This window comes from Homarus americanus, unplaced genomic scaffold, assembly GCF_018991925.1.
Source record: "Homarus americanus isolate GMGI-L3 unplaced genomic scaffold, GMGI_Hamer_2.0 scaffold57980, whole genome shotgun sequence".
NCBI classification, from domain to species: Eukaryota; Metazoa; Arthropoda; class Malacostraca; order Decapoda; family Nephropidae; genus Homarus; species Homarus americanus.
The window spans coordinates 19,629,499-19,693,358 of NW_024716703.1; the positions used below are offsets into that span (position 1 = coordinate 19,629,499).

At 40.6% G+C, this 63,860-nt stretch overlaps 1 protein-coding gene across 1 annotated transcript; it reads left to right on the forward strand.

Annotated features, from left to right (window-relative positions):
* The first annotated feature begins 21,258 nt into the window (after positions 1 to 21,258).
* LOC121858407 lies at positions 21,259 to 60,148 on the forward strand. The gene is made up of 8 exons (XM_042354852.1): positions 21,259 to 21,283; positions 21,412 to 21,867; positions 40,354 to 41,057; positions 44,654 to 44,803; positions 49,167 to 49,371; positions 50,537 to 50,736; positions 57,114 to 57,275; positions 59,483 to 60,148. The coding sequence occupies exons 1-8, from the start codon at positions 21,259 to 21,261 to the stop codon at positions 59,678 to 59,680; spliced, it is 2,100 nt and encodes a 699-aa protein (XP_042210786.1). The 3' UTR covers positions 59,681 to 60,148.
* Positions 60,149 to 63,860: the final 3,712 nt, after the last annotated feature.

Sequence of the window (63,860 nt, forward strand, 5' to 3'; positions counted from 1 at the left end):
AAATCTATTTGATTGGCCAGTCAGGAGGAGAGGCTGATTGGCCACACTGGCGGAGTTGATTAATTATGATAGATTGGTTCTTCAAGGTGAAATTTGATCCCGATTGATGGACATGGAATTAACTTTTCCTCGATTGTCGAAGAAAATGTAAATTAATGTTGCTAAAATTACGATAGTTGTTGACTGGCGACGGAAAGCCTTGTGACTGGATCTGGGTGAGAGACATTGAACCGAATTGGCCGCGCCATTTTCCCCAATATAATTTATTGAGGTTAAGTGGCCCGAATTGACTTTGCTATTTATGCAATGTACCTGGTGGAATAAAATTGCTGAGAATTGACCTTGTGGCTAACTTGGGAGAGTCATCTGAGGAGAGGTGGTGGTCACCAAACCGGTATTTATATCGTTAAGAAATGAGTTACCAGGGAATGTATTTGACGATACAGTATCCTCATTTTATTAAATTTGCAGAAACATTTGTACAAGGTCGTGAATTATGTGAATTATTTCTAAAAAAAAAACATGAATTATAATGACACCAGAGATGAGGTCAATTAATTTTTGTCAATTCAATTCAATTCCAATTCAGAGTAAAATTTGAATTAATCAATTCCAATTCAATTCAATTCATTCGTAAAAAATTAAATTCCAATTCAATTCAATTCACGAGCTTTTCAATTCCAATTCCAATTAAATTCATTATGGTCGATATTTCATTCAATGCAATTCAAATGCTTTTCAATTCAAAATCAATTCTAATCTACCATTAATCTAATAGAAAGAAATACAATTCGAGGTTTCAAATTAACTCCTTTATTTTTTATAAAAAATGCTCTACCACACAAACCAATCACATTCTCGACCAACCAAAAGTTCAAATGGTTTAATTCTTTGTATTAATAAACAAAATATGAATGAGTCCAAGTTACTGAGGATCGCATCTGATCATCATAAGTTGCTCAAATCTTTTATCTCTTAAATTGCACCTCTCTGGCCTGAAGAACTTGCCAGCAATGGAGAACAGTCGTTTCACAGGAGCCGATGTAGCAGGAATGGCCAGGTACAGTACTTTGGTGCAAGTCTGGTGAGGACAGGAAACTCAGGTTGCTTGGCCTTCCAGTAGCCAAGGGGATCACCATCTTCCTGTAGACATGGCTGGTTGAGGTAGAGTGAGACCTCAGTCATGGAGTTGGTCTTGGTGTAGAAGACCGGTTGGCCAGGGCAAAGAACTTGTTCCTCTTCATCGGTGGTGGTTCAGCAGGGGAGGTGTCTCTTGTAGGATCAACACTGCGTGCCATATTGTATTTCACAGTCAGAAGGTCACGAATGTCTTGCACTTCATAGTCATGACACCAGTCCAGCTTGTAACGTGGGTCTAAGGTGGCAGCTAGCTGGAAAGCCTCCATAGACTTATTCAGACGAGTCTCTGTTGAGGACTGAAGTACAGAAACAAGCTTGCTTTTATACACTTCATGAAGACTAGCTAAAGCAGCCCGAAGACCACGAACACAGTTAACTACCAGACTAGATGTCACCATGTTTTATCCCTGAATCTGATTAATCACTTACTCAAATGGCTGGAGTATACCACAGAGCTCCTTCATGGTGTTCAGCTCATACCACTTCACCTTGTCAACTGGCTATTCCAGCGTGTACATGTTGCCATCTGGAGCTTGAATTCATTTGAGAGCACCTCTGCAGCCACTGTTGATTTCCTGCAGAGGCTGACGAGCTTTGATACTTTAGTAAGAATTTGTTTGATCTGGCCATCTTGCTCCATGCCATCTTTCATGAGATGCCATGCCATCGCTTGATATATTTTTAACATTTTTTGTGCTAGCTAACTGTATATTTTAGTTTTGAATATGTTAATTATTGCAAAATAATGAAGACGCATACTACAGTGTAATATATTATTTTATTAATTAACACCAATTCATTACATCAATTCATATCAATTCATTAATATCAATTCCAATTCAATTAATTTTAATTTTGTTGATTCCAATTCACGGATTCTTTTAATAAATTCCAATTCAATTCCAATTCAATTCATAATTGACCCCATGTTTGATTATGAAACGTTCCTTATAATTCACAGAGCTATGTATATGATATTGTTTGAGCTGTAATGTTTTGATTACTATTCATATATAGTGTGAGTTAGCTGTCTGCAAAAATTTTAAAAACAAATAACAAGAACTTTCAGAAGGACAGTGATTGATGGAGTTACTTACGGAAAATACTTTAAAAAAGAAATACAACGTATGCCCATAACCTACACAACAAGTTGTTTAAAAAATACTAATTTACATTTACTTTTCAAAATACATTGTATGATGTAGTTACTTGCAAGCACCGTTAGAAACATAGATGATATAAGGGACTTTCAATTGCATTCATAAATACAATATATTAATGATTCGGTTATCTGCTTTAACCCCTGAAGACCGTATATGACATGTACCTGCAAGCACACAGACATAATAATGTCATGAATTGATTGCTTGCATATTATATCCAAAGTACCTACAAGCAACTTCAGGAATGGAATATAATATTTAACCAGCAAGTACGGATATGTAATTAATGTTTGATACCTTTAACTGTACGTCCTTTAAAATAACTCGGTGTATGTTTGGTTACACACAGTGATTCACACAGGTTAATATTTCATGTAGTTGGCTGCCTGTAAACTGTCAGAAATAAGAAGATACCGTAACCATGGACTTTCTGTCATTGGAGGAAGATTGACAATAATACCGGTAATATATAACAATAACAGGTAGAATTAATATTAATAGTAATATCAGGTAAAACTAAACACAAAAGTTAAAAATCAACAATAACAAGTACAATATACCAATCAATCAAGAGTTCCGTCTCATAGCTGAAGGTTGGCGACTGCAGTCCTCCACTCTAAACGTTCTTGGGCTATTTTTACCATTCCTCCATAGTTTGTATGTGTCTGGACTTAATTTCATTCATCCATTCAGAGAAAAAAAAATACTATATATATATATATATATATATATATATATATATATATATATATATATATATATATATATATATATATATATATATATATATATATATAATAAACCTGGCATCGATCAGAACTGGGCATACAAGGTACACAATACACGTACAATAACATTCAACAAGTAGTAATTACAGTTTACTAGACAGATGCTAAACCTAGAGTCAAGTGCAAGTTCAGTGGAAAATCTGGAGGTAAACTACTCGTTATCACTGGCAAAATACATGATAGTTCACGATGACAATTGTGTTCTCGACCATGTGGCGAGAAGATGGTGCTACACACACTTATGTGACAATGGTGTAATAGTTGTGTTGTCAGCGTGGAGGAGGGAAGGAGAGAAGAAGAAACGGGGAACCGCACACACTCCCACGGCCACTCACCCGAAGAAAAGTAGCGTTACTAAACGACATCTACGGTGACAACCACCACTAACAAATGTATAGCTATTGGTTTGTGATGTAGTTGGCAGTTTTTTATTGCTGACTCGAGGGTCTGAGGTAATAAATAAGCGTCCATACGCACATGTGCTCAACTGGTCACAGCTAAAGACCTCCTGAGATGTAGCAGGACCTTAATTTAGGGTATAATTATATCGCCACCACTGGACATTGCTTCGGCCGTGTGCATGTGTCCCCATCCGTCGAACTAGAAGTGTGTTTTGCAGTACATACAAAGTTTTGAGGTTATTTAACACTTATGATGCACTGGTCCCATTTCGATGGGGTGTCACTCTGGCACCCTCGGGGAATTTCCATTTTAGCCACCGAATCAAAATGGCTATCTGTGAAATCCAAAGATATCACTTATGTGTAAGAAATTTCCACCTTTACCACCTGTACATTATTGGGAAGTACTGAAAAGTGTAATGAATGGAAAGAAGCTGTAGCTGTTAAATAGTAATGCTGAAAAAAAAATAAACTGACAAGTATAAATGTGTCTAGGTAGAGAAAAGTTGCAACATAAGATAATGTCTTGCCTTGATCCACTTCAACCAGATGACCATCCCAATATGTCGCAATAAACAGACACCAAATGACAGATTTTCAAACATCATGGCCTGGTGATTCAGAGTTGACGAAGGACTAGTGTATGATAATACTTTGATATAGTCAAGAGTTTTAGGGCTACAGGGAATCCGAAATTGTGACCACAGTGATGTGCTTAGATACGAGGTATGTCCTGTCCCACTATCTTTGTTTGAAGATAATGGTGAGGTAGTTAGTTTTTTAGTTTAACAAATTTATTGACAAAACTTTGAGTACAGTTTGCCTATTCTGAGTAATTCAGTCAGGTCTTGACACTGAGGGTGGTATACGCACTGCAAAAGCAAAAATTAAAACTTGAAGAGGAGCTACAAGTAAAAATCATTAGTCGTCTGGTTGAACATCCTGATGATATATTACTTGATGGTTGTGCTTTGATGTGGGTAATTCACTGGCACAATCAGAACTTTTATAGGCAATCTGTTGACATATATCATTGATCAACTGGATGTAGGTGACATTTACCTAGATTTTGACAGATACTATGACTACCGTACAGTATAAAGTGATAAACACGCCCGTCAACAGCTGGAAAGATCTTAGCAGATGCCACCAGTTACAAATGAGCTCACCACAGCCGTCACAGAAAGTGGGATTGACAATAACTAAAACAAAGTACACGAAGACGCATCTGTCGTTATAAGAAAGACCAACTTGGTCTGCTGGCAAACAAACATTATCATGGATGTTGTGTACGAGAGGCAGGATCTCACACACAAACAAATGTGATTGTTGTACATTTATGGAAATTTGGAAAAATTTATTGTCATATCAGGTGTCATCGCTGAAGCTACACAGCTCATTGCAGCATGCTACGGGTCCAGTGTTTCCCCGGATATGGCATCCGTTTGCCTTGATGATTTCAAACCACAAGCTTACATATGCTTGCTTTTTTGACTGTGCAAATGTTCATGTACAGTATAATTATATACAAAGTAATACAATTCTGTAAAATATTATAGAATATAGAATGTATGCGATTTGCTGATGATCTGATTATTTTGGTGGATATATTTTACTATAGCTTATGAAAAACTTCCGTAAGGGTGCCAGGTGGCAGCCATCAAACATGCCATTATTAGGGTCTCACTTGAGGGAATCCACCATAAACCAGTGTATGCACCACAAAACACACTTCATGGTAAAATTGCCTTTTAGTAATCAAATAAACTTGAATTTCCTAGTTATCTTGGTGTCATTCTGTTGAAATTTTATCAGTAATGACTAGGCTTAGGATAATTATGCATTTGCATATGTGCATATGCAAATGCATATTTAAGCCATTTTCGAGCTAAAGTGCATATTCATATTTTTTTGTTTTATAAGGCATATATTTGGAAAACTCCAAAATATTATAAAACATTCTTCAACCTTCTTGGTCAAAAAATTCGCGAGCATAACAGCAACGCTGGGGCAGAAATTACTGATATTTGAAATAGAATAAATGTCCATTTTGTTGCACTAATGCAATATCGAAAATACGCGATTTTGTTTTAGTGTCGTAATATCCAAAAGGAACATACTTAAGTGACGTTTATATAGCTCAACATTAGGCTGTGGTTAGCTAGGCCGTGATTGGCTGGTCAGTGGACATGAACTGTACGTGATGGGTTCGTGTTCAGCCAGGCAGGGTATAGATGCATGGGCTCCATTAGTTCCCTCCTGACACTCTTTTGTTCTTCTGTTTTCTTAAAAGGAAAATACTTTTTTCAGTATTGTTTAATAAATTACTTTATTTCAGTATATTGTTTCTTGTATTTGATCCTTCTTTAAAAAATCCTACTTCGGCGACATCCTGTCTGGGAAAGTAAATTTACTGAGAAAATGTACAGAAAAGGAGTTATTAACTTAGTAGTTATTATTTATTAACATATTTTAAAGTGCATATTTAAGTGCATATTTTCTCAGTTTTACTGCATGTTTGCATGCATATTTAGCCATTTTTAAATGCATAATTATCCTAAGCCTAGTAATGACATAATTAATTGGTGCGTGCCGTTTTCCGCAAAGCTGAGTTGGCACCAAGTGTGTGTACAGGTGTGTGTGTGTGTGTGTAGACCCTGACTGGAACTTTAAACAAAATCCTATACGCTATTTCTGCATTTTGGAAGGAACCATTGAGAGATTTTTGAAAGTGAAGGACTTGAAGTGCATTTTTTGTTTCTTTGGGAATGAGTTCTCGGAGTACTCGAAACTCTTAAAAACAACTCGGCTTCGTCAACATCGTGAGAATTTCCAATACTCAAATACTTGTCCAAAGAAGAGTTGTGCTCAGCTAGGCACTGCACAGCTGCTATAATCAGTATTAGAATCCATTAAATGTAATCACTATATACAACCTTCTTTTCACTTCCATCCATTTGCTTATATTGAACCAAGTGCTCATTTGATGAATCATGAGAATTTTGTCTTTCATTAAAATGCTTCCAGTTAGCAGAACCTTCGTTTATTAACTTGTGCGTTGCATTTGTGTTTGTTGTTTCGTTATCAGAAACATAATTATTTCATTGAAATTGATACATTAAATTATTAAAGTTTAACATTATACTGAAGTTTGGTCATTACCGTATCTATTTATTGAAGGTGAGGTACTATTTTTATTGAAGTAAGCAGATGTCGAAGTTAGTTAGGATATGTCAATCTTAGGATATTTTTAAGTTATGATATGCCGAATTTATGATATACTAAAGTTAGGATATGTCGAGGCACTAATATATTGAATTTAGGATATATCGGAGTTAGAATATATCAAACGTTAAGATATGACAAAGTTAAGATATACCAAAGTTAAGATATACCAAAGTTAAGATATACCAAAGTTAAGATATGCCCAAGTTAGAATATACCCAAGTTACAATATGCCCAAGTTAGGATATGCCAAAGATTCATTTTGTAGCTGAATTGTAAATGCAGAGAAATATTATGAACATCGCATACTATTATTATTATTATTATTATTATTATTATTATTATTATTATTATTATTATTATTATTATTATTATTATTATTATTATTATTATTATTATTATTATTATTGTTATTGTTATTGTTATTGTTATTATTTATAAAACCGTAATGATAGTAATGGTAACAATAAGAAAAAATTAGGAAGATTGTCGTAATACCGGAATATGTTTATATGTAATTATACATCTAAAGGTTCTTGATAGTTTATTATTGCTATACATGTATACAGTATATATACGAGTCAATTACGGTGTAGACACTAATGACACCTGACAAGTGTTTCAGGAGCATTTGTTGTATCGTGAACTTATAACACAACCAAACTCTACCTTGCTGTGTCGTGAACTTATAAACACAGCCAAACTCTATCTTGCTGTGTCGTGTCTGTCTCTGTGCAACACGATTCTGTCTCTCTTCTGCTCTATGTGAATGACTAAACCCAGAAATTATGACTAGAAAAATTATGAGATTAATTCATAAAAGTCTATTCATGAATAGGTATGCCAATTATTGTAAAAACTTCCCGTTCAATGGGACTTTTGTGCTGTTTGGATAACATGTAAAGACTTCATTTAACGTGTAGTGTAAGGGGGACGACAGGTGTGGGGTAGTAGAGGAGTGCAGGTGTGTGGGTGGTTGATGAGTGCAGGTGTGTGGGTGGTTGATGAGTGCAGGGGTGTGGGTGGTTGATGAGTGCAGGTGTGGGATGGTTGGGAGTAGAGGAGTGAGGAAGGCAGGGGGGGTGGTGGGGGGAGGAAGGGGTGCAGGTGGGGGTAGGGGAGAGGAAGGAGGTGTGTGGTGGAGAGGGAGGAGTGCAGGTGTGGGGCGGTAAGGAAGAAGGGTGTTGGAGGAAGGGGTGGTGTGGTGGAGAGGGGAGGTAGATGAGGGGTGGCAAGTGAGGGGAGGAGATGAGGGGTAGTGGGGGAGGTAGATGAGGGGTGGGGTGAGGGAGGTAGATGAGGGGTGGCAAGTGAGGGGAGATAGATGAGGGGTGGGCAAGTGAGGGGAGGTAGATGAGGGGTGGCAAGTGAGGGGAGGTGATGAGGGGTGGCAAGTGAGGGGAGGTGATGAGGGGTGGCAAGTGAGGGAGGTAGATGAGGGGTGGGAGTGAGGGAGGTGATGAGGGGTGGGGAGGGGAGATAGATGAGGGGTGGCAAGTGAGGGGAGGTAGATGAGGGGTGGCAAGTGAGGGGAGGTAGATGAGGGGGTGAGGGTGAGAGGTAGATGAGGGGTAAGTGAGGGGAGGTAGATGAGGGGTGGCAAGTGAGGGAGATAGATGAGGGGTGGCAAGGAGGGGAGGTAGATGAGGGGGGTAGTGAGGGGAGGGATGAGGGGTGGCAAGGAGGGAGGTAGATGAAGGTGGCAAGTGAGGGGAGATGAGGGTGGCAAGTGAGGGAGGTAGATGAGGGGTGGCAAGTGAGGGGAGGTAGATGAGGGGTGGAGGGTGAGGGGAGGTAGATGAAGGGTGGGGTGAGGGGAGATAGATGAGGGGGTGGAAGTGAGGGGAGATGAGGCAGAGTGAGGGGGTGGGGCAAGAGGGGAGGTAGATGAGGGGTGGCAAGTGAGGGGAGGTAGATGAAGGGTGGTAAGTGAGGGGAGGTAGATGAAGGGTGGCAAGTGAGGGGAGGTAGATGAAGGGTGGGTAGGGGAGGAGATGAGGGGTGTGAGGCAAGGGTGGCAAGTGAGGGGAGGTAGATGAAGGGTAAGTGAGGGGAGATAGATGAGGGGTGGCAAGTGAGGGGAGATAATGAGGGGTGGCAAGTGGAGGGGAGATAGATGAGAGGGGAGATAGATGAGGGGTGGCAAGGAGGGGAGATAGATGAGGGTGGCAAGTGAGGGAGGTAGATGAGGGGTGGCAAGTGAGGGGAGATAGATGAGGGGTGGCAAGTGAGGGGAGGTAGATGAGGGGTGGCAAGTGAGGGAGATAGATGAGGGGTGGCAAGTGAGGGGAGGTAGATGAGGGGTGGCAAGTGAGAGATAGATGAGGTGAGGGAGGTAGAGGGTGGCAAGTGGAGATAGATGAGGGTGGCAAGTGAGGGGAGGTAGATGAGGTGAGGGAGATAGAGAGGGGTGGGTGTGAGGGGAGGTGATGAGGGGTGGCGTGAGGGAGATAGATGAGGGGTGGCAAGTGGGGAGGTAGATGAGGGGTGGGTGAGAGATAGATGAGGGGTGGGTAAGTGAGGAAGATAGATGAGGGGTGGCAAGTGAGGGGAGATAGATAGAGTGAGGGAGATAGATGAGGGGAGATGTGGCAAGTGAGGGAGATAGATGAGGGTGGGGTGAGGGGAGATAGATGAGGGTGGTAAGTGAGGGGAGATAGATGAGGGGGGGTGAGCATGAGGTGGCAAGTGAGGAGAGATAGATGAGGGGTAATGTGAGGGGAGGTAGATGAGATGAGGGGAGATAGATGAGGGAGTGAGATAGCAAGTGAGGGAGATAGATGAGGGGTAAAGGGGAGTAGATGAGGGGTGGTGTGAGGGGAGTAGATGAGGGGTGGCAAGGAGGGGAGGTAGATGATGAGGGGGTAGATGAGGGTAAGGGTGAGGGAGGTAGATGAGGGTGTGGGGGAGGTAGATGAGGGGTGGCAAGTGTAAGGGTGGAGGGGATAGAGGGGTGGGTGGGGTGGTGGCAAGTGAGGGGAGATAGATGAGGGGTGGAGTGAGGGGAGATAGATGAGTGGCAAGTGATGGGGGTGCGCAAGTGTAGGGGAGGTAGATGAGGGTGGCAAGTGTAGGGAGGTAGATGAGGGGTGGCAAGTGTAGGGAGGTAGATGAGGGGGGTGGCAAGTGAGGGGAGAGGGGATGAGGGGTGGCAAGTGAGGGGAGAGATGAGGGGTGGCCATGAAGGGGAGGTAGATGAGGGGTGGCCAGTGAGGGAGATAGATGGGAGTCAAGAAAAACCTATGGTTGGTCAATAATTATTGATCCTCCTCGTGGTGGTCTCCGTGACCTGTTAGTGGTCTCACGTGTTGGTGGTCCTGTGACCTGTTAGTGGTCTCCGTGATGTGTTGGTGGTCCCCTGTGATGTGTTAGTGGTCTCTGTGATGTTTGGTGGTTCTGGTCATGTTTGGTGGTCTCCGTGTTGGTGGTCCTATCGTGTTGGTGGGTCCTCGTGATGTGTGGTGGTCCCCTGGACGTGTTGGTGGTCCTGACGTGTTGGTGGTCCCCGTGACCTGTTAGTGGTCTCCGTGATGTGTTGGTGGTCCCGTGATGTGTTAATGGTCTCCGTGATGTGTTGGTGGTCGCTAGCACGTTGGTGGTCCCCGTTATGTGTTGGTGGTCCCCGTGACATGTTGTTGGTCCCGGACGTGTTGGTGGTCCCCGGACGTGTTGTTGGTCCCCGTGACGTGTTGGTGGTCCCCGGACGTGTTGGTGGTCCCCGTGACGTGTGTTGGTGGTCCCCGTGACGTGTTGGTGGTCCCCTGGACGTGTTGTTGGTCCCCGGACGTGTTGGTGGTCCCCTGGACGTGTGTTGGTCCCCGTGACGTGCTGGTGGTGGATTGTTGGTCCGTGACGTGCTGGTGGTCCCCGGACGTGTTGGTGGTCCCCGGACGTGTTGTTGGTCCCCGTGACGTGTTGGTGGTCCCCGGACGTGTTGTTGGTCCCCGTGACGTGTTGGTGGTCCCGGACGTGTTGGTGGTCCCCGTGACGTGTTGTTGGTCCCCGTGACGTGTTGGTGGTCCCCGGACGTGTTGTTGGTCCCCGTGACGTTGGTGGTCCCCGGACGTGTTGGTGGTCCCCGTGACGTGTTGTTGGTCCCCGGACGTGTTGGTGGTCCCCGGACGTGTTGGTGGTCCCCGTGACGTGTTGTTGGTCCCCGGACGTGTTGGTGGTCCCTGACGTGTTGTTGGTCCCCGTGACGTGTTGGTGGTCCCCGGGACGTGTTGGTGGTCCCCGTGACGTTGTTGGTCCCCGTGACGTGTTGGTGGTCCCGGGACGTGTTGTTGGTCCCCGTGACGTGTTGGTGGTCCCCGACGTGTTGGTGGTCCCCGTGACGTGTTGTTGGTCCCCGTGACGTTGGTGGTCCCCGGGACGTGTTGGTGGTCCCCGTGACGTGTTGGTGGTCCCCGGGACGTGTTGGTGGTCCCCGTGACGTGTTGGTGGTCCCCGGGACGTGTTGGTGGTCCCCGTGACGTGTTGTTGGTCCCCGTGACGTGTTGGTGGTCCCCGTGACGTGTTGGTGGTCCCAGGCACCTGTTGTGATGTAACCTGTGTGCTCGGACCTGTGTGGGAGTCAATAATGAGTGTAGAGGTTCCGTCAACACGCGGAAGTTTGTGATTCCCAGTCAAGAGTAATAATATACAGTATTTCCCAGTGTGTATGTTATGTCTGTGTGGGTGTCATTTCTCAGCTTTATACTGAACGCTTGATAATCCTGGTTAGTGTTACTTGATGTGGGTAAAGACCGGGGGCGAGAGCGTGTCCTCCCCCCCGTTTGTTGTTGTCGCTTCTTGGTAATGACGAGTTGGCAACCTATTCCAGAAAGGGGTGGGGGTCGCGGAAGCAGCAGTTACCGGTTAGCATTTTAGCGAAAGAGGGCAACTCATCTGGCCCCCCTGTGATAATGTTAAATCATAAGTGTAAAGGAAAATACTTTCATAAACTGTGGCTAGGATTTTCCAGTGGTTCCTCTTTCCCTTACCATCTCTCCACGTCCAGTAGCAAAATTTTAACCTATTTTTAGTTCACCTGAAGATTCGACCTCCAGTTTATTTCACCTGAAGAATAACCATCATAAAGTTAACCTATTTTAGTAACCTACTTTACCCTACACTAACCTAATTAAAGTAACGTAACGTAACCTAACTTACCCTATCCTAACCTAACCAAACTTCGTAACCTACCATGCCTTACACTAGTTAACGTAACCTACCCTATCTTACCCTAACCTAACCCTCCTAGGTAACACTAGGGTGGTTAATCTTCAGTTGAAATAAGCTGGATGTCGAATCTTCACGTGATCCCATATTTACAGTATCGGTGTTTTGTTCCCCTGAAGACTAGGAGGCTTCTGGTCAGGTCCAGGAATCGGGGAGCTACAACGGGAACATAAAATACCTTTATTAGGGCTTCCAGGGTGATGATAGCTATACGATAACCACGATTAAAACGTGTCTCATCAACAGGTGTTAATGTTGACAGATAACCTGAAGATTTGCCACCTTATAGCTCATTTCACCTAAATATTAACTGCCCTAAACCTAACCTAATGCTATCCTACCCTACAGACATATGGCCACACACTCGAACACTTCGCCCTCGACTGCGTGAAGATAGAACTTTTTAGGGACAGGTCCAAGCACACTGTGTGTGAAATGGCGCAACTTTTTATCTCTAAAGGCAAGATAGCCGACATATTAAAAATGTATCCACTTTTTTTCCACATAGTAGCTATATCAGCTCCCATGTATAGAACCAAACACACAATGTGCTTGAATACCTCTTACGCAAATGTGAATAACAAAGTGTGCAGCCAGACATACTGCCTCACACTCCTGTACTCACGCAGTTGCGATTAAGTTACCCTTTATGTCTAGAACTAAACAAAGAATTTATTTGAAATACTCTGTAACATTCAATATCATAATATCCTGACCACTGGGGTTAGTTATACTGACCCTTTGTGAACTCTATGCGCTACCGCTCACAGGATTAGTATGGGGTGCACATTAATCTAGCCGCTGTATGTGGCAAAATCAAAATCAATCTACCCTACCTTAACCAAACCACGGGGAGGCGAAATTCAGGTAATCAATGTTTACGTAGGAGTGACCCGTCACCGTGTCTCGCCAACACCCTGCTGCACCTTACTCCCATACGCCACTAGGCCTCCACACTGTACAGATGATTGACCATAATGTGGACGTGGTGCTACTATAGTATGCGGTCTACCGAGCTGGAGTTGTGTCTACCAGGATATTTACACTGCAGCATCCAATAACCTGACCTGACCCGACCTAACCTAGGGTAGGTTAAGATATATTAGAATAATTTAGGTTAGGTTGGGTTAATAGACGCTACCGTGCAAATAACCCGGTAGACCTCCTCCAGCCCGGTAGACCGCCTACTATAGGAGCACCGACGACGTTTTATTGTCACTTCTGTACACCGCCAAGTGTATGTTAAGTAACCAACTCGGGTTTCCTTGGCACGGATGAAAGTTTAATTTCGTATAATTTCGTAATAAATGCAAAAGATCATAAGACTCACCTGGCGTGGTCACATTAGACTAAATCACCAGGTAAAGTGTCAACTGGCACACATTCCTGACTAGTGGTATAACACGTAAACGGGTCGCTTGTCATTAGTAGTACCGAGATTCGTGATCAATGTGAGGTGCAGGTAATTTATCTCTATATTAAAACCGCCAACTCCCCTCGAGTCAGTCGGTGTGAAGATGTCAACATTTAAAAGCAACCGCCAAGTAGAGAGGCTATAGATGTATGGTGGCAGGAGTTAAGACGGGTTACCGCCGCTGACACCATATTACGGGGGATGGGAGAAATTAGACATAGCAAAAAATCGTAGACAAGTTTGCCATCAAGTTACCCAGATGGATGCTGATGATGACAATGTTTAATTAAGCCATTGTTCTAGCTATCGAGAGAGAAATGCTTACTTTCTGAATGAATGCAAAAACATATACTTAATTCTTAGTTTTTGTTTAAAGAATGTTTGTCTGTGCGGCTAAAATCCGATCACCCTGTCATAAAATCCTCAAAGGCCTGACTGATAAAATGAAATCGTGAAAAAGTTGCTCTGCGAATGGTAAACTTTTCGACAGAGAAGAATTTAACGGGTATTCGGATATCCGCCTGTATCAACACCGGATAATGAAGGTTGTAAACTGGTGTAATGACAAATTTGATAATATAATAACTAACTTCCTTCGGTGAGAGACAAGCCGATAATGTTTTGACTACAGGCGGCCAGTGGGTTGATATTTCGAATCTTAGAGGAAGTGTAATGTGCGGATCCATTGCATAATCTCTGAACATTTATTTTCACGAGTAGCCAATTATCAACACGTAACTGACATAAAGCATCATGGTAGGTGGGACATATTAATGTTACATACGAGATAATTAGTAATGTTGTAATACATTGCTGAGGACCTGCGTCGTCCTTGGACAGTATATATTTAACACTTGGCTTAATCATAAAAAAAAGAATTCCATATTTCTGTTATTTCGTGTTTAAAGTTGTAAGGTGTGTATGGGGGCTGAGGATGGGACCCGTATGTCGAATTCGGTGAACGAAAAAAGTCGCACAAGATAAATAAATACCATTAAAAATAAAGTAACAAAACCAAAAGTATTTGAAGGCGGATATGTTAGTTTTGGTTAATTAGGATAGCTTAGGTTATGTTGATTCGGTTGTTAGAATAGATTAGGTTAGGTTATGTTGGCTAGGTTAAGTTAAGATAGTTTAGGTTTTTAATGTTTTCTTAGGTCATTAAAAAGTAAACTATCCAAAAGTAACGACTTTTGGACGTTAATAAATAAAAACAACTAAACTATAATTTTTTTCTGTGACTTTTCCCTACATTCGTTGACTTCACGAGTCTGACGCGTGACGGGAGCAGAATCTCTTTGCCATTGATCGGCCTGTTAGCCTCTTGGGCGGGCGGTCGGTCACGCCTGTTACTCATTGTTGGCAAGTACTGGGCATATGCTGGCTCCAGAATGTATCTGAACCTATTTCAGTGCTTGTCAAGTCTGGTCTTGGATGTAATCACCTTCGGTGCCGTCACGACACTCAGATTGTTGTAAAAGTTCACAACTCTCCCTCCAAAAGATGTTTGTCCTGACAATTTTCTGAACTTGTGGCTTCTTTAACCTGAGACTGTGACTTCTAGTGGGGCGAACATCGGCTGCTTCCAGGTATGAACACTCGACTGAGTAATGTCCCTTGAGGTGTTTATTAAGTCACCCCTTGCCCACCGAAAGGCAACTGCTAGCGTTCTAATCTCGGTACCTTTTGAAATTTTCAGTCAACTGACAGTCTCTATGTCTAGCATGTCTCTTGGGGACGCACCTCACCTCTGAAGAGCGTTATGCTTCATTTATCACAATGGTCCGAAAACTTTAGTATGTTGTTAACATACACACCGAGGTCTTTTTCACACTTGGTCTCAGTTAATGAATTTTCTTCGTCCCTCTGAGACATGTGATACACGCCCCCTTACCCTTGGTACGACCAAGGTGCATCGTTTTGCATTTCATGACTTTAAATCTTAATAGCCATTCCTCCGACCACCCCTAAAGCCGACAGAGATATTCCTATACCGTTTCGCAGTCCGTTTGGTTCTTAATTTCTTTGAGTAACTTAGCTTCGTCCGCAAACATTTGTATGGGGGAGTGCATAGCATCTAGCATATCAGTTATAAAAATACAAACAACAAAGGTTTCAGTACATTGCCCTGTGGTACCCCGCTTTTCACGGTTACAAATGGCGATTTCGTGCCATTAATTACCACGTAGTGCTTGAGGTCTTGAAGAAACCTCTGATTCACCCTAGGACGCTCCTCGAATTCTGTACCTTTCCAGTTGAATTTTCTGACTCATGAGGTACACTGTCGAAACCCTTGGCAAGGTATCGATATATATATATATATATATATATATATATATATATATATATATATATATATATATATATATATATATATATATATATATTATCAGTATAACCACCACGCTCCAGGACTGTGACCACACCTTCCAGCACCATAAGTAATTGTGTCCAGCACTCCTTTACAAGGTTATTTTGTATTAGAATAATAATTAGATGTTCTCTTTAGTACGTTACACATTATGCTGGTCAAACTCACAGCCTGTAATTGTTCGTATTATGACGAACTTCCTGTTTGAGTACAGGACTCGCATATGCCATTTTCCAGTCGCTGGGACCGTTTGTTCATCCTTGCAGAACAGGATATTAAGGAGCTTAGCAGTTACGCAACTTTCTTTGTGAACAAACTTAAAAAAGTGAAAACGTTCATAGTTGGATGAAACTAGCGTTCACAATTATTACAAGCATAACATTTTAGGTACTTGCCCTGGGTCACTGTAAGATCTTGATGATGACTTCACATTCAGTCTACATTTAGCCTAAGGTTTAAGTATATGGCGTTAATTTTAATGAAAAAAGTAACATGCAAGCCATGATCATTCATTGTAAAGAAAGGAATATCATCTGAATTGTTAATGGATGTGCGGATCCATTGCACAATTTCGTAATATTTCCACCTCGACAGCTACGCTACATCAAAGGTTATTATTCACTCATTGGCGTCTGGTTCATTTTTAGCTGTTGTGTTGTGTTTGTGGAGTCATTGTTTTGGTCGAGCATGATGCAGATCTAGGGAGCATTGGGTGACCTTTTCCTGAGCAGTCTACAGCAGTCCAGAAACCTTTCTGAGGGCTAAATGTCATTGTAAAATTAATGTACCTCAGCCGAGCCGACCATGTTAAGCCTACTGAGGATTATTTAACTGAAGGCGATGATGAAGCTTTAAAAGGCAATAATGTCGGTATCTTTTCTTCCCCTTTTGATTTTCTAATATAAGGATAAAATACTATATTGTTAAAGACGAGGAGAAAACTTCAGTGGTGATTTCTGTGACGATAACATATTGGTGACTAAGACTCCCTGGCCTGACAGCAGGGATGCCAGGTTTGCCTTTATAGAATAGGTCAAACAATTTTCTACAAAGGTCAAATAAAAGGCCAAACCCCTTTTTTACCAAATGCTATCTAATAAATCACGATCATATTAATTATTATGCTTACATACGGTATATAATAAATAATTTTATTCGATAATACCAGACAGTAACAATGAAAAAGAGCAGGGATACTAATCGCTACGAGAGCTCTATCAAAACTTTACTCTGTTTTGTCATACTGTACCAAACAGGAAGGATGCAAACAATATTTTACCGATTGTATATTCTGAAAGTCACTTAGCTTGTACATTATAATTATCAATACTCACCAAATGTTGTCCAGTCTGAAGGCGTCTCTGTTAAGTAACAGCAGTTCTAACTTTAGAAGTCCACCTGCATTATTTCCTTAAAATTTTCACATTCTTGCTCTCTTAGATATTGGGAAAATCCTGTACTTGCTGCTGATGTTGATGGTTCTGTTGATGGTCCTTCAGTGCGGTCAGCTTTGCTCTTGTACATCGAGTTGTTGAACAAACTAAGCATCTTATCAGTTACTTGAATCTTATTGCAGCATTTATTTCTCACCAGCAAGATGACTCCTAATTCGTAACACAGCTTCCATGGTTTCTAAGGATAGCCTGTTTCTTACCTTTGTCTTGATATTTGTTACGTGGGAAAAATTCTTTCAACAAAAGCATTTCTTAATGGCAATGCATGAACATTAAAAACAATTTGTGCAAGTTCAGAAAAAAACATTTGACCCCTGCAGCAGTCTCATATTTCTGCACAGTAATACAAAACTTAACAATCACTTCATCACCAGAAACTCTTGTTTCCAGTCTACCAAAAAAGGTTTATCATACTAAATTTGCAGCAAAAGTGTGTTCCTACTTGCTTTCGTAGAATCATTAGTGATGTGAACAAATGCTGCTGCAATACTTGTAAAAGACTTGCGCATCTGACTCAGACACTCCTTTGACTAAAAATATTTTAGATTTTCAACAATGTCAGTGTCTTTACTTAGCCTCATCTCTAACTGATTTTTTGGCCTCAAGAAGGAAATCATAGCATCTCTGTTTAATATTTGATTTTTCTTGTTCAGATATATTTGATCACAATGCTTATCTGACAAAGGACATTTCGATGAAAGTATGTAGTATGACGTTTTAGTGTTATTCAATTATATCACGAAATACAGCAGGCATTGTCCAAAAAGGCCAAACCGTGGTTGGCCTCAAGGAAAAAAAAATCGAAGGCCAAACTAACCTCGTAAAGGTCAAATTGGCCTTTTAATGCCACTGTCAGGCTGATAGTGCCACGCGCGCCATTTATGCTATAGGATATACAGTAGACGCATCACTCGCTGCTGCTAACGTTCACGGCTTGTTCCGAACAAACATTTCGTCACTGAACTGAAACATACAAGCTCTTCGGTGGTCGTGCCAGATTTTCTGCTACCGTGCAATTTTCTCTGTGGAACGAAATTCGTTGTACTGTACAGTACCATCTTAATAATATTTGATTTTTTAACAGTGAGCGTAGATACTTTAAGGCTTTCCTTCCAGTCTGTAGGAACAACAGTCTGCGTGGCTCGAAGGGCACTTATAAGGTTACTGCTAGACACCGCTACAGATGTTGACTTACTACACTCATGCACGCACATAAATATACTACACATAATATAAATGTTTATACAGTATACCGGTACGTATATTCATATTCATAAATACAACTAATTTTGTTTAGTGACGCGTAATTCCACGTGAGTCATAAAGAGCGAGTTTCTTTGTTGTTTGTGATGGTCTGTTATTGTTTTTGCTGTTGGTGTAAAGCGGATGTGATGGGTTATAGTGGATGGACAGGCAGCCAGACACAGATAGCAGTTTTAACAATAAAAGTAAATACAGACTACGTATTTAATATCAATGAGAAACTATAGAGGGAGAAAATATTAGCAAAGAAAAAATATCAAATTAACGAAGCAAAACCAAAGAGTGAGTGTGTCGTTCAGATAACCTTATCTAATTGTTTTAATTTTAGTGGAGCATTTTCATTTAAATTTTCTTGACATCCTTGTGTATTTGTTTATTTATTTAATTGAATCTGTTTGCGTTCTCTTTAATTTTGTTTATTATATTATTTAACAGATTAAGTTCTTTTGTTTAAATGTATAACAAAGGTAGACATTATTAATTGTCTATTATATTGTTTATGGATTTTTTCTGAATAATTTGTTTTGTGATGTGACTAGACCACCATTAGCTCCCCCCCCCTACCCCGACTGACCTTGCTGATGGATGCTGTTCACATTTTTACCCAGTATTGATTAACTAGTTAATTATTACCCATGTTTTTGCTTTGGTGTTTGTTTTTATCACAATTAATATAAGGGGAAATATATACCATGTGATGCTTATAAAATGAGATGATAAAAAAAAAATAGCTAGGAATTACAAGAAACTAAAAAATACAATACAGAAATACAGCAAAGAAATACAAATACAATTAAGATCTACACAATACCGAGACATACAATTGACCGGGAAATACAATAGAGAATCTACTAAGAAATACAATAAATCAGGAACTTCATTTCAAAGTTGATCGCTATCTGATTATTGTTAACGAGCTTCCGAGTTGTTCGTTGTCGTGCGCCGTTTTGTTGTTGTTTATTTTCGTCATTGAATAGCGAACCAACTGAATCAAGCGGCCACGTACCGACAATAGGATACCTGCTATCAAAATTCCCTGGACAGACATTTTGCAGTACCTGGCATCTACCTGCGTTTTACATATGTAACTGGTATACAGATGATGAACACTGATTTTCAAAATAAATTGAGAGAGAGAGAGAGAGAGAGAGAGAGAGAGTTAAATTAGGTTAGGTTAGGTTAATCTAGGTTAGGTCTGGTCAGATTGTTCTCTTTGTAATTGGTGCAATGGTACTCTCAGTGCATAAACTGAGTTAGCTTTCATGCTCTACAGGCGGATACATTGGTCTGTAGGTCAGGTCAGGTCAGATGATGTTTTGTTGTTGACTGCACACAAGTACAGATTAACCCAATTGAGATAGTTCAAAGTCTTTACCTATCTCTAAAAGTGTCCTCAGCGTGTGTACTGTAGATGACAGACTCTTAACACTCATTTCTAACCTCTTGCATGTCTTGCCTCTATAAATTACCTAACGTCCTTTTAACTGTGTCCGGAGTCTCGATGATGCGTTGGCAGGGAAAAGCTCGTTCGTTTGTCAATAGGTGAAGGAGGATACAGTGTTATCTTGTAGTGATAGCAGCGTCGCGCTCTCACAGTGAAGCTTGTGTAGCTTAGTGGGTTGGGGTGGTGAGGTGTGTTAGTTTGTGATACGTCGAGTTTGTTTGAGGTTGAGAAGTACTCGTGGATTATCCGTAATATATAACGTGTACAAATGTTCAGCACTGTACAGTTCTTGCACAATAATCGGCACAATAGACCTTTCGCTCAGCAAATTTTGGGTTTACCTGAAGATTCGCCCGTCCCTCAGCTTATTTCACCCTTTACGTGAACCTAATCTAATCTTATCCCCAGGTAGCGTTAGGGTGGTTAATTTTCAGGTGAAATAATCTGAGATGAATCTTTAGTGGATCCTAATTTTGTACACAATATACTTTGCGCTCACTTTTTCCTGTTACCCGTAGTTTTATTCACTTTAATGTCTCTGAACAACGTAGTTTTCATACAAAATATTTTTTTTTTTCAGATTGGGGACGAAAAAGAAAGTTAAACCGAGTGTAGAATTTCCCTTATGTAAGAGATTATTGTGATGAGAAGACGCCAGTGTGTGGGTAGGTGTGTGTGTAGTTGAAACACCACATGGGGAGCTCCTTCTTAGGGCCAAAATCCCTCGTGTCGACCTTCAGAACGATGCTAAAATCCCAGATCGACTTTCCTTTAGTGATTACTTGATCTAAATACAAAGGATTTTATTTAGATCAAGGTCTATCAGAGATATAAAGAGGATCTGTGTGGCTATCAGGTTGACTACAGGGTTATCAGGCAGGGCTATAGAGCTACCACATTGACCACAGGGCTACTTGATCGACCACAGGGCTACCATATCAATCTCAGGGCTACCAAGTCAACCACAGACACGACTACAACTAGATCGACCTCAAACGTTTCGATTCGACTACTGATCATCAAAGACTACCCATAATCTGGTCGATTTTAAAGGTTGACTAAGATACCATCGACTTCAGAAGTGAACGTCACTAGGAGTACCTAACCTGCTGCGGAGGTACCAGATCGACTTGGAAGCCATCAAGTCGACCTGGAAGCCATCAAGTCGACCTGGAAGCCATCAAGTCGACCTGGAAGCCATCAAGTCGACCTGGAAGCCATCAAGTCGACCTGGAAGCCATCAAGTCGACCTGGAAGCCATCAAGTCGACCTGGAAGCCATCAAGTCGACCTCGAAGCCATCAAGTCGACCTCGAAGCCATCAAGTCGACCTCGAAGCCATCAAGTCGACCTCGAACATCAAGTTGACCTTAGCCATGACCTTGAAGCCATTGACCCATCGTTGACCTTGAAGCCAGTTGACCTTGAAGCCATTGAAGCCATCAAGTTGACCTTAGCCATCAAGTTGACCTTGAAGCCATCAAGTTGACCTGAAGCCATTCGACCTTAGCCATCAAGTCGACCTCAAGCCAAGCCAGAAGCCACCAAGTCGACCTCGAAGCCAGTCGACCTCGAGTCGAAGCCACCAAGTCGACCTCCAGTCAAGCCACCAAGTCGCCCTCGAAGCCACCAAGTCGACCTCGAAGCCACCAAGTCGACCTCGAAGCCACCAAGTCGACCTCGAAGCCACCAAGTCGACCTCGAAGCCATCAAGTCGACCTCGAAGCCACCAAGTCGACCTCGAAGCCACCAAGTCGACCTCGGAGCCACCAAGTCGACCCCAAAGCCACCAAGTCGACCCCAAAGCCACCAAGTCGACCCCAAAGCCACCAAATCGACCTCAAAGGCACCAAATCGACTTCGAAGCCGGCAAGTCGACCTCGAAGCCACGAAGTCGACCTCGAAGACATCAATTCGACCTTTGGAAACCACCATGAGTCCCGTTCTGCGACAAGTTCGTGTATGGCTGTGCAAGTCAAAACACGGTGAGTATCTGCATATTTTGTGGCACAGTTTAACGCTTGAGCTCTGTGCACCGCTGTGATAATGAGCACACATGTATGGTACTTTAGTAATGTTATTCATCGCTGTAGAATACTATGCACCATTGTACAGTATAGTCTCCTTGCATTGTTTAGTGTGTACTAGTGTACGACTCTCCATCTTTATGTAGTACTGCACGAAACACTATACTTCCACCGTATAAAACTGTGCACATTTTAATAATACTTTGGATCTCTTTATTGCACACTACTGTCATGTGCATTATTAGTTATGTAATACTACTCACCACTGTATAATACTGTGCGCTCTTGTACAGTAATAAGCAGCACTGGGCAACATTTTGTAGTACTTTGCAATATTGTGTAGTATTGAAATATGCGATGGTACTATACCACATTTTGTAGTACTCTGCAACATTTTGTAGTATTGTATTTGACTGTATTGATGATGTGCATCTCTATAGTGCAGTAAATTGCTGTGTAGTGCAACGCACTGCAGTAATATACAAAGATTTATAAAACTGAGCATTAATGTACAGTAAAATACAGTGTCTATAGTATTGTGTACTGTACGGTACATCACATCTCTGAAATAGTGTGCACTACCTATATAGTACTGTGCATCACTGCATAGTAATGTGCACTGTTGTAGAGAACTATACATCACTGTACAGAATTATGCACCATAACAATGCTATGCGCCATTGTTTAGTACGTTATACCATTCTACAGTGTTTTATTAAATGTTGGCACTATCGTGAATGGATACTGGCACTTTAATGGCAGTTGTTGTCGAGGGATCGATCTCTCGCTCTTTCTCTACCAATAGTGGTGTTCCACAGGGTTCTGTTCTTTCACTTACTCTCTTCCTTCTTTTTATCAATGATTTATTTCGTAATATTACTAATTTTATCCATTCCTACGCTGATGATTCTATTCTTCGCTCTTCTCATTTTTCCCTTCCCCCTGACTCTCAAACTAGATCTGTTTCTAGAGCTGATATCGTTTCTTCTACCAAAGCGGGGGTGTGCAGCATCTCCGAGTGAGGAAGTAGAAATTTGGGCAAATTCAATAGTAATAAAACACACTATTTACCAATTACACTTTCTGAAATAGAAGATATGCCACCAATCACATTTCAGTACGCAACCATTCTGCCAAATTCTAAAATAGATATGTTAGGCCTCACCATTTCCTCTAATGTCATGGAAGCCACACATCCACATCATAGCTAAAGCTGCCTCCCCCCTCCCGAAAGCTGGGAATGCTGTACAGATGCCATAGCTACTTCACTCTTGAGCAGTTGCTTCAAGTATATAAGGGATTCATTCGTCCTAACTTGGAGTATTTGCTCTCATACCTGGGGTGGCTCTTCTGTCCAACTGTTAGATAGGGTGGAGTCAAAGGCATTTTGTCTTAACTCTCCTTTCGTCAATAATCTCTCTTCCCTTTCTTTTCGCTGCAATGTTGCCTCTCTCTCTCTCTCTCTCTCTCTCTCTTTTACAAGTACTTTAACGGGCAATGTTCGGTGGATTTGGCATCCTGTGTACCGTTGGCAAGGCAGTGGACACGTAACACTTGTTTTGCCCGCGGTGCCTTGCACCGTTTCTGTGTGAGTGTCGAGGACTGCAGGATAACCAGTTATAGTAGTTTTTTCTTTCCCCAGACAGCCAAACTGTGGAATGATTTGCCTTCTTCTGTGTTTCCATCCTTTTACAATGCCTAAATTTCCGTTTTTGTTCCCCCCAGGCCCCGTTGTGGGTCGATGACCTATGCCCGAGTGGGCTATTCCCATAAAATATATTGGCACACTATCATGATGTATACACAGGCTCTATCATGAGGGATATTGATATTGGCGCTTTACCTGGCTATGTATTGACATTGTTTCTTTGTGTACTTGCACTGTGTCGTGTTGGGTATTAGCACTATATATGTGTGTATTTAGGCACGTATTTATTGTGTATTGGCATTACATCGTTTATTTATTAATTTAAATATGATGACTTTTCCACCTCAAGATCCGTACCCTTCCTGAGCTTATTTCACCTGATGATGAAACTCCTTAACTTAACCTTACTTAACCTTACTTTACCTAACCTTACTTAACCTAACCTTACTTAACCTAACCTTACTTAACCTAATCTTACTTAACTTAACCTTAATTAACTTAACCTAACGATAAGGAGGGAGGTTGATAACGACACCAAGAAGAGAGATGAAACGGGAAGTGACAGCTACATCACTCATAAGTATGGGAACGAAGATAAGGTTGAGGTAATATACGAGTATACGTGCCTTGCCTTAGCTGTAAATGAGATACTTTAATGAACAATTGGGGAAGTGAAGGTGGTCAAGTGAATTCCGTGACTCGACTTCTTTGTGTACCGAAGGCTTCATTGTACAGTATCCACTTTCTCCTTCATGGACTGTCAGCTGAGCCTATGGAACTCTCTTTCACTTCGCCTCGTGTTCGAACATTGCTTTAGTGAGGAGAGGCAGGGACTCTTACTTATTACCAGGAGAAGAAGAGAAAAGAGAATGAATATCGAAGAGAAACGATAGAGATCTTTAGGGGTCATCTTAACCAGTTAGAAGATGCATTGATTCTCTGAGAGATTTTCATTTACGTTAAGTCTTGGATTACTGAGGTGGGGAGACGTCTAGTAGTTGTAGGGGCTTGAAAACTGTTACACTGGCGAATGGTGAGGTGTTTGGCATTCATACAGTTAGCCTTCTCTGGTATAAGATGGCCCATGAGGTCTTTGCTGACATGTTACTTGACCTAGATTCTCAAGGTCATCCTACTGCCCGATTTCGTGGTACTCTTTGTAAATCCAATTATTATGCATTTATGATTGTGTGCCAAATTTGATGCTTTCGACCAGTGTGTAACGATTTTACCCACTATCTGCCCCACTATGTACTGTACACCAGTGGTCCCCAACCTTTTGTAGGCTCTGGGCCACAATCATTGCAAATATAGTGGAGGGCGCCAAAACTTTGGATCTACAATAAAAAAAATCTCAAATATACTGTACAGTTATTTGCAGTTTTACACGTCTACCTGTTACTAATTACACATATTTTACATTTACTCTTGGACAGGACGTATGTATCTACCCCAGTGAGAAGGCTGGCTCTCTCTCTGGGCCCGGTTGTATCAATTATTACATATTTTTATTAATTTCACTCTTACAAAGAATCCCAAATAATTCACAATATTCTAATAAACCTTCCGGCGCCCGCGAACTACAGTACAGGTTGGGATCACTGACGTACAGTATATGGATGGCGCCCAGTCTTATTTAACGTCTGTGTAGTCTTTATACTTTTTTATAGAACCTCATGAAGATTTACCCCAATTTATCTCGCCTGATGATTAAACACCATAACGTTAATTCAGGCTGACACTCGTTATAGAGTATTGACACACATCACCTTCTCGAATAAACTACTGTAATTCTGTAAGGGGTATATTAACTGGCTGCCACTACAGATCAAACTAGTGTTTAGCAACAACACCCGGACACATCCCACCTTCGCAGAACATTGAGGAGTCAACACACACCGTCAGGTATACGTGGGTGGTGTAAGGTAGGCCAGGTAGTGGTAGATAAATGTTATTGTACTTTAGTTTTACATGTTACTCCGAATCACCTGACGATTACATACCCTTGATTATTACACCTGAAGATTAATCACCCTAACGCTATCCTTGTAATGGCCCTTGTTTCATAAACAGAAGTATTATATAAATGGGTTAATTACATTTGATTTATACACTGAGTCATCCCTGTAACTTTCCAAAGGCTATGAGGTGACATGTTCAATGCACGTGATAAGGTGTGCCCACGGGAAGCTGCGCCATACTATGCTGAGTAAAGGCATAAAGTAGTCGGCTCTCTGGCCACCTGAAGCGGGCAGTAGCTTGATATCCTGGACTAGAGGAAGACGTTATTTGAGAGCCGCAGTGGATGGCTCCGTCTTTCCTCGAGGGAGGACGACGCTTCTATTCCGTTCTCCCTCGATGGGTCACTACTCAGAGTCTCACTCCCAAACTTACATCGAACGGACGTTGATTCACGTCTATTTACATAGACGCTGTCCTTTCTTACCACACTCATAAATAGTGGAACCTACGGTTGATCTACACTCAGGAATTATATAAATAATACTTTTAAATAAAAGAAGAAACTTCAATTGGGTTTCGTTACTAAAGCCCAATATAATATATGTGTACCAACCTGGAGAACATTGGAATTAACCAGCCGGTTCATCCTGACTACCTTGTTTTAACCTAACGCCCCAGGTAGCGCAAGGTAGTTATTTTTAGGTGAAATAAGCAGGGGTGTCTAATCTATAGGTGAACCCTCAATTCTATGTTTTTTTTGTTTTGGTTATAACACGTGCAAGATAGCTTCTTGATTTGTATATAAATGTTCAAGTAGTTCAAGACTGTGGTATAAATCGTTCAAGGTTAGACTGGTAGATAAGTCAGCTGTGTCTTTACTTCTGAGGCGATACTTTTCCTAATATGCAAATCACGTTGAGATGTAACTGAGGTGACTTCAAACTGTGTAAAGCTACGAATGTTTTGAGAGTGTTTAGTATTGTGAATGATGTGCGGCGGTGTAGTGGATAAATCGCTCACCCCCTGAAGCATGCATAAATGAAAATACAGCCCGTGACCTTGGTTTATCCAATATTAATGTCATTGGTCACCCCCAGTCTACCTAACTGTGAATGGGTACCTAAATTTACAGTAAGGGACGTGAAGACCATAGACTGCAGTGCTGCCAAACGCCACTTCCGTGTGACTTAATATCCATATACTTAGTGTATCCAGGCGTCTCCGACAGATCTTTAGGCCGATGAGACACTTTCTCTATATAAATTAATACTGAAGGTTTTAAACTTTTTATGTGGAGGGATTAATTCATATTTTTATGTCGTTTAAGCGATTATGTCTTGTGTTTTCGCCCGTCCGTCCTGCAGAGTGTTTATCGTCTACGACTAAACATGTGTTGCGTCGGTACAGTGTTTTAAGAAAAATCCTTATGCTTTGGGAGTCAAACAATAAGGCCACTATGGTGTCGAACTGAGTTTCAGTTTCTGTATGATATGCCATTTCCTGTCACCATTTTTCGACGGCAGAGAAACACTTAACCTATTGCAAGGTGTTTGTCAAGATAACTTAAGAACTGTAAACATGCAGAGTTGCAGGTACCACACCACCGTCTTATTGAGGTCCACTTGGCAGGTGTGGGAATTTTTTTGGGGAGTAGTGCGACATGGTATTGACGGAGTTGCATAAAATTTACCAATACAGTATATTGCATAATTAAGCATAATTCGTAGCTTTAACTGCTGCATAGTCTTTTAATAGAGTAATAATGCTGTTCATACTGAACCGTGTTGCTAAGGGTGTTGTGTGTACCATACAGTATATTACCATCATTGGCTTGATGTTCGGTAAATGTTAACGCTCATAGGAGCGTTATTGGTCTGTTGCAGGAGAAATAAACCCTCAACGTTGACGCGTACCATATAATTCGGTCAAAACCTGTTAAAGAACAATTCACATATAACAAATGCTGTTATCTCAGGACACATAGAATGAATAATACAATCAATATACAGTACATAGCCTGTTAACATCTTAAGTATAACTCACATGTTACATCTGTTGATACATCAGGAGACAAGGTGTATAATATGATAAATTACAGTACATAAATATACTTATTAAAGTTATTTAGAGTTTATATTTACGTTTTAGGGTCTTGGGTTCGACCAGCGTGTTGTTTCTTCTGCAAGAATTGGTAGACTACTGAGCAATCGCCATCCAATCGCAGCCCTAGGCGAGGGCATCTGTTTTATATTAGACACGACCAACAAACACGTTGTCAGCACTGCCCCCCCTTCTCACCCCCCCCCCCTCTCTCATGTTTATCTTACTGTGGCGGTAACAGTAAATATTTTAATATATTTTCACAAAAAGCCTGGTAATATATCAGTTACGTTTTTTTTATTCAGTACTTGGTGCATATATAGATCAAGGTTTTAAAGTGATTTGTGTGACAATGTCTGTTGTAGACAAATTTACGGCCTCGGAACCAAATATTTTCCGTAAAACAAAAATCGCTCAAAAAAGAGGACAGCATTTAACTTTTTGGCCAATAAATTTATATATTGTAAATTTACACAGGTAAGTGCAGTTTTCTTTGCAGTAGGCATACAACATCGATTTTACAATATGAACTGACTGCTAATGTCAAAAATAGCTTACTTTGAGCCCAGTTTAAATTATACTGTACTGTATTTTCAACATGTGTTTACCAAAAATCAAGCTCGGTGACCTATATATTTTTTCCATCATATATTCTTAATTTGTGGTTATATAACGTGTATTTTTAATTGAATGAAGGAAAAAGATAATATTATATCATGATACTCATGAATTTCTGAACATTGTTTGTATTTACAATAATTATATACATTTCCCCATATTTTGTGATAAGCTATATCAATGCAGTAGACTATTAAACTATTAAATAACCTGTAAAACGGTTAAATTAGCTGCAAAATATCGAATGATGATAGTAGCAACCATGGTCATGGTAGCAATTATAGGCTCAAATAAGTAATCCCATACCTTGTCATTAGATTGTTCACGAGCCAAATGTATATAGTCGTATGTACCCACCCTTTTACCCACGCTTTAAGCACACACACCAGGATATATTTAATGGGTGCTTAGGCTATTTATTTTCGTACAAGACTCTTGACAGCTTGGGCTGGGACTATGCGCCCCTCTCAGTCCCAGACCTCCATAAAATATCATGGTGTGAAGGTGTGGAACAACTTACCCCCACCCATCCGAGCAAAGACTACGCTCCCTTCCTTTAAATCATCTCTTAAAAAATATCTGTTTAAGTATGAACATTTCTTGTAATACCTACTATATATACAGAACCTGCTTTTATTGTACCATCAAAACCGTTTTATCGGAAATTATCATGTAAATAGATAAGTTATTACCATTGCAATAAACATATTTGCCAACTACAGGGTAGTCATAATCCTGACAGCTCTGTCCTCTTGTTCAACCCATGGATTGAACATAATTTCCAAATACATTTTTTTTTGTAAATAATTTAATAATAATATTTTTATTTTCTAAAATTACAGTCTTTCAATTTTTTTAATAGTTAAACATATTTAACAACAACAATAACTACAATTATTTATTGTGGCCTCCAGCCTCCCCCAATAGCTACACCTTCGACGTCATTTTATTACCTTAAAATTAAATATCCTACACTAACTGTGTTGAGTTAAGCCTCATACCTATGCGGCATTCAGTGACTGTTGCCTCTTAGTCAATATCTGCGACCGTTGTCGGCTTTGGGGCCGAAGATCTCGTTCCCCTAAGGCAAAGCAGTGCAGACCTAAGCAGAGAGAAGGACAGTCCACATCTCAACCAGGCTGCAATGTAACTTCTGCGCTGCTGCTTCCGTTCAGATAACACCTTGGCCAGTTTTGCATAGAAACCGCTTGCACTTGGTCTCATCCCACCAGAGATTGTGAAAACCAGAGGAGTGAAGCTGCCTTGATCCACATTCTGAATTCTCTTCGCTATGCCCTAATCTTGTCGTTCTCGTTCCTCTTGTGTGCAGCCTTAAGACACAAGTTACGGTGACATGCAGCCATAGTGTCGAATATCCAGACATCAAAGAAGGCTCGCTGCGTTCTTTCACTCACGTGTGCGGGCTTATAGCTCCACTGAACTCCTAGTACCGCTCCAAGTAACTCCTAGTTATAGCTAGTGTGTGTACAATCGATGGGGCTAGACAATACTGTGTGCCAGAGGGTGTCCCGAGCCCCTGTCCATGGTCATAACAATTAAAAGCTTGTTCTATGACTGTGACATTTACAAACATCTGGCGAGGTCACAGGTCACGCGGCCACATGGGAGTCAGAGGTTGCGGCGTACGAGGGCGGCGTTAACACTCCCCCCGTTGGGCACATGCCCAAAACTTAGAACATTAAACGGCGCCCTCGAGGAGACAGACCTTGGTAATAGGCCTTCTGTATGAATCCTCAGAGATGTTCTAACCCTGGTTCCTTTTCTCCTTGAGCTTCGAACTCCTCCATTTTGCTTCGGTATTTCTCGCGCAAGTGACTGGGTAACTTCTCAACCAGCAACTCTTTCCCCCAACAGATTGTCAACTTGCCACAGTGCACTGCTGGGCTCTTAAGTTACAGATACATACATTCAGCCTGTCTGCTAGGCATTGAAGTCCCGCTCTGTCATTAGTACGCACTGACGGGGTCAACATCAGGTCCTGAATCTGTTTACGAATAAAGGCATCGTCTCCACGTCAGACATCTAGGTGTTGTCCACAGCGTCATTGAAGCAACGCATAAATCTCCAATACCCATGACGGCTTTTCCCTTTCAAGGTAGGAAGGCGTATGTCTCGGGTGTGTAAGGCTGACATAACCCAGTCCAGCACCTCCCATGGTTCATTTCTCTTAATATCGGCAGACTGTGTTATGGTGTAACCTCATTCTTGCCAAGAGTAGCCTCATTCTCTTGTATGGCCGTATCACCTTGGTGTCTTCCATGGCTCCTTTTTTCCCTCACCGGTTGATCCTACCCTCAATGAGGCCGTGCACCTGCTTTAAGTTTGCCCTGTTGGGTCTTCTCGACAGGGCCATTGGCTTTCTTTGTAGCTGCAGGCTTGACTATATCTTCTTTGGAAATGAAATCTTCAATGTAGCTTTCCAGACCTTCCATCAGTGCACTCCTCCAATGGTCTCTGGTGTCTGGGTTTCGGCTAGTTCCTGGTTGGGGTGAGTCGTGTCTATCGCTGACAGATGGTACACTTTCCAGTTCATCTTACTCTTCCATCGTGGGGCCAGCTAGTAGTGGTTGTCCATCACTTTCCACATCTAGATAGATTTCTTGTGGCCACTCATTGTTTTCTATGTCCGCCATTTCGTCCGGTTGGGTGAGGTTGTTTGTGATTTGTGGTGGTGTATGGGCACAGTTCAGCTGGTCCTGGCAATAGCAAGCAAGCACACACTGATGTGCCTGGGGGATTGGTATAAGCGCACACTTCTGCTGTGCCTTGGGAGTTAATACAAGCGCACACTTCTGCTGTGCCTTGGGAGTTGGAACAAGTGCACACTTCTGCTGTGCCTTGGTGTTGGTACAAGTGCACACCTCTGCCTTAGGAGTTGGTACAAGTGTATGCTTCTGTCCAGGGAGTTGGTACAAGTGCACGCCTCTGCTGTGCCTTGAGAGTTGGTACAAATGTACACCTTTGTTTTGGTGGCCCTGACACTTTAGGTACACATGCTATAGTTGAGTATATTAGTTGGTTTTTGGGTAGCTCTGGTGATCATAAACCTTCTACCTGTGCACGCCAAGTAACCAAACACGTCTCCGACGCCAATGTATACCACCCACACACACACACACACACACACACACACACACTCGGCGTTCCAGTCTGACTGTCGCAATGATCACTATTTCTCTGTGCGCTCGTACAAATGATTCTGACACCAACACCACACCTTTCTGAAATAGATCCGCGCAGCAGACGGCGTGCCTGACCGCATCGAACACTCCCGCGCGCTCATCCAAACTACAGTATTACAGCGCTCGCTCTTCTTGCTCCACTCGTCCAGGCGTCGATGTTGATGTGTCGATGTAGAAACAGCAGACATCACAGGGTCCCCCAGGTCGACTTCTTCCGACGATGGGGTATGATCCTTTTCAGCAGCTCCAACGATGACTCTCACCTGTCGGTTTCGCAAAGCTCTGACTACGTTTTGACTGCCGAATGGTTCGACACTTAGATAACGTCATGTCTTAAGGGTGAGAGAAACCCGCAACGTGGACTCACTCAACGCCTATTGAATGATATGGTCAAACCTGTAAAAGTGAGACACTCGTTAACTACTGATTACATTTCATTACATGTAAACATTATACGTCAGTTAGTAAATACATTATTCTGTAAGGTTATATTATCCAAATTGCCTTACACTATGCACGTTTGTAGTTCACAACATTTCACCATAATACAAATAATCACTGTGTTCTTTCACTCACGTGTGCGGGCTTATAGCTCCACTGAACTCCTAGTATCACTCCAAGTAACTCCTAGTTATAGCTACTGTGTGTACACTCGATGGGGCTGGACAATCCTGTGTGCCGGAGGTGTTCCGAGCTCCTGTCCATGGTCATAACAACGAATCGCTTGTTCTATGGCTGTGACGTTTAAAAACATCTGGCGAGGTCACAGGTCATGCGGCCACATGGGAGTCAGAGGTCGCCGCGTATGAGGGCGGCGATAACAGATGTCATGTGCCTCTGCATCTGTGGCATTACTTTTTACACCTCTCACAGGTTCTTTATTTCATGTAAATTTAACTGATGAGCTGACCTTCCAGTTAAGCGCCAATTCTTTCTTTTGCATGTAATAATCCGACTACATACACTCTCTTCGGCTATTTTTATATTCAGCTATATTTGTTACTAAATAAATCCAAAATTTCTACTTAAGTGAAATATTCCCCAAAATTGGAAGCCTTGCATATTCTGGGCCTTTCAATCCAGCCCACACACAGTGACCCACGTTGAAAGTTTGCATGTAACGTGTATATGTATAGGCTAATGTCGAAAAACCCAAATAAATTGCATTGAAATTAATTACCAGTATAAATTAAAAAGAAAAGAAATGCAATAACCCTTTTATGTTCAGATTAAAAGGCAGTAAAATACCACTGGACTAACAACTAAAAAAAATTACGAACCCAAATAAAAGATGACTAGCAAGGGAGAAAATTTACGAACTTAGGCAAAAAAGTTACTTGCCTGGGCAAAAAAGTTTTAGCCTAAGCAAAAAAGTTTTAGCCTAGGCAAAAAAGTTACTAGCTTAGACAAAAAGTTCCTAACCTGGGCGAAAAGTTAGTAGCCTAGATAAAATATTTCTAGCCTGGACGGAAAGTACTACCTGAGACAAGAAGTTAATCTTTTTACTGTTATCCTCTTTGCCAGTGATCGGCTCGTTAGTCGCTTGGGCGGTCGGTCACGTCTCTGTTACGCACTGTTGGCAAGTACTGGGTATGCACGGGCTCCTGAATGTATCTGAACCTGCTCCAATGCTGGTCAAATCTGGTCTTGAAACATCTCACAGCACACACTGATAGGTTGTTCCAATAGTTCACAGCTCTCACAACGAAAAAAGTTTGCCCTCACAGTTTTCTGGACTAGCGGCTTCTTCAACCTTGAGCTGTGACCCCTTGTGGGGCGTGCGTCCGCCAGCTCCAGGTATGGGCACTCGATGTTTATACACCTCAATTAGGTCCCCCCCTTGCCTGTCTGTAGTAGAAGCTAGGCAGTTGCAGGCGCTCTAATCTCTGGGTAACTGAAGTGCAGGCACCAGTCTGGTGTCCTTTGGACATTTTCAATCAACTAACAGTCCCTAGCATACCTCGGGGCCAGACGGGGTGACAGTACTCTAGGCAGGAAGCATCTCACTCTTGAAGATTGTTACAAGGGACGAACCGTCTAGATATCTGAACGACCTCCTTATAAGACCAAAAAATTTTGTTGCTTGATTTACCTTCTTCTCACAATGGCCCAAGAACTTCAGTTCGTTGTCAACATACACACCCAGGTCCTTTTCGCATTCAGTCTCTATTAATGGGGTTTCTTCGTCCTGTTGGGACATATGGTATGCCTCCTTACTGTTGGTAAGTCCCAGGTGCATCCTCTTACACTTCATGACATTGAGTCTTAGCAGCCATTTCTTCGACCATGTTTGAAGCTCACAGAGATCTTTTTGTAACTCTTAACAGTGTTTGTTCTTAATTTCCCAAAATGAATTGGCATCGTCCACAAACATTTGTATGGAGGAGTGTATAGCTCCTGCCATGTCATTTATGAAACAAACAAACAAACAAACAACAGGCCCAATACACTGCCCTGTGGTATCCTGCTTGTTACGGGTACACTTGACGATTTCGTACCGTTAATCACCACACACTGCCTGCGATCATACAAAAAATTTCTGATCCACGCTAGGACACTTCCCCGAATCCCATTACCCTTCCAGTTTAATTTTCAGCCTTTCATGGGGCTTGCTGTCGTTCCACAACTCTCTTAGCACTGGGATGCACCATATCAGAGCCGGGACTATTATGAACCTTCAGCCTTGACAATTTATTACTTATAACCTCTTCTGAGAACACAATGTGGGTCAGCACTGTGTCGAACCATTTGTCCTCAAATGCAGGAAGATTGTTCGCATCCTCTCTTGTGAGCACCGAGGTAAAGAAACTGTTCAACGCCTCTGCCTTGTCCTGGTCAGAATCTGCATAACTATCATCTTCAAGCCTCAGGCCCGATACACCTACTCGTTTTTTTTAATTTCGACTTTGCGTAGCGGTAAAACGCCTTTGGGTTTGAATTGACCTATAGCTTGTAATCAGTCCCTGGAACTCATTTTCAGCCATTCTATACTCTTGACTTTGCATAGTTCCTAGATCTGGAATACATCCTCCAGTCCTCCTTATCATTTGTCCAAACCCACTTCTCGAGTTTCTGATTTTTCTTCTAAACTTTGTCGACCGCCGCATGGTTCATGTGTAGCGGCCTCCTTGTATTCCTAGAGGCACTGGGTTTGGTCTTTGGTATATATTTATCAATCAAATGGTTCACTTTACCTTGATATTCAGTGTAGTGTCTGTGTTCTTATACATAGTGAATCAGGTCAGTGGATACCACCTCATCTCCTCCCTCATCTCATCGTAATTACCCTTGTAATATTGGAACCTTGGCCTGGTTTTGTCTTGAACCAAGTAACAGTTAAATCTGAAGGACAACGTTACGTGATGACTGATGTCAACAGGGGCTAGGTGTTCCAGTTCGGCCACCATACCCTCCCCGTTAGTTAGGATGAGGTCCAGTGGCTTGGGTGTTTGTTCCCCTCTGTAATGAGTCGGGTCTTTAACATGTTGGAACAGAAAATTATCTCTCAGAGTTTCTTCAAAAAGAGTAGAGGGGTTATTTAAGTTATTTTGGCGTGGTTTCAATTTTCCAGTCGATGTCGGCATAGTTAAAATCCCACATGACAGGAGGTGACTAGAGTTGAGCACCGTTGCATTGTCTATTAAGACTCCTAAGTTCCTTTAGTTAAATAAGCTACAGTTTGGGTATCTGTAGTTACACCTGACAATAAGTGAGTCTCTCACCTTTAATTTAATTTTACACCACTTTTATTCTTCAAAAACATGCTCTCCCTGTACCCTTACTTGGCTGGTTCTAAGGTCTTGCCTAGCATAGATAACCACACCCTCTTGCAAGTTGCATGAAAAAGGTTCGCAAATGAATCATATCCGTCTATATTGAACTCCTATTCCTCCGGGTCGATTTCCCTGTTCTTGTACTGTACAGCAATTCTACAACACATACTACCTTCAGTAGTGTTTCAAACTCTTCTCTTATCAAGGAATGTGTCAGTATTAGTATACATGACTTTCAAGCCAGACTTTGTTCTTAGTAACATCTCTGATCTTGATTGTGACTCCGGCCTCTCTCCATTCTCAGTAGCTGTACAGTACAGAACCCCCGAGCGAAAAGTTACTAGCCAGGATTGAAAGTTACTTGCCCAGACAAGAACTTAATAGTCACAGGCGATCGGGATCAGGGTTGCCAACTCGGATTTTCAAATGTCGCTAGGCTGGTACCTAAAAGTAGCTAAATTTCGCTAAATCTTCCATGGAAAGTCGCTAGCTATTATTCCCCCCCTTCAGTAATTTGATGCAAATAATATTTTCATAATGCCGACTATAATGGACGGAGTATAAATAAAATGCATTTTGTAAAAATATCATTTTTCAGATTTTCTGTGAAATGTGGCGCAAGAATATTGCATATTATCCCAGAACACTTTGATCTTTTTAACCTGAGTTCACTGCCTGCCTTGCTGTCACTAAAACATACTTTACACACTTCACTTAAGTGTTCTACCACACGAATAGAACAATGTTCAGCTACAAACATGGCCAGAGTTCCCTCCACTTTTTTTGCTTCACCAAGTTTCTTGAATGGTAAAATTGTCTGTCTTTCTGCACTAAACGGTTCTTCTGCTTTCTTGTGTTTTTTAGTGTTTTTGTGTTTTTCAATGTCGCACAACTTAGCAGACAAAGTACACTTGCAAAATTTACAAAATCCTTTTTTATTATCTCCTGGCACCTCCAGAAGCCAATTTTTGTATCTGTCATCTCTGAGCCATTCCTTCCTAAATCGCTGCGAATACTGTGGCTTACCCATTTTCTATTGGGACTATGAAGGGTTCAAATTAATAAACAGCATGCAAACAAGCGGAAACTTTCCTTGATGGTTTTTGGCAAAGCGGGTGAACAGTGTCGACCTGCAGGGCAACTGTATGGAGTCTATGGGTCACCCATGGTGGACGCGGATGAGAAGTTTGGAGCCACGCAGGCTTGATAGAATTAATTCTATAAGATGTTTTGCTAATATTCTTTAAAATTTAGCGTATTAATGAAATTCATATTGCATATCTGACAAAAAGGTAAGTTACCCAGGTGCTACAAAGGCGAAGGTAATAGACAAATAAATGACGACACGGCAACATTAGCCATGGACGGGCTGACATAAAGTGATCAGGAAATAGACGTGTCCCTCCTTCTGTACCACGACCCGTTCAAATGTATTATACTTTTCTTATTATTTATTGTCCCTGTAACCCCGTTGCTATATATTATGGCTCGAAATTAGGAAAACTGAGTTTTCATGGACAGTCCAAAAGTATCCAGAAAGTCGCTAGATTTCTGTGGATGTCTCTAGATTTGCGACAAGTCGCAAATCGCTCTAAAATGTCGCTAGAAAATAACAAAAAGCTCTAGATCCAGCTACAAAGTCGCTAAGTTGGCAACTCTGATCGGGATAGCCTCACTTTTGCTTCCTATTGGAGGCTGTACTATTATCAGCTCAAACTAGTACCAGTTTATACTAGTTTTAGCTCATGCTATCTTCAGCTCATACTACTATATGGTTTATGTTCCTGATAGTATCAATTAAGGGGCGGATCCAGGAACATCAAAAGAAGTTGTGGTTAGTGGAACAAGAGAAGCACAGCAAGCCCGCCCAGCAGGGGGTTGGAGGTGGGGTGCTGTAAGCCCCCCCCAAGAAATTTTTTGGAAATCTGACCAATAACATCGGCATTTTGAGGCCATTTTGAAGCCATGTGCACTTGATATTAGGGAATATTCCGAGGTCAATTATAATTACTTTTTACTTTACAAAAACGCCTGAGTACAATATTGCATTAAAGAAAGTCTTGGAATTTCCCTATGAAAAGGGGGGGGGGGCCGGCGGACCCCCCAGCCCCCCCTGGATGTTCCCCTGCAATTTATCATCAGCTCACACTCGTATATTTAGTAGTTGTCAACACCTACTTATATACAGTATTCAGTCTTATATAGGGAGAATGTGGAAAAAAAAATTCTATAGCTTTTCCATGGGAAATTTATATATTTTTTTAGCATTTTAACCGATAAAATTACCAACATTTTATTTGTTGAAAGTGGGCTGGGCTTTGAAGTAGAGGGAAAATGTAGGGACAAATACTAAAAAGAACAAACAAACCTTTAAAAACCTGACCTCACTTTCCTTGTTTGTAATAAGGTTAATAATCACTTTCGAGTTTATGGGTCTCTCTTCGTCTGAACACCGAAAAAAACTACCATCACATACCAAACACTGAAAACACCATCACATACTAAACACCAAAAACATGATTAAAGTAAATTTCTTTTAGTTTTAGGATTTTATAGGTTGGGAGAAGTTAGGTAACGTTTTTAAACGAATGATTTTTTTTTTTTTTTACGCCTGTTTTGAACAACTAATATTGTTGGTAATTGAGGGGGGTCATATTGGTTAAAATACTTGAAAAAATATAAATTTCCGACGGAAGTGGTACAGAAATTTTTTTTTTTTTAGTATTTTTCTCTTTCTTCGTGCATAAGACAAAATATACAAGTAGATGTTGGCAACTACTGAATATTAACCCCAACTCATACTGTACTAATACCATCACCTATTAGTGCCAACTCCTATTACTTGTGTGCCAACACATTCTAGTACCAACACACATAAGTGATGACTCATAATAGTACCATCACCTTTAGTGCCAACTAATACTAGTGCCAATAAGCTTTGGTCCCAACAAACACCAATGCCGAATCATGCTAGTGCCAACACACACCAGCTCGTACTAGTAACACCTCATTTCAGTGCCACCTCATACTAGTACTATCTCGCACTACTATTATCCTCTTCACCACTGATTGGCTCGCCAGCCCAATCAGTCATGCCTCCGCCACTCTTCTTTTTCTTTTATCCTTTTCACCAAATGATCGGCTCGTTAGCCGCTTGGGCGACCGGTCATTTCTCTGTTATGCACTGTTGGCAAGTACAGTACTGGGCATGCACTGGCTCCTGAATGTACCTGAACCTGCTCTAGTGTTGGTCAATTCTGGTCTTGAAAGAGCTCACACTCGGTGCCGTCACAACACTTTCTGGTAGATTGTTCCAAGAGTTCACAACTCTCACTCCGAAAAAGTTTGCCCTCACAGTTTTCTGGACTTGCAGCTTCTTCAATCTTGAGCTGTGACCCCTTGTGGGGCGAACGTCCGCCAGCTTCAAGTAAGAACACTCGACTGAGTAGTGCCCCTTGAGATGCTTATACACCTCAATTAGGTCACCCCTTGCCCGTCTGTAGTATAAGCTAGGCAAATTCAGGCGTTCCAATCTCTCAGGGTAGCTAAGGTGCCAAAGTGCAGGCACTAGTCTGGTGGCCCTCCTTTGAATATTTTCAACCAACTGACAGTCCCTAGCATATCTCAGGGACCAGGCGGGGTGACAGTACTCCAGATGGGGAAGCACTTCACTCTTGAAGATCGTTACGAGGGACGGACCGTCTAGATATCTGAACGACCTTCTTATAAAACCCTATAATTTATTTGCCTGATTTACCTTCTCCTAATGGCCAGAGAACTTCAGCTCATTGTCAACATACACACCTTGGTCCTTCTCACATTCAGTCTCAAATAGTGCAGTTGCTTCATCTCGTTGGGACATATGATACGCCTCCTTACCGTTGGTACGCCCCAGGTGCATCCTCTTACACTTCGTGACATTGAATCTCAACAGCCATTTCTTCGACCAATCTTGGAGCCCACAGAGGTCCTTCTGCAGCTCTTCACAGTCCGCTTGGTTCTTGATTTCCCGAAATAACTTGGCGTCATCAGCAAACATTTGTATGGAGGAGTGTACAATGTCAGGCATGTCATTTATGAAACTAACAGACAACAGCGGGCCCAATACACTGCCCTGTGGCAACCCTGTGGTACTAATCCTACTAGTACTAGCTCATACTAGTTATATCACCTGCTATAATAGTACCAACTCATACTAATACCTGTACCAACTCATATTAATACCTGTACCAACTCATATTAGTACTAGGTCATATTAATACGAATTCATATTATTAAGAGGTCGTATTAATACTAATTCATATTAGTACTAGCTCATACTAATACCAACTTATAAAAATAGTACCAACTCATACTAGTATCAACTCACATTGCACCAGCTCTCACTACAGTACAACCAGTTCAATTCTCACTAGTTATAGATTACTGTATATCAATACTGTACTATATCATACTAATTGACACCTTGAAGGTACAATAGTTTGAACTTGGGACCTATTTATAGGTTCAGTATCATGACTAATATACCTCAGTCTGAGGACTGCACGAAAGGCCCGAGTTTCAGCTGCTCGTTGTCCTTAGAGAAGTTGAAGCTTCTGTACAGCAACAAAATCTGGTTTGGTTGAAACGTCTATGATGATGTGTTTGGGGGTTGCTTGAGTTTACACAAGAAAAAGGTGTTTGCATCCGGTACCTCATGCTAATGGCAGGTGTGAAAGTGATTAATTTAAAAGTTTTACATTATTCCATGATTTGACTCCTAGTTACAAGTTTGTCAAGGTTTTTTTTTCCAAATGCAAGGTAACCTGACCTACCTAATTTACCCTAACCGAACTTACTTAAGCTAAGTGACCTAGCTAACCTAACTTGCCTAACCTAACTTAATAAAAAAACCTAATGTTTTACTTATGTTAGTTTAGGTATGTTAGCTGTGATTTAGCTTCCTCATTTTGATAGCAGACACGTAGGATTAGTGTCTAACAAGAGCACTGCTTCATGAAATAATAGCCACTTTGCATAAATTAATGATCCAATTAGCTATAGAAAGTAAAGCATGTAGGCCAGGAACTTGTCTTTTTAATGACTAATTAGTGTCTAAAAAATATCAAGTTTGTAGACTAAAAATACTTTCTCCCTGCAGGGTTGTTTTGGACAATGGCATCAGCACGGGTGTTGGTGGTGCGTGGGTCACTGTTGCTGAATGCTGTACTGGTGCTGTACCTGTGCCTTGCCTGGCTGGCCACCACACCCACCCACCCCAACCTGCCGGCCGAAGGTGTCTCCCTCCAGTTGTCCAGCCTTCAGGATGCAGATCAGGGTTCTTCCCCTCTGGACTTACCACCACTTGCTGTCTTGGTCAATAACTTTGATGAGGCTGAAGTTAGGGACATATCCCTTGGTGGGCGGCGAACCCTAGGGCAGTTACCAGAGCAGGTTGGAGGTGTGGAACAAGTTCCGAAAGCAAGTATAGAACAAGTGCCTCAGGTAGGTTTAGAGCAGATGCCACACAGTGGAGGTGTGGAAGCTGGTGGAGGAGAACCAGAGGAGCCACCCAGGGAGGTACAAGAGAGTGTGGGGGTGACAGAGCAGCTTGTTGTGGAGCCTCTGGCCATGGAGCCCCTTGATCCGCCATTGGATTCACAAGAGCACAAGATATATCCTGACCTGCGGGACTGTACCACCAGACCCCAACGCCCGTTTTACTATCAGCGGGGTGACTACTGGGTCCTGGAGAATTACATCCCTGCAGCTCTTTCCTTCCGCTGTGATGAGTCCATCACCTACACCACCCATGCTGACTACACCTTCCTTGACAACTTGGAGCCCCTCACTTCCCGCTGGCAGGTCAGTCCTCACATTCCACAGTAAACATAAGTAAAAAGCCATCTTCATGTCTGAAGGTTGGCAACTATGGCCTAATATCCAAATTTTTGGACTGTCAATCCTCCCAGATTTTTTATCACTGGGGATCACAGATCTTAATTTCATTCATTGTCCTAGTCACTGCCCTCCTGTGGTTGTATCTTCATTATAATTTATCTTGTTTAAGAATGAGTGGTATTTTGCTGAGTCACCGTGGTAATAGTGTTACCAAGAAAAATGAACATCAAGGTAACAAAAAGCATCTTAGGGCTTCTAGGATGAGTTTAGGGGACATATTCACAGTCCTTACACCACGTCACTGCTGGGGAGAACCGCCATGTGTGGTTATTCAGAGATGCCAGCAGACCCGAAGGCAGTCTTGGTGGACCGGGTTTCCTATTGGGATCTTTAAGCAATTCATCAGGAGAGAGTACTTGCCCTATGGCAATCCTGATGAATATAAAAAGTTTTTCACCCTCGAAGTTTTGATATACAGTATTGAGATAGAATATATTAAAAACTGATAGGAAATAAGTTAATTGGTGACAGAAAGTTTTGTTTCCATGTACGTACTGTACATGCAAAGATTGTCAGTTATTTAGAAACAATTTCTCTTGTCACAGCTCCGGGGGTCAGATGCCTTGTTTTTTATAATTTTACCCTTCTCTTGGATGAGGCTAACTAGAGCACTGCACTGTTTAAAAGACAGTGGTACACTACGGTCACAGCTATCCATATTTCCCACATCTTTTCACACCATGTTGCGAGTGATGTGACAGATGATTCGTGGCACACCAACCGCCGGCCATCCCAGTGTGGGCAACACCTTCAAGACAGACCTCACAAACACCAGAGAATAATAATTTCTATATCCCATAGATATCCTCTTGAAGCTTTTATGTTCATTTGGTTATATGATCTTTTTTTTTTAGTTTTGGTTACTTTTTTTTTTGGGTGGGGAGTTTGAAATATATTGTGGTACTTATGCCTACGCTGTAGCAACAGTGGGCTATCCAACTAATTTGCACATGTTGGTAACCCTACCTGGTGGATCGGGATCCTGACCCATCGTAGTCCCAAAGCATGATCTTGAATACTGTACAATCTCTCGACACGAGCTTCAGGTTCCCGATGATTGGGCTCATCGTCAGGTATGTCGACTGTGAATATTTGGGCCTAACACAGGACACTGAATAAAAATCATTAATCCCTTTCAGTTGAAATAAATCTTGAGCAATCTAATTTATCAATATTTTTTCACTTTACAAAACTGTCCTGAAATTCACCACGTCAGATATATAATTAAAAATCCCAGCTTAAAGCTGAAGTACATACAGGTAGTTGAAGAGATGCTGATAAAGAATTGCTGTTTATGGGAACAAAATTGGATAAAATATGTTTTTAGATACAGTACATCAGTGCTACTCAAAGTGGTGGTCCGCAAGCCATCGGCTGCCAGTCCGCAGCGAGTTTCCAGGAAAGAAAGAAACAGTAGTATAATTAAAAATTAGCCCCGGAATTCCACCAAGAATAATTATCAGTCGATAAAGAAATGAGTTCAAAGCCAAAAGAGTTCTCTGAAAGAATGCATGTTGATTTAAAAGGCTGTCAGAAACAGATCTTTGAAGTGCCACACATAAAAATACTTGTGCTTTGTAGGCTTCTTATAAAGTAGTGCTTCGAGTTGCTGAGGCTAAAAAGCCATACAACCATCAGTGAGACGCTAGTGATAGGTTGTATATATTAAAGGTGGCGACCTGTGGTGTAATGGTCAGCATTCTCACCTCGCAAGCGAGCGGACCCGAGTTCGATCCTCGGGCAGGGTGAAACTGTGGGCAAGTTTCTTTATGCCATTTGCCTTCTACCCGGCAGTAATTTGGAACCTGGATGTTAATCAATTTGCAAATCGCATTCCGGGGTAATGGTTAGCCAGTGCAGTTGGCGAGTTGTCCGGTCTTCTTGGGTCATGCAGCTCGTTAACTTAGGGTGTGGTTGTTGTGTTGGCGACAGCTTCTACACTTTAAAAAAAATTCACGCCTAGGTGGCCCTTGGGCCGGCCATCCTCGATTTCAAGGGGCTTTCATTATAACTTATATATTAAAGATGTCTGCATGGAAATGCTGGGTGAGCCAGTGGCAAAGAAAGTGGTTCAGTTGCCACTTTCAAATGACACTATAGCTCGACAAATTCACGATCTGGCTCACGTTATGGAAGATCAGCTCATAAGACAGAATAAATTTGCAAAGTACTTGCCTTTGCAGCTTGATAAATGTACAGACGTTGCTAATTTGGCAATTCTGATGGTGTATGTATGCTTTGAACATGAGGATGATTTGAAGGAAAGAGTTTTTTCTGCTTCACTACCAACAAAAACATTTTTTAATAATATCTTTGTTAGGAGATTTTGTTGGTTTGACTTTTTATTATTTTTTATTTATACTGTATTGTGATACTGCATTATTTGTTTACAAAATAAATATAAAATATAAATGTGTCAACTTTTATTATACTGTATTCAATATATTGTTTCCGTTATAAATTAATACTACGATTGTTCAAATAATATTTTCTTGGATCGTAAATTAGCAATAGTAATTTTATACTATCCGCACAGATGCACAGCCTTTCACTCAATCCTCAGTGTGCTTAAATGGGAACATATCCACGAGTATGCGACACTTGGTATCCACACTCCCATTCCAATTAATAAAGAGAAGAATGTTAGCGTTTCTGATCTGATGTGCGAAGTGCCTATGCGAATACGATAATAATATGGCACAAATATGGTACCGGTCCCTGGCACATTGGAAAAAAAAATTGCTGGTCCACCACATCAGATAGTTTGAGAACCAATGCAGTACAGAGTTCCATGTATCAGCACTGCCAACAACTATGACCATGACCAGGTTTTCTTGATCTTTGCTTGACTCCTATACTGTGTAACAGATATAAGTTTACTATCTAAGACACAGATTTTATTGACATATTCACCAAATCTTTATCAGGTAGAATTACCTATCTCATCACCATAATCTTGCACTAACCACAATTTGTTAGATAATAGATTTGTGGCCATGTGAGTTGAGGTGAATCACATATTGATTGAATTAGCCTGTCTGTCTTTCATGATTGAGTTATGAGATTTTTGCCTGTTCAGGATGATGTTTGCACATGATGATGGTTTAACATCTTTAAGATGAGTGTTTAATTACTCAAGGGTGAAGATAGTACTGTATACAGTATAAATATTTTTAGGATGATGGTTTAAGAGAACAATGGTGTAATGCCTTTAGGATATTATCTTATTAACTGAAGGATTTTGGTTTAACTTTGAGGAAAATAATCAATGCCTTGAGGATGAGGGCTTAAACAATTACCCTCTAGGTTTTAATTCTAAGTTAGCTCCCATTAATTTGGAATCCAGTAGGGTATACAGTAATATTTATGTTAATGAGAGTTTGGCATGAGCATTATACTGTTTTGTATTCTTTTAATATAGAAACTTCAAAGTTTATCCTGGACCTCTTTGAATCATGAATATACAATAGACTATAGTGTAATGATACTTTATTTTCCAGGGTCCCGTGAGTGTGGCAGTATATGCACCTGGAACTGATTTTAATGCGACTCTCAACACTATCCTCTACCTCCGTGACTGCTGGGCCGAGGGCATAAAAAAATATGTCACTTTCCACCTCTTCTTTCATGTCTCCCACACGCCTAAGAAGGTAAATAATGCATCGTGAATAATGATTAGCTTATTGAGTTGAATGTGAGCTTTGTTTACAATAATGTACTGTACTGTATACTCGAATATTTACAAATATATAAAATACATTGCATGTGTTGTTGTGCACTTGCTGTATTGTGTGCATTTTTCATGCATTTCCACAGTTGAAAGGGAACGTGTTAATGGGATGGATGACTTTGTACAGTACATTTATTGTTTCACATGACTTGTTGACTTACTCCTCCAACAAGAATTTTCATCAGCTTTCAATGCTTCTTAATACTGGTATTGTAACTCCTATGATAATGTTACATACAAAATGCAAGATGGAGGAATGAAACTTTTTGTAGAAACTCAGAGAGACAATTTTCTATTTTAACTTGTTTAAGATCCGACTCGCTATACAGAGGCAAAAACACCCAAACCACTGGACCTCATCATAACTAATGAAGAGGGTATGGTGGCCAAGTTAGAACATCTAGCACTGTTGGCACTAGTCACGACAGAACCAAGGTTCAAATATTACAAGAGAAATTATGACGGGATGAGGGAGAGGGGGGATATAAAGGGTATCCACTGGTCTGACTCACTATGATACAAGAATGCAGATACTGTACTACTCTGAATATCATAGCCAATAAAGTGAACTAGTATTTTATTGATAAATATACCCCCAAGACCAAACCCACTCACTCCAGGAATACAAGGAGACTGTTACACATGAACCATGCGGTGATTGACAAAGTAAAGAAAAAATCTCGATGTGAGTCCTATCTTCAAGAAGGGCGATCGTCACTCCATGAACAACTATAGACTGGTGAGCCTGACCAGCATAATATGTAAAGTACTTGAGAGTATTATCAGAGATGCCGCGATGGAACATCTACTACGAAACAACCTTGTAAAGGATTGCCAACTTGGTTTTATGCCGGGGCGCTCCTGCTTAACACAATTGCTCAAGATATTGGATATTTGGACCCATATTCTGGAACGGGGTGGTAATATCGACAATATTTACCTAGATTTTGCCAAGGCTTTCGACAGTGTACTCCACAAAAGGCTGAAAATCAAACTGGAAGGGTGTGGAATTCGGGGAAATGTCCTAGCGTGGATAGAAGAGTTTCTACATGACAGCAAGCAGTGTGTGGTGATTAATGGCGTGAAATCATCATCCATACCTGTCACAAGTGGGGTACCACAGGGCAGTGTATTGGGCCTGCTGTTGTTTGTTTGTTTCATAAATGACATGCCTGACGTTGTACACTCCTCCATACAAATGTTTGCCGATGACGCCAAGTTATTTCGGGAAATCAAGAACCAAGCGAACTGTGAAGAGCTGCAGAAGAACCTCTGTGGGCTCCAAGAATGGTTGCTGAGATTCAATGTCATGAAATGTAAGAGGATGCACCTGGAGCGTACCAACGGTAAGGAGGCATATCATATGTCCTAACGGGATGAAGAAACTGCACTATTTGAGAATGAATGTGAGAAAGACCTAGGTGTGCATGTTGACAATGACCTGAAGTTCTCGGGCCATTGCGAGAAGAAGGTAAATCAGGCAAATAAATTATTGGGTCATACTGTATAAGAAGGTCATTCAGATATCTTGACGGTCCGTCCCTCGTAACGATCTTCAAGAGTGAAGTGCTTCCCCATTTGGAGTACTGTCACCCCGTCTGGTTCCCGAGATATGCTAGGGACTGTCAGTTGGTTGAAAATGTTCAAAGGAGGGCCACCAGACTGGTGCCTACCCTTCGGCACCTCAGCTACCCTGAGAGACTGGAGTGCCTGAACTTGCCTAGCTTATACTATAGACGAGCAAGGGGTGACTTAATAGAGGTGTATAAGCATCTCAAAGGGCACTCTCAGTAGAGTGTCCTTACTTGGAGCTGGCGGACGCTCGCCCCACAAGGGGTCACAGCTCAAGATTGAAGAAGCCGCAAGTCCAGAAAACTATGAGGGTAAACCTTTTCGGAGTGAGAGTTGTGAACTCTTGGAGCAATCTACCAGAAAGTGTTGTGACGGCACAAAGTGTGAGCTCTTTGAAGACAAGACTTGACCAACACTGCAGTGGGTTCAGGTACATTCAGGAGCCGGTGCATGCCCAGTACTTGCCAACAGTGCGTAACAGAGACGTGACCGATTGCGCAAGCGGCTAACGAGCCGATCTTTTGGTGAAGAGGACAAAAGAAAAGGAAAAGTAATCAGAGATGTGACCGATCGCCCATGCGGCTAACGAGTTGATCAGTGGTGAAGAGGATAAAAGCAAATACATTCTAGAATATTCTTACATAATTAATACATCAATATATACTGCACATAAAATTTTCACCAAATTTGCCCAAATTACTGCAGCATGGGACAGAAAACAATCAAAACACCTAGTTGCCGAATTAAAATATAAAATTATACCTCGGCATATTATTATTATTATTATTATTATTATTATTATTATTATTATTATTATTATTATTATATTATTATTATTATTATTATTATTATTATTATTATTATTATTATTATTATTATTATTATTATTATTATTATTATTATTATTATTATTATTATTATTATTATATTTCCGCCCCCAGGCCATGATTTGGGTCATTTACCTGTGCCGTGGTGTGCTAATCCCGTAAAAAAAGAAAAAATGGCGCACTGTGTTATATCTTGGATTCACAGGTTCATGATTCTCTCATGGTTCATGGATGGGAGAGAGGACTGACAGGATAATTTTTTGATGGGTGTACCTATATTATGTATATCAAGATAAATGACACCAAACATATAAAGTAATGGATAATAATGAACATTTGTAAAGAATTGAATTAAGTGTAAACACCACATGCAGTGTTATAGTTTAAGACGAAAGCATGAATTTGTTTGTGATTGAACATTATGTACAGATTATGTGAACATTATGTACAATATAAGCTTAGTACCATCAGCTTAAGAAAATGACTATAGTTCTGCTATAACGCGATAATTGTGTTCTTGTAAAATATCGTGTTATAGAAAATCGCGTAATAGAAATAACAGGGCTTATGGAGAAAATAGGGTTAGGTGCAGATTACTCGAAATCGAAAAAATTTAGTATTTAGCCTAACACAAAGGATAGCACAGTCTAAATAAATGTTACATTCATATCTAATAATGAAATCATACAGTAAATTTAACACTTTACCTTGAAAAAATATGAATGTAACTTGATGGGGGAGAAGGGTGATTTTGAGGTTGATAACATCGAGCTTCTCTTCAAGTGTTATATCCTTTCTTTTACGATAATCACTGGGAATTCTATCATCAGAACGCTTTTTGGAGATATTCTTCTTTACCATATTCACAGTTAATACCACAAAATTGGAGAAATAGTAAGCAATCATATATAGCAAAACAAGCGTCATATACAAATATTGTTCAATTCATAAACGTTAGAGCAAATTGCCAAGTATCAAAACACGCGGCGGTAGCAGAACTCCCTGGTACAGGTATAGTTAAAAAAATATTTCACAAGGAAGCAATTGGTGGTAGAGTTTGATCATTTACGCGGTCAATTGAACCCGTGGAGGTCCGCATAAAACGAGAAACGCGTAAATGAAATAGCAGAACATATGGGATTAATTGAAATTGAGACTGGGCCGACCACCAAACTACACTTTTTCCGACACAATACGTATGTTGTAGTAAAAATAACATCTTAATGTTATGATGGTATGCACACACAATTAATATTTAAGAGAAATAGCAATAATATTAGGTTTTTTAACACTTACTTTAGTAGAAAAGATGGCTGGGCACACGGGGATGGGGGGTTGGTTCTGAGGCAGAGGGCAGATTATCGGCCCTCACCTGTATCACTTGTATCAATTGTATCACTATCTACCACAGAGGCTTGCAAGGCCTTTTTGTCAAACCCCTCAAAGTCCATATCCTCACTATCACTGACTTGGGCCGGCTGTGGTGGGTGGCGGGTAAAGAACTCGGTAATGTTTTGATGACTGGGCAACCTTGTGCGCATCCTGCCCGCGTCACTTCCCGCGTATATGATGAAATTTACCGCCTAATTAAAACATTTCATTCTGGCAAGGCACCATGTAAATGACCAAACGCGTTAACAAAATCTGCATAAATCCAGACTATATACTGTACTGTACTGAATTTTGCAAGAGTCATCTTACAGAGAAAACAAAGAGTGAGCCAAATTGTCAGGGTGAGAAGCCACAGTTTAAACAATCAAATTTAAAACCTTGTTTACTCTCCTAGGATCTTTTCTTCTGACTTTGATATTAGGTTGATTTTTAGCTGATTTATTTCATATTGAAAATAATTAATTTTCTTTATGTATTTTTTTTTTTTTTTAGGTACCATCCACTGATGAACTTTTAAAAAGGAAGACTGACTGTGCACTGGAGCCCCCTCGCTGGACTAATGTTACTACATACAGACAACAGAGGAAATTGTTATATCCTGTCAATGTAGCAAGAAACACTGCAAGACAAGCTGTTCAAACTTATTTCGTGTTCCCGTCTGATGTGGAGTTGTATCCTTCCATTAACTTCATTACAGGTAAGCGTTAGTGATATTGGAGTATTTGTTATCCAGGAATAATTCTCCTGGTGATTATGGCAAGTTGGCATGTTTCCTAATATTTACCAAATATTATTAATTGTCATCTTTGTGGAGATTTATAGTCTTGTTAAAGTTTCTGATATCCCTACTCTCTTGAAGGGGTGCAGTGACCAAGCCAAATGGATACAGCACTCATCTCCTGTTTCTAAAGTTTGATCCTGGGTACTCCAGTTGACCCAGTTATCAATGGGTATTGTACCTTATTTACTGATGAGGGAGTGAAGGTATTGTAACTCCTTGCGACTTTAGAACAAAAGGTCAAACTGAATTTTGATTAAAATCACAGGTATTTTTACTTTACCTTTATCCTCTTTAGTTGTTTCGTTAGCCGCTTGGTGTCAGTCACGTCTCTGATATGCACTGTTGGCAAATATTAGGCAGGCACTGGCTCCTGAAAATATCGGAACCTGCTCCTGTGTTGGTCAAGTCTGACCTTGAAAATGCTCACACTCGATGCTGTCACAGCACTCTTTTGCAGGTTATTCCAAGAGTTCACAATTCTCAATCTGAAAAAGTTTGCCCTCACTGTTTTCTGGACTTGTGGCCTATAAACTGCCTGGGTCATGAAGGTTGTCAACATCAAGCTACATCCACCAAACTTAACACATTTTTCAGTTATTAAGGATAATTCTAAGACCACAGACACTCTCACTCTGGAAGTGGCCCTTGACTTTCACCCTCCTACCATGCCGGTTGCCTAAGCTCCCCCCATCAATACTTCCCTCACCCTCTTGTGACCTGTCATGTAGAAAGGCCTTGAGCTCACGGGTATGGTAGTAGGAGGGGTGGATGATTACTTTTGACCATGACTGTACAGTAATATGTACATCATATTAAGCATTTGGGGTAAAAAAATTAATTACAGTACTGTAATTAGTTGTGTTAATGACTCATTACATCTTCCAACACAGATTTCTTGCTTCCTGTAAGTTTTTGATGTTTTTGTTGATATATTTCTGTAATCCTGGAGCTACTAGACTACCTAGATAAGTACATGTACATTAATTTCTGTTTCCTAGCTTTTTATTGCTTATGGTGAATACCTTAATAGTTAGAGCATATACCTGCACAGTATTTAAAGAATTTTAAAATTGTATTTCAGAATTCTTCAAGATGCTCAAACAACCTGATAAATCCAATACAACCAGTCCAAGAGTTTATGTCTTCTCTATTTTTGAAGTTAAAGAAAACATATCTGTGCCAGAAACAAAAACTGACCTTCAGAAATTACTGAAAAAGGGGGATGCCATTCCATTCCACAAGCACGTGTGTTCTAAGTGTCACAACGTACCAATGTCAAAAGTAAGTAAAAATTTTATAACGTGAGTAGAAGTTTTAGAATTTTCTTTGCTACCCTCTTAACCTCTGGTCATCACTCTAGCAAGTTGGGTGGTTAGTAATTTATCTGTTTTGCACTACTGGCAGACACTGAGCATAAACTGGGTTTGGTATATACCTGAACCTGCACCAGCAGTGGTGAAGCCTGATCTTAAATGAGTTCACACTCGGTGGTCTGACAATTTTTTGTATTTGTGGCTTCTTTGAATTGAGGCTGTGACCTCGGGGCAGCATCTTCTATTTCTAGATATGAGCATTCAATTGGGTAATATCCTCTGAGGTGCTTATAGACTTCTATTAAATCACCTCTTGACTTTCTATAGTATGAACTAGGCAACTGCAATCATTCTAATCTCTCTTGGTATTTGAGGTGCTGGAGTGAAGACACAGGTCTCTTGGCTCTTTTGGGGATATTCTTAATCACCTGTCAGTCAGTAGCATATGTTGGGGAACCAGATGGGATAGCAGTACTCCAAGTGGAGAGCAGCTCACTTTTGAAGAGTGTAATGATTTCATGTCTTAATAATTTATTCACTTGATATACTGTACCTTCTTTTCTCTACGGTTTTAAAACTTGAGTCCATTGTTAACATACACCCAGTTCCTTTTCACATTTGGTCTCAGTTAATGAAGTTTCTTCATCATGTTGGGACATGTGATTTTGCCTCCTTACTATTGGTATGACATCGGTGCATTCTCTTGCATTTTGTAACATTGAATCTTAACAGCCATTCCTCTGACCACTTCTAGTGCTGATTGAAATCTTCCTATAACATTTCAAAGTCCATTTGATTCTTAATTTCCCTGAATAACATAGTATCATCCTCACCTGGCATATCAGTCATGAAAAAAAATAATTAACTGATCTCAGCACATTACCCTATGGTATCCTACTTATCATGGGTACACATGATGATTTCATATCATTAGTCACCACACACTGCTTATGGTCATGAAGGAAGTCTTTGATCTACTCCAGGATGATCATCCCAAATTCTGTAACCTTCCAGTTTAATTTTCAGTCCTTCATGAGGTACTCTATGGAATGCTTGACAACGTCAAGGTTTATTGCATATATTGTTGACAATGCCAGGATGTATGTCCACACAACCAGTACCTTAATTACAGGTAATTGTTTTAAGCAGGCGAGTCTGGGTATAAGACTGTGCTGGCATTCCTTTATGAGGTAGATCCATTGTAGATGTTCCACCATGGCATCGTATTTGATGCTCTCTGGTACTTAACACACTTTGTTGATCAAATTCATCATCTTGAAATTGTTTGTGTAATGGTGATCTCCGTTTGAATGGAGGACTCACATATGCAATGCATTTTCCAGTCACTGGAATCTTTATTTCATTCATGTTTCTGCAGATTAACATTTTATGTGGCTCTGCAAGCTCATTGCACAGCTCTCTTAATACTCTGGGATATGCATTATCAGGGTCAGGAGTCCTGACCCAGTACTCTTCTGAGCTATGAGCTTTGACAATTTTGTTCTGATTCATTCTTCTGAGATCTCATTGTGCATTAGTCCCATGTGAAATTGTTTTTTCTCGAAAGCAGGGGAGTTGTTTGCATCCTCTCTTGTAAGAACTGCAAGGAAAATAATTTATTTAATGCCACTGCTTCAGCCTGATCTGATCTGCATAGGTAGTGATCATCTGAAAGTCTCAGATCTGATATATCCACATAATGTTATTCTCACTTATATTCTGTTAAAACCAGTATAGAATATGGGAATGGGATGAGGTTTAGTTCTTCCACTCTCACTCAACATCTCTTCCACTATCCCTCACTCCAAGGCAATGTGCAGTAATCTCCCTGTTAGCCCGAATAATTTTTAGAGCTGTATTTATGTACAGCTAGACCCCGACTTACGACGGGGTTAGGGACCCAAATCCAGGTTAGTAAGTCCGAATGGTCATAAGTCCGAATGGTAAAGTCGAATGGTCGTAAGTCCGACATAGATAAAAAAATTAAATAAATCTACAATGAAATACAGTACAGTAAAAGTAATAAATAATGAGGAATGTATACAGTACAGTGAAAGTAATAAATAATGAGGAATGGATACTGACTGAGCACTTACCTTTAATGTAGTCAGCTGAATGCACATGGGGCCCCATAATTTTCTAATTATACATGGAGACTACATTAACTGGAAACGTTTCGGTATTGAAAATGCGTGTGTCATTTGGAAAAAAAAAAAAATTGAAAAAAAAAATGGTCACAACTGCGTGATTAAGTAAGTCGGGGTCTAGCTGTACAGTACAGTATGCAAACACCACTGTACACATACAATATATTGTAAATAAGCAAAATATACTTCATACTGTATACACTATAATATGCACTGTACTCACCAGTAGATACTATTGTCTTGAGCTTGTGATGCAGGCAGGTTAAATGGTGATATGATGATACAGGATGGCCTGCCTTTGTCTTGTACCATCTCCTGTAGCAGGTGTTGTTAACTGTCACTCTCCTTTCCCTCCATTAGGGGGGGATTGTTCACATACTGTATACTCTACTACACTAGCATACACTGTCCACTCTGCTATGCACAGTACTGTACATATGGTACTACTTTCACATTTATTGAAAGTACAGTGCAGTATATGTAACTGTAATCACTTTTTACGTCTTAACACTGCTTTAACGGTATTCTTGGCTGATTATATTCTGGTACAGTACTATTCAACACAGGTCGTATGCAAAAACAGCAGTGAGTGAACAGGCTTGTACAACAGCAGCAGACAATGAACTAAGTGTGTCATGATGCGAGAGTTTGTGGCGATAGACTGTGAGATACATCAACCAATCATAGCATCCCATGCAGTCACATGACTGTGGCCATTGTACCTCAGGAATACTCTGAACCAATCTACCCACACTACCTATTTGTTCAGCACATGTTGGTGCACGATGCAAACTCTCATAAATTCATTCGAATGTCCTGAACGAAGAGATTTTCCCTAAATTTCTTGGAATACTCAAAATTTTATTTATGGGTAACGTAGAGTTCTGGGAATTGAAGATCCTGGCTAATGGAGATTACTTATATTATCCACTTATTTACTTACTTTGTTCCTAGTCAGCTTAATAGTGGGTCAGGCGGCTGGACTGTTCTCTGTTACACACACTGTTGACAGGTACTAGGAATGTAAAGCTCTTAAATGCATCTGAACATGTGCCAGTGTTATTCAAGTCAGATCGTAAATGAGCTTACTCTTATATGCTGTCATATCTTTCATTGGCAGGTTATTCCAAGAGATCACAGCTCTTGCAACAAAGAAGATAGGTCTGACAATTTTCTGTAGCTTCTTCATCTTGAGGCTGTGATCCCAAGTAGGGCGACAGTCTGCTAACTCCAGATATGAACAGAATATATAAGTAATATCTTTTGAGGTTCTTACAAACTTCTATTCACCCTTATACAGCAGCTAAGAATTCCTTTTTCTGCTCCCACAAGTGCAAAGATGGAATGCTAGGTACATGAAATACCCACTGATGATGGCCAACATTTAAGGGTTAAATCACCCCTTGCCCTTCTATAGAGCTGGAACAAGTATCATGCAAAACTTGTATACGTCCTCAATCTAATCTACTGGTTTTACTTTTATCCTCTTCACCACTGATCGGCTCATTAGCCGCTTGGGCGGTCAGTCACGTCTCTGATACGCACTGTTGGCAAATACTGGGAATGCACTGGCTCCTGAATATAATGGAACCTGCTCCAGTGTTGGTCAATTCTAGCCGTGAATGAGCTCACATTCTGGTAAAGGAACTGGTCAACAGGACCTCTGGGAATATTGAAGTCATCCCATTGGTTCAGGTGCTAACTTCTGGCATAAGGTGCTAACGACACCTTAATAATAATATTATGTAATTGCTCCAGGTTACTAATAGGGAATGAGGATAATCTGATAATGGCTGGGAAAGAGTAGAAAGTAGTGACTGGCTACCTTCTCTTACAGTATGTAATTTTATTAATTGATATAATATTTACTTTTACTTTTATCCTCTTCACCACTAATCGGCTCGTTAGCCTCTTGGGTGATCAATCACATCTCTGTTACTTTTCCTTTTTTTTTATCCTCCTCACCAAAATGATCGGCTCGTTAGCCGCTTGGCGTCGGTCATGTCTCTGTTACGCACTGTTGGCAAGTACTGGGCATGCACCAGCTCCTGAATGTACGTGAACCTGCTCCAGTGTTGGTTAAGTCTTGTCTTGAAAGAGCTCACACTCGGTGCCGTCACAACACTTTCTGGTAGATTTTTCCAAGAGTTCATAACTCTCACTCCGAAAAAGTTTACCCTCACAGTTTTCTGGACTTGCGGCTTCTTCAATCTTGAGCTGTGACCCCTTGTGGGGCGAGCGTCCACCAGCTTCAAGTAAGGACACTTGACTGAGTAGTGCCCCTTGAGATGCTTATACACCTCAATTTGAGCAACCCCTCTTGGTACCCAAGATGTTTTCTTGGGGAAGAGAATGTTCAATGAATGAGCTCTACAGTGAAATAGGTCATTATGTACAGTATAGTCTGCATTTACGCGGTCAATTGAACCCGTGGAGGTCCGCGTAAAACGAGTAATGCGTAAACGAAATAACAACATATGGGATTAATTGAAATAGAGATTGGGCCGACCCCCGAACTTCACTTTTTCCGACACAATATTTACGTTGTAGTAAAAATAACATCTCAATTTTATGATGGTATGCACACACAATTAATATTTAAGAGAAATATCAATATTATTAGGTTTTTTAACACTTATGGTAGTAGAAAAGATGGGTCGGCACACGTGGATGGCTGCTGGTTCCGAGGTAGAGGGCAGATTAGTTGCCCTCCGGTGAATCACTTTCACTACTTGCAGAGGTTTGCAGGGCCTCCCAGACAAACCCCTCAAAGTCCATATCTTCACTGTCACTATCACTGACTTGGGCTGGCTGTGGTTGTGGTGGGTTGCAGGCGAAGAAGTCCTTAATACTCACGTTGACGACTAGCATTGATGTTGTGAGATAGATCTGGATATCACGGCTCCATAACTTTTCGACAGATGGTTATTAGACACTTCATACCGATGCTTGTCTGCGTTGTAAGGATGAGCTTAATTTTCTCCCCAAGTCGATGATTTCCTTCACATAATGATGGCTTGGTTCAGGTAATTCAAGGTTTCTGGGGTGGTGGGGTCCAGCGGAAGCCATTGTGAGGGGAATAGTGGGCACAAGAGAACTGTATCAGCGGACTGAGAACAATGAGACTGGCGGCTAGGTCAGCGACTTCTGGTGGCAGGGCACGTCATGTTACATTAGACCAATCACAGCTAGCGGCGGAGGCAATGCACGGGTGGTAAGGATGCGTGGCCCAATCACAGTCCGATATGTCATATGACGTCAGCGATAACGTAAGAGCGACCTAATGCGCACCCTCCGCTCCGCTTCCCGCGTATGGTCAAGAATGGACGTGTGAGTAAAAAATGGCGCGGCGCGTAAATGATGAAATTCACCGCGTAATTAAAACATTTCATTTTGGCAAGGCACGGCGTAAATGACTAAACGCGTAAACAAAAACCGCGTGAATCCAGACTATACTGTATACCATTACTGTACAGTATGTGAAGTCATTGTTACAGCATTTAAATACAATGTAATACAGGTACAGTATTAATGTATTTATTTAATAGTGGTGGGCTTCACAGAAGCTTTAATCTTATCTGCATTCTTTAAAATTAACTTAATTGTCAGTGAATCCAGAGTGGTGCTTGTTCTTGGCATTTGGATTCCTTCTTGGCCCTATCTCTTGCAGATGTCTTTCTAACTTTTTTTCTTCTAATGTACTAGTATATTGTATAATGTTCAGATCAATGTCTGAGAAATGTCTTATAAGGAGAAAACATTGTGTAATATATATATCAATAGGAAGCCAACATTTGTATATATTTGTACTGATTGGCTGTCAATGTTCAGTACTGTCATGGTTTCATTTACTCTATTAGGGTTAGGATTCAGAGTAATAGTTCTTTTGATTAAAAATATGGTCCATTAGTTGCATTATTTTTATGATTTTGATATTTTATACAAACTTGAATCTTATTTGTAAATTTTATTTAATTAAGTTATACTTAATGTTAATTGCATACTTTAAGATAGTGGGTGTAAGAATGGAGAACAAGTTTGAATTTGTTTTTATGTTTTTTTTAAGAAAATTCTCCTTATTGAAACTGCTTTAAATGGGACCTCTCTAAATGGGGTATACTGCTATTGTGCAGTATACATGTAATGTACAATACAGTACAGTACTGTGTACAGTACATGAATTTTAATTTTCTTTCAGGAATGGATTTCAGCTCCCGTGCAACCAGGCATGTCTGTATTTCACATTGGGAAAAGAAAACCACCTTTCCATAAGTGGGAACCAATCTATATTGGAACCAACAAAGAACCTTTATATGATGAGCGGTTATCCTGGGAGGGCAAAAGTGATAAAATGACACAGGTTAGTGAATCTTATGAATCTCTATGTTTGTGGTGATGTAAAGACTGTGGTGTGGCAGGTTATGGTGGTGTTACAGACTGTGTCCTCCATTTGAGAAGGGTGTTATTTAGTGTGACTCTACTAAACCCTGCAGGTTTTCTCTGGGTACTCCTGTTTCTTCTTGTACTCTGTTTCTTCTTGTACTCACATTGCCTGGACATTGAAAGTACTGTACTGTAATAACAATGTAACAAAGAATGGATCAACCACTTGAATGACTGATAAGTGACAAATAAAGAAAAGGAAAACAAGAGAAACAAAGATAAGAGAAATGAGAACAGCTTTATGATGCCCTGAAAATTTTTGATACAGGGGATACAGCACACACACATGACAGACTGTTGGTTGTTGCTGGGATGTAAGTGACAGCTGAACCACCAGAGTTGAAAATAATGTCCCAAAAACCTGATTACCATTTCAATAATCCTCTATTTCTCCAGTCCAATCCAGTACATACAGTACAGCATGTCTTTAAAAATTGCGGGGGTTAGGCTATATGCTTGAAGCAACTGCTCAGGAGTAAAGTAGCTACGGCATCTGTACAGCATTCCCAGCTTTCTGGAGGTAGCTTTAGCAATGTTGAGGATGTGTGGTTTCCATGACATATTTGAGGAAATGGCGAGGCCTAGCATATCTATTTCAGAATTTGGCAGAATGATTGGAGTCCTGAAATATGATTGGTGGGAGATCACCTAATTTGGAAAGTGTAATTGGTAAATACTGAGTTTTATTATTATTGAATTTAACCAAGTTTATACCTCCCCATTCAGAGATGTTGCACAGATCCGCATTGATAGATGAAATTATATCGGCTCTAGAAACAGATCTAGTTTGCGATTTAGGGGGAAGGGAAAAATTTGAAGAAGAGTGAAGAGTAGAATCATAAGCATAAGAATGGATAGAATTAGTCGTAATGTGAAGTAAATCATTGATAAAAAGAAGGAAGAGAGTAGGTGAAAGAACAGAACCCTGTGGGACACCACTACAGTATTGGTAGAGAAAGAGCGAGTCGATCCCTCGACAACAACTGCCGTGGATCGGTTCTCAAGGAGTTGAAAAACCATAACACCTCACAGCTTGGCCCAGTAGCTTGGTGGTTACAATGATGAACTAACCTAGCTACAAAAACATGATTTATCACTGTTAAGCACATTCTATCAATAAACACTATTAATAACAGTAAATCCAGTGAAATGTGGCAGAGAGCGAGGAGAGTTACAACTTCAGATGACTCGCTTTCCAGCAGTCACTCCTTTCACCCGCTCCCATTGCCAGCCGTAGCCAGGCATACGTATGAGAGAAATACATGACCTTATTTTCTCTCTTCACTTGTTTGGGCACCTTTCTGCAGCTGGTTGGAGGTGGTTGAAGGCATTTGGGAGCCATTACAAGCACAAGGAGCATAGTTAAGAGAGCAGAGTAGCACATGCGCGAGACGGACAAGTGTTTATCCCGGACTGAGGCGGAGGAAGCGTGTGTGGGCCAGCCTCCCGGGACAAGAGACACCTTGCGGGACACCACAAAACTCACGCGCTCCCCATACTGGCCGCGAAAATGCCAGCAACTTTAAAACTATCCGCAGATATTCTTGGGTACATCCAGGGTGTCATCTGCGAATAATAGAGACTGCCAAATAAAAATCCATGAATTATCCGGGTATGCTGTATATTTATTTTTTATCATTTCCACCAGTGATTAGTTTATAGCAATTTAGGTGGTTAGTTTGTTTTTTATTATTGCTTTCATTGTCCAGTGTTTGTACAGGTGTAAACTGGCATACCGGTTGAAAACCTGTGATGTGTGATAGGGTCACAATGGATAGTATCCTTCTCACATCCATCCTGGAGACTGCAGCTACGATGCAGTGGTGAGAAGCAAGTATGCTTCCATTATACCAAGAACATGGATAATTTATTTTGATAATTTCAGTTCCCAATCTGCTACATATTGCAATCATTCTGCTACCCAGTCTGTTGATAATGCTAGATGTTCTACTATCCACTTTCATATACAGTAGGGGTTAATCATTCTACTTGACCTGTTTCCCCACATATGCCAGTCTTCTTTTGACTGCCTTATCTTACAACCTGTGTATTCTTGTCATTCTATAACTCGGTCTGTTATATATGGCAAAACGAATGCATTCTCACTGATTGTTGTTTCCCCAGATGTACATCCTGTGTGTTCGTGATTATGAGCTCCACATCCTTGACAATGCATTCCTGGTCCACAAGCCTGGCATCAAGAAATTACACAAAGACCCATTTAGAGACAGGATTGTGGCCAAGCAGAACAGTGCCATTAGCAGTAAGATCCTCCCTGAGTACAAGACAGTGTTTGGTACCCGAAAGAGCTGTGTTATTTGATCTAAATTATTAATTATTTTAAAATTTCAAATGAGTTTTCATGAATATGATATAATTAATAATGTGTGCAGCAAAATGAAGTGCAAAGGTGTAAGTTATTTGACGTTCTCGATTAGTCACACAATTCTTAGAAAAAGGATTGACAAAATTTTCAAAGAACCTTTCTCAAGTGCCGGTAGGCTTTTGCTTTAAAATAAAACCTTCTTGGATATTATTTGTAGCTAACCATATCAAGAGCTCTGTGATGCAAACATAGTATTAAGGTGTAGGTTATAAGATAACTGTGATTCATAATGCATATGCATGTATTTATAAAATAAGTATTATTAGTAGAGTTATGTTATGTGGTGGTTTATGTGAAAAAAAATAATAATACATTCTGTAAGGGGTCACTGATACTGTAGTGTTGTTTGAGTTGCCATTAAATTTTTTATTTCAGTTATAATTTGGATAAGAGATTTAAAGTTTTATTTGAAACTTATTTACCTAAAACCTGGTAATGAAAGATGTTATGTGTGTTGTTTCTCACACTGGTTGGGAGTGTAATACTTTTTGGTAGCAAATGTTGACTTTTTGCCTCGTGTAGGAAAAATGAGTAGCCATTAGCCATAAGTAATTACAAGTTTTTTTGTATAAGTCAGACTGGTTAAGTATCATTGTATTTGGTTACTTCACCAGTGCTCTTAAGTAAACTGTATATTCAAGCACCTCCTGTCATGTTCCCGGTTAAAGTAAAATATTTTTGGTTTATTTAACTACCCTGTAATTTAAAAATATGGGTGGGTGTGGGTGTGTGTGTGGAATTTTTTTTCTAGATGTTGTTTAAAGTCTTTCCTGTCACTTCCACACTTATCTTGCATTCCTCTCCCTGGTCATTCTCCCTGTTCTCTATGAGATTTCTATATTGGTTGATCTACCCCACAGAAACTTAGGGGAGGAATAATGATATTAGATATAGGTAGATAAATACAGTAAGTCTATATTGCGTAAGCACATTTAACTCGAGTTTATGTGTAAATCTCAGGATTGCCATCAGGTTGCGTATCTTTCATTTCAGATTCCAAAAGATACAATGCAGAATGTTCTTTAAATCTTGATGATAAATGAGCAAGTTTGATATTAGTGCAAGAATCATAGATGTTAATTGATCCCAGAGGAACGAAGGAAACTAAGCAAAAGTAATTTTATAGGATCGTTGTATCTATAAAAGGAAGTCTGGTGTCATATCCATTCCCCTGCTCAATTCCTAGACATCTGAACAGTACACTAGATTATGGTATCAATATCTGATGTAGACATCCAAAGTTTAGATGATAGGCATCTTTGTATAACCAAAAGATGTCAGATGTTGTCACCTCATAGGTATTTGTTTGTCTTCTTTTTTCAAGGTCCACCGATTTTTCTCCAGACATATGTAGTGGTTCCTCGGTTAATACTCGGTTAACGAGATTTGGTTACGAGTTACCTTCCATAAGATTCTTAACTTCGGTTAACCAGCAATCCCTCGCTTAACGAGTTTCCTACTAGCCGACCTGAACATGTTTTCGCTTGCATTTGGCGGTCCACCAGCTGTAGTATTAGTCCGCCAATACAGTACTATTGGTTCTAGGGCTTAAATTCCTTACCATTTTAGTAAATATCAAGAAGTTTATACTATTCAATAATTGTAAAGTTTAATATTAAATTTTTCAGTCATTTTAACAATTATTGAACATAATTGAAGAGTAAGGTCACTGGTTTCATCGCGCCATCCAGCTTGTCAACACACCATACGTCAGTCTTTGTGTCTTTTCAGTGGAGGTAACATCTTGCTTGAGACTCTCTTCAACTAAATGCTTTTTTTCTGTGTATGCAAGCAAGTTATTGGTCATTTTGAAATTTATTTTACATATTGACAATATATAATGCAGTGCAGTGTTGTTTTAAAAGAAAATAATCTTGAATTACACCAAGAGAACTAAAATTTTATGGGTGAAATGGCGCATGGGTGACTTCTCTTCACCCAATGCCTTCTCTCCCTTCTCCTCCACCCCATTCTTATTCCATCATCAACATCATCATCCAGGAGCCTTCTACATACACACCTCAAAGTAAGTGTACTTTTCTACCTTTTTGTTGAATTTAGGCAATTTTCGGTGAGCTGGAACCAATTACCCAAAAACCCATTGAAACAATGGTTTCAGGTTATGAGTTTTTCGGTTAACGAGCAACCTTCTAGAACGGTTGTGCTCAAGTTAACCGAGGATCTACAATACCGTCTCTTTCTCATCCAGGTTTGTTCACTTTGCCATCATATTTTTCTCTAAAGACAACGTCTTTCCTGCCAAGAATATTAATTTGATCTGACCCTTCCTTCCTTCTTCCCTCAATACAAGTGCTACCAAGTTCTACTCACATTCCAGTACTAGTTCCTCTTAATGGTATTATTTTATCACCCTTGATTACTACCTCCAGCCTTATTAAAATGGCAATTTTTATATTTAAGGCTGCCAATGTTCTTTTGATAATAAGCATGGCCTTTAAAGTTACCAATTTTACTGCAAACTCTTCAGTTTCTGGTTGGTCTATTCAACACTATCTTCAACAACAAATCAGACTTGATCACGTGATATTTTCTTCAATGATAATTCGTCGTTGGGATCAATTAATTATTGGTGCACCTAAGCTAATCATTTACTGTTTTCCAGCCTCAAAATTTTAATATTTACTTTTAAGTTACTTGTCATCTTAATTCTAGAGACCAACTGGAATCTAAGTAGGATTCATTTGGACAAATGGTTTCGCATAACCAACAGAATTCTCCTTAAGTACACTTCATTCAGTCTCCAAATAACTGAATACAGATGTATTCTGAAATTTTCCTACAAAACCACGAACTCTCCTTCAGTGATAACCAGATGATGCTTCCTTGTCATGAAATTATTCCTTAGGTGATATACTTACTATACAGGTACTGTACTGTACTGTACTTCCAAATTTCTCAAATCATGCAAAACTTTGAAACGTCAATGAAATCACCAGCTTGGTTTAAAGACCTTTGAATGCACATTGCATTACCCACATGAGTTCTGTATAGTTTACTATAGATTTAGGTACTTTCATATTCCAGTATATTCTTCTATTTATTTTGTATATACAGTATCAATATTTATTTTGTTCTTTTGGATTGCAAGTTACATGTTTTTTCTCGTCTCTTAGCGTATATTATTAATTTACCGTCAGTTTGGTAGCTTGAGTGATCACATTGATTCTGTTTAATTGTAACTTCTCTGGTACAGTAAGTCCTCACTTAACGATAGGTGGTTACGTTCCTGAAAACCCTGACTAACGGAATCAATTTTCCCCATAAGAAATGGATAAAATACGGAGTTAGGTTCCCAAGCCTCCCATTGCCCCATAAATTACATTACATATACATAAATTCAATGGAATTTTTATAGAAAATATTACTGTATATACAGTCTCCTCGACTTACGACATATTCGAATTATGACAACTCGGACATAGGATTGCCATGGTCATATAAAATCTTTTTCACATTACGTATTTTCGAGTCCCGATGTTAGTGATCGTGCTGTGTACTGACAAAATTTTCATTTGTAATTCCCTTTAAAATTGCTGGCAAGCGTACAAGTTAGAGTTCTTGTGGTGCCGAGAAGAAAAAGAGACACCCATTTTAGACTTACAACCTGTCATCGGGATGGAATCCCTTAAGTTGAGGAGAGACTGTATTATACATCCATCCTCCTCCCGCTCTGACTGTGTGAGAGAGGGTGATGCGCCCATTACAAAGTAGTCTGTGACGATGTTACAACGAATCAGCGGGACGTTGTCCAAATCATGGGTATCTAAAGAGTAGCGACATTATAGCAGCTGGCGTTGTGGGGCAGCGTTAAAGCGAGGACTTACTGTAGTTATTTTGCCTTAGATACTGTAGGGTTAATTTATGACTTGTGAGTCATTGGGTAAATATTCTGCGAGATTCATTTCCTGAAACACTTATTAGTACATGTACAGTCTTCCTCACACAAGGGGCAGACAGTACAGTACCCTGGACAAAGCCGGTTTTGTTAGGGGTTGTTGTTGTGGAGGAATCTTGTAGGTCACTTTGTTTCTTCACCTTGGCCATAACATCGAGATTTTTTTCCTTTTGGTAATTCCTTGAATATGAAACTGACCA

Excerpts from the sequence above, each read along its gene's own strand:
- LOC121858407 (XM_042354852.1), top strand. The coding sequence starts at position 21,259 with ATGACCTTGAAGCCATTGACCCATC. Across the intron at positions 21,868-40,353 it reads GCTGTGCAAGTCAAAACACG|GGTTGTTTTGGACAATGGCA; the intron begins GTGAGTATCTGC and ends TTCTCCCTGCAG. Across the intron at positions 50,737-57,113 it reads ACAACGTACCAATGTCAAAA|GAATGGATTTCAGCTCCCGT; the intron begins GTAAGTAAAAAT and ends ATTTTCTTTCAG.